The sequence below is a fragment of the Diceros bicornis genome, chromosome 37 (genome assembly GCF_020826845.1).
Source record: "Diceros bicornis minor isolate mBicDic1 chromosome 37, mDicBic1.mat.cur, whole genome shotgun sequence".
NCBI lineage: Eukaryota > Metazoa > Chordata > Mammalia > Perissodactyla > Rhinocerotidae > Diceros > Diceros bicornis.
The window spans coordinates 7,496,247-7,568,335 of NC_080776.1; positions in this window are offsets into that span (position 1 = coordinate 7,496,247).

The following is a 72,089-nucleotide window of genomic DNA, read 5'->3' on the forward strand; positions in this document are numbered from 1 at the left end:
AATCCCCATCTATAACATAGTGAAGAAGATTCTATTCCTTCCCAGAGGACACTGGGAATACAGCTCCTTTCAGCCATGTGACAAAAATAGTGCTGCATCCTAGGGTATTACAAGGGAGGTGTTATGGTACGAAAATATTACACATATTAAATCATTTGGCCTCATGTAATCTTCAGGAACGAACGTGTTTTAATCCATCTACCAACTGGAGTAAGGAAATTTGCATTGAGAGGGTTGCTAGAGAACACTTTCATAATAAATAGATCTGGGGATGAAGGGTAACTTGGCCAAAGTCACAAATTATAGGCAAAGTTGGATCTCAAGCCCAGATCTTCTAATCCCCACTGTGTCATGAGGCACTACTGTTGAGATTTCTGGCCTCGTTTGTTCTGTACTTCTCTCTTCTCCCTTCATGCTCTGAGAGCCACATGCCAGTGGCCCTTGCCCTCTTGAAATCATCCCACCTGCCAAGGACAACATGTCCTTGAGTTTGAAGACTCCTGGCCCTGTGAAAGGGGAAAAGTTGTCACTCAAAGGGGCTAAGGACCAGAGAGGCAGACTGAAGTTTCCACGCATGAAGGTCAACGCCCTCATAATTGATGACTTCAAAGCATTGTGACCAATATGCTGGTAAAGTACATTGGACAGAGAAGACACTCAATATTTCTGGGTTATTTTTAACATAAATGCCTTGTTATAACTCTACTGACCAAGGTTGGGTCAAGAGAGATCACAACTCAGGCATAGCTCTTTGACTTGACTTTCTGAAACTCTACTTCCCACTCTTAGTGGTGATCATTTGAGGTGAAGAAGAAGAGGAGATAGATTGAAAGAATAATTTCACTTTATTTCTTGAGGATCTTACAAAATAGAACTGACAGAGAAGGCTTGCTTGACAATATCATTACCTATTTGCTTTCCCTATTGTTCTTTTGGGCAAAATTTTCAAATTTGGAAAAGTAGATTTAGTTGTATTTATACAAAAGAAAGGGAACAAAGTAACTCCCTCACTGCCCTTTCTAGTCCTGGAGTCCTGTGGTCCAAAGCACAAAGGTTCAGTGACACTTTGCCCTTCACACACTCTATGCTGGGTCAGCAGGGATGACTTTCCTAGTGAAATCTTCAAAATAAAGTGTTGGTTTTCAGTAAGGATCAAAGAAAGACCCAGATTCTTTGAGTATTGCAGCGATCACATTTTATTGGTCAAGAAATTTCCAATACTGAGCAGCTGTATTTTTGTTCTGGGGGGAAATGTGGAAGGTAACGCCACTGAGATGTTCTGGTGAGGACTGTGTCACCATGGAGAAATGTTTCCCTAGTAGGCCACTGTCCGGCAATAGTGACAGTAGCACTTTCTTCACGCCGAAAGGAAGTGAAGACAAAATCGAGATTATAAAGGCCCCTGGTTAGGGTGGGAGAGTCTCAGAAGGTGCTTCACGGGGGCACATGAGGCCAACTCGATATTTTCCAGAATTTTCCTTACGAATTTGTTGCCCCTTTTGCTATAGTTTGGCCTGGTTTACTTGCAACTTCCTGTGATGCCTGCTCCGGGTAAGTCATGTCTCCCCAGAACCAGCTACATTATTTGTGGGGCCCAGTGCAAGATGAAAATGCTTCTTGTTAAAAAAACACTTTCAAGATGGTGACGGCAGAGCATAAACCAAGCCTGAGGTCCTCTGATCATAGGGTGATTTATGACTGTACAGGTCTTGTGCCTACGAAGCTCACCCTGTCCCTCCTGACTTATGGCACTTCTTATGGTAAACATCCAGATAACTACTTTGAAAGATCCCTATCTCATTCATCTTCGTAGTCCAGAATAGCTGGTCAATATCTTATTCATAATGGGGGCTCGGCAAATACTTGCAAATGGCTTGCTTCTCCCTGAGACCCTGCCATGTGCCTGAGAATAAATGAAACCTCTTCAGTAATGGCTCCATCACCACCTCCTCCTTCCCCTCCTCACACACATCATCTGACTACTCCCTACACTCCTCCTACACTCCCACAGAAGCGCACATTCAAAAACCTTGCCCATCGCCACCTTCCTTCTCCTCCATGCTCTCCTTGGTGGTTCTTTCTTTGATGCTCCTGCAAAAAGTCCACAGAGTCCGAGGGGAGGTGCAGCACTGCTGTATGCTAATGTGGTTGCACTTGGTCTGGTAGATGTTAGAAGCTTGATGTGGGCTTTCTGGTCATTTACCTGAAGATGGTATTCTGAGCCTTGAGATGGGTGGGGGTGGGGGGCCACCTGTAAAGAAACTAGGCCACTTTGACTTGGACTTCCCCACTCTGGGATGTCACAAAGTCCATATGAGGTCAGCAACCAAATCTACAGGAGAAGGACCGAGCAGTGGGACCTGGGATGATGTCCTTCAACATTTAGTCAGATTGATTTTCTGGATCCAACCTTCACAATCTACTAAACTTGGGCAAATTATTTCACTTATCCTGGTCTTAAAAATCTTCTTTTAGTTAAAGCCAGAAGGACATGGACTTAATGTCAATTCTATTATTTTACTAAGGAGGAAACTAAATGCTGGGTTGGAGTTTACTGGAAATTTCTCAAGGACACATAAATACTGAACAGCAGAGCTGGGAGTTAAATCCATTATCTACTTAATTTTAGTACTGGTGCTCTGTATCTCCTGATGTATTTGCTGCCGTGGTAGGGAGGGCGAGGGCGATGGTTAATCACGTAGGGGGTGATATCTTTTACTTTCATGTTTACCATGAAGAGAGATATGAACAAAAGACTTGAATATTAAAGTCTGGAGGAGACCAACTCAAGTCAGTGATGAGGATGGAGAAGAAGGAGTGAGTTATAAAATACTGAGGCGACTGATGAGATGTGGAGGGCTAGGAAGGGAAAGTTTAAATCCTAGACTTCTACCCTTAGTGAATGTCTGCTAGGTGGATACAGGAACAGGAAGTATATTTGGACAAAAAGTACTGGTTTTAGTTTTGCACAGGTTGAGCTTTCTACTGGACAGATCCAATGTCCATTTACATGCCCAGTGGTCAAATTGGATATAGGTAACAACAGGTCAGAAGAGCAATTGGGGCTGGTGATGTGGATTTGGGCACTGCCAAAGTAGAGTTTTGTGTAGTTGAAACTATGGGAGTAGATAAGATGGTCTAGGGACAAAATGATGGGATTTACCAGCCTTTGGGTTCCTCAGAGGATAGAGCTGAGGAAGGAGACCGAGAGAGCAGAATAAAACTCAGGAAAGAGTGGAATTGCAAAGTAACAGGAAAGAGTTCAAAGAAGGAAGCTGCCAAACTTGGGGTAGTCGTAACACTTATCGGGGACCTACTAAGAGTCAGGCACTGTGCAGAGCACTTGAGGAGCCTCACCTCACTTTTCAGTCCTTACCTTATCTGACCCTGTAGAGCATTTGACAAATAGGTTCCTGCAGAGACAGAGCAGGAGGCGTGGTCAGGAGGGCAACGGGTAGAAGAGAGACAGGAGGTGAGGTGGTGGAGGGTGGAGTTGTTTTTGAGCAGAGAACGGTAAGCCTTTCTCTAGCAACCACCCTCTCCTCCCCTTCACAGCCAAGCTTCTCAAAAGAGGAGGCTTTATTCAACCACTATTGCTGTGCCATAAAGAATGACAGGGCTTCTCCTTGTTCTTCCACCTTCACTTTACCCCAGTGTCCTTCACCCCTACCTGACCTCAACCTCCTCTTTCAGCTATAGATAAGTCCGCAATTTGGGATGGACGTCCAGTCTCGACTAGTCCCAGCTGTTTCATCTTTCTGCCTTCCTGCAGGCACCTTACACTCTGGGAATACCAAGCCAAGATAACATCTTATGCCTGGAACAGTGCCAGGAGTATGGTACGTACTCTAGAAAAATTAACCCATTTAATCCTTATATCAACCTTATGAAGTGGGTACTATTATTGCCATGTTCCGGAATCAGAGTGGTTAAGTAACTTGCCCAAGGCCCCACAGCTAGTAAACAGAGGAGCTGAGGTCTTCTTGTGTAAGAGACCAGAACATTTTCTCATGTAAGATGATGATGATGATGATTATTATTGTTATTATTATCATCTGCTGGGGAAGATTTGCCTTGAGCTAACATCTGTGCCAATCTTCCTCTATTTGGTATGTGGGTCACCACCACAGCATGGCCACCGATGAGTCGTGTGGTTCTGCCCCCAGGAACCAAACCAGGGCTGCTGAAGCAGAGTGTGCTGAATTTAACCACTAGACCATGGGGCCAGCCCTATTTTTTACATATTTTATATTCTTTTTTTTTTTTTAAGTACCTAGCACAAAGATAGACACATATGAGATTCTCAATAAATCCTTGCCATTTGAGAGGCGGATTCCTATTTTTCACCAAAACAAAGTTCTTGAATAAGGATATCATGTTTGCAAAGTGAGGATTTATTCAAGCGGTTGGTGTGTGTGCAGGGGGAGGAGGATCCATGTTGACGTGAACCTAAGCTGGTGAGTTCTCAGTTATATTTTAGTCACAGTTTGGGATCCCATGAAAATGTCCACATTACTTCCTTTTTGCTTGTCCCTCACTCTGACCTGTGCCCCCATGTGTGCTTAAGAAAGACGCCAGAGATGAGCTTCGGGAGATGACCGCAGATCATCAGTACAAATTTGGTTGAATAAATGGGTTGTTTTATCAAGCCATCTCTAGGACATAACGTTACGATCATAGATCATAAAGTCCAATCCTCTTAGCTTAAAGATCTGAATGCTTTGGGTGTGGACACAACCTGATTGTTAGTAACTTTTGACACGGGAAACAAGACGTAGAATAAATTAAACTCAGCTTGGCAGATATGTGCAGGTAGTTAAAATACAACCTACCTCCCCCTCTCTCTTTTTCTCTCTTTCTCTCCTCTCAACCTTTGTTTTCCTCCCCAGGATTAAAATCTTAGAGGTTATGTTAAAGGAATGACAGGAGACTGTAGAACCTTCTGCCTCTTAGAGTCTGCAAGAGGCAAGAAATTGGAGGGACTGTGAGATGCTTAGGTTATCACCTCCCCTGCCTCCACCTGAGGTTGACTCTCTTGAAGGGGGTGAACCATTACAGCATTTGTTCAGGAAGCATCCTTGACACCAGGCTTTAAAGGAAGAGAGGAGACGACTTATCTCTTGGGCCTCTTTGTCAGCCTCTGCCTCTGGATGGCACCACCCAAAAGCCACGTTCCTTAGGCTTGAAATCCAAGTGTGTTCACGGACTCTTCCCTCACCTTTCTGGTCCTTGTTGACCCGTCTTTCATGATGCCCACGTTTTCCACACTCTGGGGTGGCAGACCTTAATCAATTCTTGTTACCTTTGGACTACATTACTGTGGAGGCTGCTTGAGTCTCTTTATTCATGCAAAGCGTTGTCCAGTGAAACTTTGTAAAGCAAGACTACTCGTGTCACTCTCCTGTTCAAAATGTTTGGGAAACTCCTTACTGTCTACAAGGTGTAGTTCATTGTCAGTTCTCATATCCACCCTCCCAACCCCAACCTTGTTTTCTAGTCTTTTAGTCTCTCTCTCAGGCAATCTCTGCTGTTGTGGTCAAACTGGGTTATTTGAAAAGTAGAAAAAGTACGGGTCTTCATGGGAAATTCAGTGTCATACTTGTACCATTATTTTTTAGCATCTTTACCTATTAAATTTCTGTATGTCTTTCAAAAATTAAAACAAAGATCCCAAAGTCTACGAGGACTTCTTCAAAGAACTCCCATTATTCATTTTTTAGGCACATTTTATATTATTTACCAGATTCGGTTCAGAATTTTTATTTCTATGCATGTCTTCTCTTCCCAGACATTGAGCTTCCTGAGGTTGAAGCTATATCTCTGTGAGCTCTGGGGGATGGGGCAGGGGTAGTAGATTAAAAAGATGAGTTGGACTAGGGCTTTGAATTCCACATTGTTGGGGATTGGAATGGGGGCTGGGGAGGGGAAGGAGGGGGAGATCACACAGGGGTACAGAGAAACTTCTGGAAGTGGAGGATATGCTTATTACCTTGATTTGTGAGGATAGGTTCATGGATGTATACCTATGTCAAAACTTATCAAATTGTACACTTATAATACGTGCAGTTTATTGTGTGCCAATTATACCTCAATAAATTCATTTAAAATTTTCATATTGTTCAAGTCCTTGATAAAGAGCTCTTTCTAGAAATAAGATGATGAGACTAAGAATGCATACCTAAATGCGGGAGCAGATAAAGGCTTTGAAGATGCTGGACTTATGTCTGAAAGGCCAGGAGAATTTTACCTGGTTTGTATCATTCAGGGTGATTCCTGTGGGCTATACTGATGGGCAGCCAGCTGATTCTAGCACTTTTAATAAGTACTTTCTTGATTTTATTCAAACGTCTCAGTACTCCCCAACCACCCAACCAAGCTCTCATGTTGACTTTCAGCCATTATGACAAGGCATCATCAATCATCAGGTCCTTTTACCAGGAGGACATATGTCATGGCCACTTGTCTCCATATATAAAGGGAGTATGAGTGGGCTGCTTTGAACAAATGGACTTGGGGTGAGGGAGGGGGAACAGAAAGAGGCTGCTATTTCAGCAAGAACCCCTCTGCTGGCCAGAGTTGGGGAGTGAAAGAAGATGGTGAAACCCCTTAGATGTAAGTGTTCAACATGCCTTCTGCAGGATTTACCACAGAGACCAAAAGCAAAGAAGTTATGCCAGAACAGGAACAAGAAGACAAGGTATTGATGACATTTTCTGATTACAAAAGAGGACTCTCAGACCTGAGGAATTGTCATCCTGGCTTGGCGAGTGTTCCAAAATTTCATGCCTCTGTCAAAGCACAGCTCTCCATTTGCCTTCCAAAGGGTGTCTCCAGCTCTTCCCTAGCACTCTCCCTTCCCTGACAAAAAACCAACTCTTCCCCTACTTCCCCACCAATCCTGCAAAGAACCAAATTTTCTGTGTTCATTGCTTATCTTCTTTACGCTGTAGAGCCTTCCTCTAATCTTGCCCATGCAGTAGAGATATTGACATAACCCTTGGACCTACCTTTTTGAAGGTGTGTTTCTCAAACTCTTTGAAACCTTACATCTGATGGAATCTCTGGGAAACTGAGCCAAGGAGGTCCCTATATGAAAAACACAAGGGTTTCCTGAGTGTAAATCTTACATTTTCTCATTCTTGTCTCTTTAGTCAGCAGCATACATCAGTGCTGGGGTTGAAGTCGCTGCTTGAATCCATGCTTTTCCATGTCATCTTTTCTCCCATGGCCAGTGAAGAGAAAAACTTCTTTCGGTTCAGGCCCAAGACCACCATAATCATCATTGATTTTTCCTCTCTGCCCCAGGTCTCTAAATAAAATTCCTCTCCTTTCACTGACAAGTGGTGTATTTTGCGTGTTTTTGTTTAGCTGGAGAATGGCCCGTGGCAACCTGGAGTACCCCTGCCTCTTTTCATGTAATGGGATGAGTGAGGTGTGATGGGTAGAGAGATAACCAAGTAAGTCAGGAGGAAATATGTAATTTTCTCCTTTGTTCCTGTTCAAGAGATTTGCTAATGAAACGTATGATTGGGTTTTGGTTGGGCATAGGTTGAGATGCTTTCTGGGTATGAAAAGTGCTCACTTGGTTTGAGAGACCTTCTAGACTGGCTGGGCTAGGGGCACACCAACCAGAAAATCTATAGCCGGATCTCCATCAGCTCACACTTGTAGCTTCATTTGTTGGTAATTAGGAATGAAGACGCCCAATTCTCTATAAATAAGCCCAGGTCATGTCAACATGAAGCCCAGGAATTGCAAACACAAGGAAGGGCAAAAGCATAGCTTAGGCCTAGAATGGCATGAGTTCATTTGGAACTTTTTAAGGGACAGCATCCTCAAGCTTCTCCCAACAGTGGGCTCTACATACAATGCAGTGTTGGGGATCTTTGGGGTCAAATCGTTCTCATAGCTGTGTGGAATCCCTTGTGTAATTGAACTCGAACCTTGCATAATTCACATAAAGGTACCAGGTCATTGCCCATCTCCAACCTGTTACCATCAAACTGCAAAAGTTCTGCTAAGCACAGCTTGCCTCCTCCCAGGGATCATAAATGCAATCTTTAAAAATCCTATGCCAAGGCTGGCCCCGTGGCTTAGCGGTTAAGTGCGTGCGCTCCCCTGCTGGCGGCCCGGGTTCGGATCCCGGCCGATGCATTGCTTCTCCAGCCACGCTGAGGCTGTGTCCCACATACAGCAACTAGAAGGATGTGCAGCTATGACATGCAACTATCTACTGGGGCTTTGGGGGAAAATAAATATATAAGTAAAAAAAAAATGATAATCATATGCCAGCAAGGCCAAAGCTAATATTTAAGGCTGAGGCCTCCAAACACAACTCTCCTATCTTCTTTGGAACATGAAAGATGCAGAAACTGGAAAAGAGGCAGGAACTGCCTTTTTATGGCTCAGCCAACTTAGGTAGGCCCCAGGGTTTTGTCATATTTCCTAGATGTTGATGAACTTCTTGTTCCCAGAGTAAGTGTCTCTTTGATGGTCACTTTTGCTCTTGGGTGGTCACATTTTTTCTTAATGTGGCGGTGGGGAGAGATGGTAGTTTGAAGATGCTATGGCAGGCCCAGGAGCAGAGGCATCTTGCAATAATATGTTATAGTTATGTCACTAGATATAAGTACATCTTGCAGTGGGACGTTGTAGTAATATACCTAAGTCTATCTTGTGGTTGTATGTTGGAGTAATATGTTAAAGTTATACAACTAGATATAAGTATATTTTGCAGTGGTATGTTGTAGTAATATACTTAAGTATATCTTGTGGTGGTATGTTGTAGTGATATGTTATAGTTATATGACTAAATATAAGTATATCTTATGGTGTTATGTTGTAGTAATATACTTAAGTATATCTTTTGATAGTATGTTGTAGTAATATGTTATAATTATACCACTAGATATAAGTGTGTCTTGCAGTGGTATGTTATAGTTATACTACTAGATGCAAGTATATCTTGTGATAGTATGTTGTAGTAATATGTTACACTATATCTTGTGATGGTATGTTTTTGTAATGTGTTGTGCATACACTGGTGTAGCCTTGGGGAGAAGGCAAAAGCAAAGGAGGCCAGCAGCCTTCCTCATTTCATTCTGGTGCTGGTTATCTAGCCCTCGCTCACCATTTTGCCAGATTCATACAGAACTTGGCCCTGTTCACACATATGTGCCCTTCAAGAGATTATATTCTGGCGTTTGAAAATAATCTAGAGTCAAAGTAACAATGCAGGGGGACCTGCCTACCAGGTGCCCAAGGCTTGAAATTAAGTGTAGAATACCTTGCATTTTAGTGTCTAAGGTGTTCAGTATTTATTGATGCAAGTTCTGCATGAAGTACGAACTCAGGACCCAAGTCACACCACACAGCAGCTTTTGGGAGTGCTGTCAGGGGACAGGGCTATTTCAGAGGGCCCCTGAAAGTAATGGGCTGGAAAGTACATATTTCAGTCTTTGCAGGCGAAGGCAGGTAAATGAGTGTCCGTGGCCATGTTCCAACCAGACTTTACAAAAATATCTAGAGCTGTGCTAACCATTATTTCATTTATCTCAGCTGTACTATTGAGGTAACCATTATCTCAATTTTACAATTGAAACAGGCTGAAAGATTAACTTGAAAAATCACAGACAGATAGAGGTAATAGAGTGTTTTTCCTTCAGTGTTCTTTCTACTCTCAGGGGGAGGTTGTCCTGGCTCTGCCTGTGCCAGGATCCATCTTCTTTGGGTCTTGACTAAATGTCAGTCTTACTGTTCCTTTTCCAAAGAGGTCCACTAACCCTTTGTGGTAGCTTGTTCCTTCTATTCATGAGCCTTTGCCTCTCTCTGGATGTCTTCACGCAGTGGGCCATCTTTCTACTTGTCTTGGTGGTAGTCTTGGACTTTTTGTAAAAGGGTCATTTTGTGGGGGGGAGCGAGGAAGTAGGGGAGTGGTACTGGGGCACAGAACCTACTAGTCCTAAACCAGATGTTCCTCAGGCAGTTAAGCCAGTGACAGGAAAAAGGCAGCTACCTGGCTATTCATAGGATCAGGCCTTGTGTGATGCAATGTGGTCCTGATGCTGCAGCCACCATTATCCTTACACCTCATAATAGCAGGTGCCGAAACGGGCCCAAAATTAAAATTTGTAAGCTTATGAATTTGAGTGCAGTCCCTCTTTTCCTTTTACAACTCGTTCTATAACTAACGTTCTTTCTTTCTCCATTCTTTATGCTTCTCAAAATTTCACAGTTGTCTGTTACTATGGGCTTTCAATGTATTCTCCAATTACCTCAGATTATTTCACTTCCATAATGTATGGTGACATAGGAGCCAACGATGGCCCACAAATGTGTTTTCTTTCACACACTATGCAGGCCAACATGGGATGGGCAAAAAACACTTGAACTAGTTGCTACCATTGAGGTCAGCAGCTGTCACGTAAAATCTAAATTTTTGACCTCTTGGTTGCTCTTAAAAATTTGTCTAGAAACACTGAATCCCAACTGGCTGGAGTTCAGAAGTATCTCTTAGACTGGGCATGAATGCTTCAATTTGTCATTGTCTCCACAGATCTGTGCTCGTTTCACTTATATTACTGGCCTAGACCCTGAAGACACTGACTCTGTAACCTCTGTCCTAAACCTCTGGAATCTACCACTACTGACCCTGTGGTTGCACTTCTCTCTTGCCTACTTTTATCAAAGCGTCCAGAGGGCAGTTTGATGTTCAAAGCAAGGGAGCCAAGGATGAGAATCTGAGATTGTGTAGAGGGCAGCCTTCTTCCCTTTGGATTCTGATTCAGATCCCTGGGACCACACGTTATTAGACCCACTTCATTCCTAGCCTCAGAATCCCACCTTTCTCCTGAAGCATAGTCTGAAATCCACAAAGAAACAGGATGAGAGAACCAGCTGTCTGTCTAGAGGTGACTTGGGTTCCATATTGGGAATGAGAGACTGGTAACAAATCATAATACTCCCACCCTGGCACTCAGTGTTGTATTTTGGTGGGGATAACACTGTGGTCTCTAAAATACTTTCCCTTTCTAGATAGCTGGAGGAGAAAGAGAATTGTGTTAGGCTGAGAACTATCTTAAACGCGTCCTGGCCCCATGAGTCTTCTTCCAGTGTTGTGAATCCCTGACCAGCAGGGACCCTGTCTGACTTCTGTGTCTTTGGCGTTTGACAATAATAATGGCAGCGATGATGATAATGTTGTGACAGGATAATTCACTGAATTATTATCTTGTGTGTATCCTCTGAGCATTTCCTCTCCCTAGTTTGAAGCAGAGAGCCACATTTCCATGCTGTGCTTCCTTGCTTTGGGTGGGGGATGAAACAGAAGCTCTTTGAAGATAACTTCCTTCCTGAGTTTTTCATATTCAGAAAACTGAGCTCAAGAGTTTTTAGCGGCAATTTAATTTTACTCACCCTCCAACAGAGCCTAAGATAGGGACCTGAATGCAGATTTTATATTGGGAAGTAGATTCTAGGAAGCAGGAGTGAGAGGATAGGGTGTGTGGGACAGAGGGAGCCAGGGGTCACCCCATGAGGTCATAAACTCCCGGGCATGTTAGGTTCTCTGCTTGTGTGCGGAAGAAGTGGATCAAGTAGGCCAAAGGTAGGCCTCCAAAGGAGAGTCGCCTGTCTGGGCCCTGGCGAAGAAAAGCACACCAATGCTGGAGGAGCGTGCAAAGACCCGGTAAAAGGGATCTGAGGGGATCTGCACAGAGTCCTCGTGGTTTCTGCTACTGGACATGAGAAAGGCCAGCTTACAACACCCTGAGGCTCAGGGACCAGCTTGGTGATCCAGGCAATTGGTGCTCTGGGAGCTCATGGAAGAGGGACATCACTCAAGTCAAGCAGAATCAGAAAGTTCCCAGGTAGACATAGAGAGGTGGACAGAGCTTTCCAGGCTGGGAAACTGGTGACAAGAAGGTCAAGGCAAGTTCAGGGGCACCGACTCCACTCTAGGGAGGCCTCATACACCAGGCCAAGGAAGCTGCTTGGGGCTTTGCTTCTGTGTGTCAGCATCATATCACAATGTCATCCTCAAAAGTCACATACGTATGACTCACCCACTGTGTACACCACCCAGCAGGTCCCAGGAACAAGTCAGTGTTGGAATGAAAAGGTGTGCTTGCTCGAGGAAGGGATTGGTCTTCCCTGTACTAGCTTTAGATGATCCTGGGCTGGCACCCTGTCTGCTGGCTCCTCCTGGAAGAGACGTCCGACTTGGTTTATTTTTTAGGTAAACCTGAAATCGATGATAGGATGGCAGACAGGAGGGGGAGTTTTGATGTATGATCTGAAGAAACGGTCCCTTCAGATTTCCACTCCATGTCTTGATTTCCTAAGCTAAACAATGGAGCAATTGGACACACTTTGTCTGAACTACTCCTTATCTCTCCTGGACCCAGCCACGGACAGGATACATGATCTCCACATGTAACAGATTGTCCAGGATGGTCCCAAGGGCAAATAAGTTGGTTTGGGGAGTGTGGTCACAGTGGCCTTGTACCACACTGTCAAAAGGCACGGGTCCTCCTCTCAAGAAGCCTGTGGTTTAGTGGGTGAAGCTGCCTTGTCTGTCTTATAACTCAGTCCTTTCACAGCCAATCCACACCACCAAGATAAACACTTGAAGGGTCCTGACATTTTTCCTCAGTCCCGGGGGAAGGGAAAAGGGATGGAAAAAGGCAAATGAAGTGTGTAGTGGTGGTGATGGGGTGGCTTGGAGCAATGGGGGTTGTTCAGCTCCCCACAAGTGGTGAATAGGTCCAGGGGGTGAAGGATGTAAATTATGTTAAAAATTTAATATGTTAACACCTTAAGGGGCAGTTGGGGCGAGTCTTCTATGAATAGAGTCTATCGATCTTAACTGACTCTGTTCGCGGAAGACTCACCCTAAACTGTTCAGAGAAAATTGAGAACAAGGGAGTGCTACAGAGGGATAAGTTTGGGAGGGTCGGGGTGGAGGGGGGCCAGGTGGGGACATGTGTGTGCACCTTGATAGCTGTTTCGCGCCGTAGCAATTCGCGCCATAAAATGTAACTGTCTGAATGTTTTGAATTAACCAATCATGTAAAACCGCGCCAACCTTTTCCCGCTTTATGCTCCCAAATCCTATAAAAGAACTTGCCCCCTAAGGCTCGGGGTCGACCCCTCTGTCTCCTGCGAGGGACACGAGTCGACCCGGAGCTCCGCTCAATAAACCTCTTGCGTTTGCATCAAGTTCGGTCTTCTGTGTCTGTGGGCCCGCGTCATCCCGAGACCTGGTGAGTTGGGATTTCCCTCCCCTTCCCCTTGGGAATCCAACAGGGGCATGCTCCTTTGGGAGGAAGGAGACTTGGAGAACCAGCCTTCATTCTGTCATTGTCACCTCCTCTAGCTCCTCTTGATTTCATGCCTGGCTGGAGAAAGAGGCACGGTGGGCTGTAGAACCACCTGCGAGAAGTGAAGCATCCTTACTCTCAGTTCCAAACCCTGCTCCCCATGGACGGTTCATGGATGGTTCACGGACTAGGATCTGCATTTGTCCTTGAGTGGGTAGCTAGGAAGTGTGGAACCACAAAGAGGGTGGGGGCAAGTGGAGGAGGAGGAGTTCCAAAGAGGGAACAGAAGAGCACGCAGGGATGAGGCAGAAGAAAAGATGAGCGGAGGCGAAAAGGTAGCCTTGCAGAGGTGAGAGGCAAAGGGGTGGGGAGACCTGGAGGAAGGATGGAGAGGGAAAGGCAGGAGACAGCACACCAGGATCTTTGCTCTCTGTCTCCTGGGTGAAAAGGGGGCTGGGGTGGACCAGGTGTCTTGGCTTGCTTTGTCTTTGCCAGCACTGGAGGGTCTCATCAACCCCAAGGCTTTCGGGGCCCTGGGTGGGCGGGGAAGGAGGCTTGGGGAGGGAGAGGCAGGAAGCTTTACCTCGGAGGCCTGGGCTGCCTCTGGGGCCAAGGAATCACTCCAGGCTGGGGAGGCACGGGTTCCGGGCCCCTTCCCACCCCGGGAATACCACCTGCCAGCCCTGCTTGCCCTGCAAACAGGCGTATCTCTCCTTCCCCCTGCGCATACTTGCGAGCCAGTTGTCTGCCTATTTTTTTTCTTCCCCTCTTTGCTCCCCCCGCCCCCCTTCTAATTCTCAGAACTCACTCCCATTGGATTCCAGGAAATGGCTGGTGCAACTTTGTAACCAAATCCCCTGAATCCCTTTGTATACTGTGCATGCTCCTCTGCCCCTCTGCGGTGTCCTTCATGGCTGGGTCCGGTTACAGAGAATGACTGTCCAGGCCAGCCCAGCCCGAGACTCTCCAGGGATCATGGAGCCCCAGGGAGCCCTCTCCGCCCACTGCTGGCTGGCCAGCCCTCCGGAGGGAGCTGGACTGTGGAGGCTCCTGCCCTGCAGCTCCGGACCTCGCCCCTCACCATTATGTCCCTGATGGATGATGACCTTGAGGCTCGGCTCCCCATGGGGCTCCCCCGGCCTGGCTCTTGCCCTCCCTCCATGACCCTGACCCTTCTCTAGGGGTTGTGGGCTCTGGAACAGATGGTCAGAGGACACGTTTTCATGGTCCTCAGAGAAATCTCTGGTGTTTAACCCGGCTGAGGGCTGCAGTTTCCTTTTTCTGCATCTTCATCATCTAGATCCTTCCTCCTCTCTATGGGAATACTTTTGACCACATCTTATTCTATGAGAGACGGGGATGGACTAGGTCAGGGTTGGCAAGGTTTTTCTGTAAAGGAAAGATAGTAAATATTTTAGTCTTTGCAGGGCCACATATAATTTTTATTATATATTCCTTTCCTTGTCTCCCTTTCACCCCCCTTCCCATCTACCCGCCAACCCTTTAAAAATGTTAGAAAAAAAAAATCCTAGTTCACAGGCTGTGCAAAGATAGGTCATGATCAGATTTGGCCCTAGTTTGTTAACCTCTGGACTAGATGACCTCTCAGGCTCTTACCTGCTGAAAATGTCTTAGAAATTAGTTCTGGGCCTAGTTAGACAGAGCTGTGCCGATCTCTAATTCCCTCGCGTGTCATCCTGGAAGTGTTGGCGAAGGGTGCCAGAATCCAATAAGTTTGGGAAACAGAGCCCTGCCTACAGGACTTCACAGAGCCTTTACTGTGTGGGAGCTGGGTCTCTCCCAAACTTCAGGGGTGTCCAGCGTGTTTGTCTGTAGAACTGTCTTGAAGGAGAATTGCTGGCGTTCTGTGAAATACCCTTGGAGAAATATTTTCTAGATGAATCTTCTTCCAACTCTGCTTTTGATCTTGAAGAATCTAATTTTCATCTGGAGTTGGGACCCTGTCCCCAGCAGCAGGTAGCACCAACGCTAAGAGGACACACCTGTTCACGGAGAAGCCTCCTCTGGCCAGGAAGAAGGGGAAGCAGCGTCTCTGGAGGGAAGATGTCTGGGACTTGTGTGTGGAGGCAGGGAGGCACCCGGGAGCCTGGGGTGGGGCAGCACGTGGAGAGTGTTGCCCCAGGCCTCACGTGAGTTGAATAAGGGTGTTTTCTATTCCCAGCCAGCAGGCTTGGAGGACTCATTCGTTACCCTCTGTGGAACACTAAGGGGTCCTCCCTAGGCCCAGCATCACCCATGTAGGCACGCGCAGTTGGCTTGGAGTCAGGCGACCACCCCAAGGGCCAACTTGCTGTGAGGGGAAGTGCAGGTTCCAGTCCAGGAGACGTGGCTCTGTTCTTAGCTCCATGAAGCATCAGCTGAGCAGTGTTGGGCGAGTCTCTTTTCCTCTCGGGATCTCGGCTTTTCTCACCTGTGGCTCTAGGAGAATGAGCCTTGGGCCAGCGTCATGACTTGTGGTGATGGTCAAATGAGAGAAGGCATGTGTCTGGCAGGACACCTGCAGAACAGAAGGGATTGTCACCGAGCGCCTTTTGTGCGGAGACCCACAGCCCCACAGAAGCCGGCCCAGGCTGGGGTCTGTCGCCACTGTCCGTCTCTCCCCTGTGGGAACTGCAGTGCAGAATTACAACCACGTTCTCTGAGTTCCCTTCCCGATTTCCTGGAGGAGGGACATGGGAGCAGCATGAGGGAGAGAAAGGAGAATATGGTTTGAGGAGGAGGAGCAAGGATCCCTCGGGTGTGTGGCAGTCATTTGAAAGCAGGAATGGGGATGGGGTGTAGGGTGTCTGGCTGCAGGGCCGTGGCTCCTCAGGGGAATGTGTGAAGTTTTGCAAGGCCTTGGTGTGAGTCCTAGACTTGCTAGCAATTGAGAGGGCAGGAATTGGGCCTCTTGCCAGGTTCCCCTCGGTGATTCAGGTCAAGTTTGGGACCAGGGCAGCAGGTGGCTGTGGGTACCGTCTGGGTGACTAACAGTGACTGGGGCAGCATCTGTCAGCCCCGTGGGGCAGATGACTGCAGACAAGGTTCTATTCTGAGAGGGCACCAAAGGGGGGCAGAGGGCGGTAAGTTGAGATATTAAAAACATGGCTCAACCACCTTCATAATCAGAATGAATATGCTGCTCAAATCTTGAGTCTTGAGAAGATGGCAAAGAGAAGGAAGCAGAAAGGTGGACAGCGGGAGGAGGCTGACAATGAGTGAAGTCTTCAGACAGGCACTGGGGGGTTTGGGCGTGAGTGGGCTAGCGGTGTGGGAGCTGGGTGTTAAACATGAAGCCCTCATCTCTTTAATACAATTCCAGGCCAACGGAGAGATCAGAGCTGACCCCAGGCGAACGTGCAGGGGAAGCTGGGACAGTTCCTTTCCCTTTCAGAGACTTGGGAACTCTAGTGCAGGAAGGGGTTTGCTTAATCATGACTTAGTCCAACCTCTTCACACTACAGATGGGGAAGGCGAGGCAAAGGGAGATCCCACAGCTCCTGATTAACCCCTCGGTGCCTAGGCAACTCTCGATTGTGGGGAGAGAGATGGTCATCCCTCCTCTTGCTAGGGGCTTTCTTGGGTGTAGGGTCTCCCGTGTTCTTTGTTTCCTAAGGAACCAAAGTGAGGGAGATGAATAAGGGAAATGGATCTGAGGATGTGGTAGGTTGCATCAAGGACCTACAGCAGTGGTTCTCAAAGTGTGGTCCTCAGTCCAGCAGCACCACCATCACCCAGAAATTGTTAGAGGTGCAAGTTCTCAGTCCCTCCCTGGCCTACTGAATCAGGAACTCGAGGAGGTGGGGCTCAGCCCCCTGTGTTTTCACAAGCCCCCCCAGCTGACTCTGATATTCCCTAGAGATGGAGAGCCACTGGCCCAGGGTATGCAGGTGGGGGATGAAGGGAGACCCAGCGCCACTCCCCCTTAGCTGGAAACCACTTGAGACCCACAGTAGAACCACAAGGAGGCTCTTGAGAGAACTCTGCCTATTCTTCTCTGCCCTCCCCATCAGCTACAGCGTTCCTTAGGTCTCCTTCCCACTGGGCACATCCCATAGTCACCCCTCTGGGCCCACAGCCTTATCTACTGGTCCCAGATAAAGAGTGAATTGGCCTAATCAGTCTGACTGGACTGGCTGGCTCCAGGGAAGTCTGCTCGTGGTGCCACCGCCAGAAATGGAGCAGCTCACGTGGGTGACCCCTCTCCCCGCACCGTGTGGGCCCCCCTTGTCACCACCATCTCTCCTCCAGAAATCACCAGTCCTCGATTGGACTCTCCCTCCTTCCCCCAGCAATTTTATTCCCGAGAGAGATAAGAGGTGACTATCTAGGGCTTCTGTGACAATCACGGTGGCAAGAGCTTCTGTGTCAAGGTCAGGTTGTCTTATGGGTGGCTGCTGGGGGGAGAGAAAGAGGAATTGGACTGAAACTATCTCAGCCTGCCACAAACCAAACAATACATCTTTGTCCTTCTCAACAGTATCGCAAGATAACTGACACTTTGAATTACTGCTAATGCTCTGCCTTTATTAAGGAATTGGACCATCATTGAAGCCACTGCTTTGCTTATTATGATAATTCATGGTTAAAGAAATTGATAGGGCAGGCTCTCCCCACATTGTAAAGAGGTGGAAACAGGCTCAGAGGCACTTGTGGACTTTCCTCGGGCACTGAGTAAGTCCTTGGCTGGAGCGGGGACCCGAAACCCCCGTCCTGGTATTGTGGCAGAAACCAGGGCTAATGCCCATTAAGGCCCCATCTGCGAGGGAGGTCGTGTGATGGACCAGATGTGCCTCCCAGATGTTCCTCCCAGGCTCAGCCTGTGTGGCATGAGGGCCCAACTAAGGGGATTTTTAATCCCGGGGAAAATTGTTGTCATCCAGGGTTGGCTCAAAAACTGGCAAAGTCTGGTGTGAGTGAAACCAAGAAGGAGGGCCAAAAAAGCAAAGAGAGGCTTCCATGAGATCCTGGGCAGCAGCTGTGGGGTGAGGTGGGGCTGTGGCCGGGAGTAAGGGCGGGCAGGGACTGTCACATTGTCCAGGGGCTGACAGTGTGCTGGTCTGGGGCATCCTTGCTCTGCTGATAAGTGCAGTTCCTTCTCTCTGGGTCTGAGTTTTCTCCTCTGTCTGCTCCCTGCTCCAGAACTGAGAGGTAGATAGACCCAAGCATGTGAGGAGGAATATCCAGCCAACTGTCAAATTCATGGCAAAGGCCAGGACTATTACTGAGGGAGAAGAGTTTAGGAGGTGGCTCTCTGGATGTCTGGAGGGACCAGAGGAAATCCTGCGTGTGTTGAAATGTGTTTTTCTTTTTAGGATCAGATGAGTCTTCTTGTGCAGAACCTCAGTGGAGCAGAGGGGTCTTCTGTGGCTGAGGCAGGGAGGGTCCTGAAGCCCCATCCCCTCAGCTTCTCCATAGCCTCTCTTAGTGGCTTCTAAGGTGACTTGGAGGATCCTGGGGGTTCCGTGGAACACAATTTAGACACCCCTGGCAGAGCCTAATTAATTCCACAAGTTACTCTAAGCTGGGGGGGCCTGTGCCTCGTATGAGCTCTCAGGTGGCTCCAACTCCTCCCTCAGGAGTCTGGCCGAGAACAGGGCCTTGAGAGTCCTGTTTATTTGCCAAGCCAGGCCTGTCGCTCCACAGCCCAGGGGTCGGCCCTGCTGCTAGAAACACAAGCTGGGAGCTCCTGCCCAGGGCAGGTGCCACCGGTGATCAAGGAATCTATTTCTCCTGGGGGCCGGAGGGGTGAGGGGTTGGCAGTGCAAAGCCGCAGGAGTTAAGCCAAGAAGAGCAGCCACATTCCTGGATCCGCCTTCCCCTCCTCTGATTTTCCCCACGTGGGTCTCAATAACCCAGGCTTTGCAGTAGTGTTCCCACCACTGCTCCACTCAATGTCAAACCCTTGGGATCTTCACTCTAGGACTCCCACTCACATTTTTCTTCCATCCATAAAGCAAGTTTGGCAAACATCGCAGCCTGTAATAGCTTGCTGGCAACTCGTAATGCCCAAGAGCATAGCGAGGGTCCTGAGAAGTCTTGAGTGAAAGAAACCAGCTCTTTGTGTAGCCATGTCTAACTTTTCTTTGAGAAGCACCTGTAGATTATCCCTGGGGCTTGGGTTTTACATCAAGTTCTTCCATATGTGGAAGTCAAGTCTGCTCTTTCAAAGCATCCTCCTCCACCTCTGGGGGCTCTTTGCTGTTCATCGAGTCTCTCCTTTAATAGAATTTGTTCTCCACAAAAGCAGAGTTTGTTTAATTGAGAATAGTGCTTAGCACTATTCTGTCCACACAGTGGACAGTCAATATTTGTAGAATGGAAGCATCAGTGAGTGGTCTGGGTACCAGGGAAGGCAGCAGTCTGGACTACGCCTTTACCTGTGCTGTCTCTCCTGCCAGGAACGCCCTCCCTGTCCTCTGCTCCCCCAGTCCATGCCTATGTCTTCTCTCCAGTCTCTGATTCACCCCATCTATGGAGTCTTCTTGGCTACCCACCACCTGCCACCATCCATCCTTGGCCACACTCCGTTTGGACACCTGTTCCTGCTTTATCAGACCTTGCTTACTTGGCTTTCTTCTCTGGGTAAATTAAGGAGAGCAAGTTCAATTCAGGGAGCAGCCTGAAGGCTGAACTGTGATGACTAATTGGGCTGGTCTGGGATGGGTGCTGAAGATAGAGAGAGACAATTGCAGGCCCCGCTCTCAGGGTCCCCCTGTCCAGTGCGGATCAGCTCCTACTGGGTCCCCAGAGCCAATTGTTAAATTTTCAGGGATTTTCCAAGCTGGTTGCCAAACATGCCCCTTTGCTAAATCAGGGTGGACCTACAACCGTAGGCTTGCTACAGATACAAGAATTTGGCAACAATCCATAAAAACATTCTATGGGAATCAATTGGCTATATGGAATTGACAATAAAGAGTCTCATATATTTTATTATTTGTAAATTGTGTGCTTTGTATTAGCAAAATTTATGTGTGCTTTTTTTTTCTGGTGAACTGGTTGTGAAACTTTTGCCAGCACCCCGCTGGGCAACACCCTGAGGTGGGACTGGGCTGTGTCCAAGCACTTTATGAGAGGAGAGCCAGGGCTGTGCGATCGAGCGGAAGAGAGATTTGCTTGGTCCCGTGGGGTCGGAAAGCTTCCCACAGTTAGTGAGCTGAGTCTCGGAGCTAGAAGTGAACTTAGAGGATGGGCCCCGGGAGGCCCACAGACTTGCTCGCAGTCATCGACTTTGCCAGTGGCAGAGAAAGTTCTAGAGCCCAGTTCCCTGGTACCTGCCACACTAGCACGCCTGCCTCTTCCATGCTGTCTTGGCCCCTGGATACCCTGTTCTCTTTCCTGGTGCTCACAGGCTGAGCAGATGTTCTGAGCCTCTCTCTGGGACATTCCCAGGAGCAGTGAGGGAGGGAGGAGAGGAAGGGACAGGTAAAGCCCACGTGGGCCTCACTGGGAGGGCATTCAGAGGGAACGTCTGCCACAGCTGGGCTCCTGGCCGTCCAGACACCCTTCAGTCACGCTCTGACAGATGCGTTCAAATAAATCAGCTCACAGCAGGAAAGGGCTTGGAGAGTTCCAAGTCTAGTGAAACCAGATCTGGTCTGAAGGGACCTAGAGAAGCCATGTCTGAGAGAGCCAGGAGGGGCAGGCCCCTGGCCAGACTGGGTGCCGGCGCTCCGATGGCAGCCCCAGAGGCCGGTCCCCAGTGGGAATCTTTCTGCACCTACCCCCAGGGGCCCCTCTCATCCTCTCCTCCCTCACCTGGACTTCCGAACTGTCCATTTGGGTGGGCTCCCTGTGTGAGAGCACGAGCTGCCCAGTGCTTGCCCATGCTCCTAGACCTGCCACTCTCAAAATCAGCATGGCAGCCACTGAAGGGCTGCGGGGCAGGGTAGGTCACTGCGTCAAGCGCATGCAGTCAACATGCCTGGGCGTGGCTCACCTGTTGACTGGCTGGAGGAATTTGAAGCCCACTGTTTTCCAATCACCAGATTCAGACATTAAGAAGACCTGCTGTGTTCGAAGTTGTTCCTGTGGATGCTATGTATTCCAAGCAGACATTCAGACAAGAATTGGCCTATTTTCATGGCGTAAAGTATCACCGGTATTCACTTTTCAGGATCTTTCCATCTGGGCCCTCATATTTCCTTTTCTTCTGGGTCACGAAGTACAAGGGCTCTCCATAACCTCCTTTAGTGTCATGTCCCAGTATCTCTAGTCTGTGTCCCCACACCATGAGGGTAGTGTGTAAGATTCTTTCTGTTGTCTAACTCAGATATCTTTAACCATGACTATAACACATTCATTCCTTTTTATTATGGACTAAAGGAACCTTGAGCCTAGGGTAGCTCATACAAGTTTTATTTATCAGATTCAGAGGAAAATCTAAGCCTTATTTCTGCTCAACCTGGGGACTGCCACTAGTGTTGGTTGGGGAGTGACAGCAGGTGAGAGGTGGGTCATTCAGGCAAAGATGGGGCAGCTGAGCCTTGGATCTGAAAGGCAGGGCCCAGGGTCCAGGAGTCCTGGAGTCCAGAGAGATAGCTAGTGCAGCACTGGAGAGCCAGGTTGACAGCACTCATTCCAGGGCAGAGCCAGCTCGCTGTCTGTCCTCTCATTGATGTATGGAATCCAGGCCACTACTTTCTAGCCAAGAGCCACGTGAAACAAACCTGTCTTGTTACTCACACCCTAGCCAGCCTGCTGGTAGCTGATCGCCGCCAGAGAGAGGCCAGAAGCCAGCAGGTGAATGGTGCCCCCTACGGAGGCTTACCTCACCCAGCTGGCATCAGGGCTGACTCAGAGGACAGGGTCTCGTATCACCACTGCCTCCCGTGCTCCCCTTGGCAATTACCTCTCTGAGGATAGACCAGGCCAAGCTCTGCCGCACTTACGTAACGGTCCCGGATTGCGCCTGGTGTGCCTGTGCTGGCAAAGTCCAAAAATAAATGGGATTGACCAATAGAAATTTGAAATGCAATTTGGGGGGTGGAAAATGGGCAGGTCTGATGGCAACAGGTATTGCTGGTGCCAGCGACGGGCAAGAACTATGCAAAGGCCATCTGAGGCCTTGTCTTCTCTCATCCAGCATTCCCCACATGATAGCTCCCTTTCATCTCTTTCCGTAAGTAACAATAAATCCACGCCTGATGGGCATGTACTCCTATATGGTTTTCAAACAATGTGCCACAGAGAGCTGTGCTGAGGATCGTCTGAGAGCATGGGAGGGGGCTGAGTGGGGATGGTCATTGCCATTTTATACACTAGGAAGCTAAGGCACAGAGATTCAATGACGGGCCCAGCTTGTCAGAGGCAGATCTAGTTCTGGAACCTGGTATTCTGATACCTACTCTGGAGCTCCCTCCTCTGTAGCAGGTTCCCTCCCCCCGCTCCTCTGTCTTGTGTCCCATGCTTTCTCAGGCACCCAGTCCTTAGGTTAATGCCTGGTATACCTGATAAAGCAATCCACCACAAGGCTTTATTAGACAAAGACAACTTGGGTGGTCAGAAAGGAGAAACTTTTGAGTGAGTTTCATGGTGGCTTTTAATGTAGAATTGCCAGATTTAGCAAATAAAAATATAGACGCCCCGTTCAATTTGAATTTCAGATAAGCAATGAATTTGTTTTTTTAGTCTAAGTATGTCCCAAATGTTGCATAAGACATACCTTATCCTAAAAATCTGAAATTCAAATTGAACTAGGTGTTCCGTATTTTATCTCGCAACCTTATTTTAATAGCCCTAAATCGTGAGGACATCATTTTTCTTACTACTAAGACTGGCTCTATATTAGAATATTATAATTTGTTAGTCAAGGAGGATGTCTTAGAAAAAGTTTGGGAGCTGACCTTCTGGGTAGATTTGAAGTTAATTCTGTGGGATTAACTAGGGGATAGGCAGGGATGGGTTGGATTAAAACCCTAGGGTCCATCCAGTTTATGTAACTACCTCATTGCCAGCCGTTGGCTTTTACTGTCCCACAGCTCTTGGATGCTCTGTTCTGTTTTTCTTTCATTTGGTTGTGTTTTCCACTCTTTTTTGCCTCTGTGTTTCAGTTTGTTTGATTTCCATCGACCGATCTTCAAGTTCACTGATTCTTTCCTCAACCGTGTCGAGTCGGCGCATGAGCCAGCCACTGGCTTTCGCAGCAAGAACCAACTCTCCAGAAATGGGTGAGGTTGTAGCTGTGAGGAACTGGCCGTAAGAAAGAACATCCTGTGGTGAAGGGTGTGAAGTCCTGGAAGAGAAGATTGAGGGAATCTGGCCTCCAAACATAACTTATGTGAAGTCCTCTGGGGAGGGAGGCAAGGATCCAGGTGAGTTGGGTCTTTTCTAGCCCAAATATTTCACCTGCTGTGGTTTAGAAGTCAAGGGGATGGTTTTTCCTGCTGTTTTTCCTAAGGTGCCAAGGTAAATCCCACATGGAAACTGGGCAAAGCTTTGGGCCCAATAAAGTAAAAGTAAGTGGGAAGTAAAAAACATTAGAAAGACAGTCAAGGCGAGAATATTTCTACCCTTAGGAAAGAATCAGATGCAAGGAAGGGCTTGATCTGCTGATTTGAGGCCTCTAAGCACGGGGCTCCATCGTGACTACAGTGTTGGGTCAGGGAGCCTTGCAAAGCGAGAAAATGCTAGATAAATCCTGGAGATGACTGCCTGTATTCTAGAGGCCACAAACGCCTGGAACCACAGCACATGTGCTTTGCCCACATTTATTGAACGCCTCCCTTTATTGTAGTGGTAGTAACTCTGGGGACTATAATGTTGAATAAGACTTGGTCCTTGATGGGCCGGCCCCGTGGCTTAGTGGTTAAGAGCGTGCACTCCACTACTGGCGGCCCGGATTCGGATCCTGGGCACGCACCGACGGACCACTTCTTCGGCCATGCTGAGGCCGCGTCCCACATACAGAAACTAGAAGGATGTGCAACTATGACATACAACTATCTACTGGGGCTTTGGGGAAAAAAAAAAGGAGGAGGATTGGCAATAGATGTTAGCTCAGAGCCGGTCTTCTTCAGCAAAATGAGGAGGATTAGCATGGATGTTAGCTCAGGGCTGATCTTCCTCACAACAACAAAAATAAAAAAAAGACTTGGTCCTTGCTTGATGGAGCTTTTAGCCAAGAAATACCTGGAATGCTTCCCCTTGATTTTTATATTAATACTTTTGTTGTTGTTGTTATTGTCAACCAAGTTTCAGCTTAAATGTCAACTACTATGACAGCCTTTGCTAAAAGTCTAACCTGACGTACCCCCTCCATCATTTCACATAGTCCTATTGCAGTCATTGAGGCCCAGCTTTTTCTTGTTTATTTATTGGTTTATTTGCTCATTGACTGCCTATCTTTCCCTTCTAGAATGTAAGTTCCAGCAAGGATCTGTAGACGATTTCCTCCTCCCGTTCCTGCTGTATTTCCCTTTTCTGGCAAATAATAGATATTTGATAAAGTTTATTTAATCAAGGAAGAAAAGGAAAATGGTCATAGTTTTGCTGCTACATAGCAAACTAATATTTGACATAAAGAAAATTCCAGAACTCCTTTTAACATTCTGTTGTGTTTTTGTCCAATTTCTTGTTTAGCAATCCAACAGGTGTTATGCAAAAACAGAAGGCAGAATAGTCTCAGCCTGCGAGCTTTTAATTCTGCCTATCTTTGTAGTTCTTATTTCACAGTGACTAATACAGCAGGGCTTAATGGATGCATTTCGGACTGATTGATTAATTAAGGTTTAAGCTTGGGGAGGCTCTGACACAGCGGGACATTCCTTTGTGAGTCGCTATTCCTCTCTCTCCTCCAGTTGTTCTGAACACCACTTCTGTGTGGTAGATGAGTGTTTAGTTCCTGGAAACCCTAAAGAAAAAAAAGAACATGAATTCCCAAAATAAATATACACAGCAATATATTATCTGATTGAAAAAGCTACAACCTCATATTTAAACAAATCAATTTACGGCAATGCTTTGTGAAGCATATCTCTTTCAGGAAATAACTACAATTTTAGACACTCAAACAAATAATAAAATCCAGCAATGGTTGTCAGTTCTGTTAAGTCTCTCTCTGAGTGCCTGGCTGAGCTGCAGAAGGAAGCAGAGTCCTTTGCAGCTTTGAGGTCAAAGGTCCTGTGTCTACAGGTGCTAGGGTCACAACAGAATTTGACCTCAGATCTTTCTAAGCTAAACAGACCTGACTTTTTGTCCAAAAGTGACAGGATGAAGGAGTGGGGTGGGGGGAGTGGGAGAGGGACCGAGAGAGAGAGACAGACAGACAGACCTAGAGGTAATTGATGAACTCAGTCAGTTATTTATTGTACCACATTTATTAACCTCTTACAAGGGCCAGACACATTGCTAAGCCTCGTAGGCCCTGGCAAGATGAATCCGATAAGGCCTCTGACCCAGCATGGTAGTGCTTAACAGGGAAAGGACACAGGTGTTGAGGTTGGTTTGGATGAAGATAATGGGCTCGGACTGAGATATATTGGCTTTGAGAGGCCAGCAGGATATTGAGTTGGAGCCATCCAGCCATCAGTTTACCAACTATAAACAAGACTTTTCCTCTGGGCTCTAGACTTGTAAATCCAATTGCCTAGCTGATGTTTCCTCTGGGACATTTTAAATTCAATGCATCCAAAGCTGAATTTCACCCCCACACATACTTCTCCTCCACTGTTCCCATTCTCTGTAAATGGTACGACCATTGGCCCAAGCCAGAAGCCCAGGAGCCTCCCTGACTCCTCCCTCTCCCTCATTCTCTGAAAAGTCTTTTGAATCTTTATCTTCCTTCTTGTTTCTGTTTTCAGTGCCAGTTTAGACTTCCATCACTTCCCATCTGGCCTCCTGCAATAGCCCTTCCTCTCACTGGTCTACCTGCTCCCTTCTTCCATTGTCTCCTTGTCACATAGCAGCCAGAGTGACCTTTCAAAATGCCAATCTGATCACACCAATGTCCCCAACGTCCTGGTCAGCATGCTTCATTGGCTTCCCTTGCTCTCAAGTAGATGACCAAATTTCTAACACAGCTTCAAAGGCACACCAGGTCTGACTCCTCTGGCCTTGTCTCCTGTCTCCTCTATTTTCTCTGTTTGGACCACCTGGACCTTCTCTAGTCCCATACTTGCCTCTCTTCTTCTTCTGCAGGGCTTTTGCTCATGCTGTCTGTAATAGGCAGAATACTGACTCCCCAAAGATGTCCATATCTTAGTCCCCAGAACCTGTGAATATGTTACATTACATGGCAAAAGGGAAGTAAGGTTGTAGACTGATTTAAGGTTGTGAATGAGCTGACCTTAACATAGGCATATCATCCTGGATTATCCCAGTGGTCCCAATATAATTATAAGTGTCCTTAAAGACGGAAGAAGGAGACTGAAGAGAAGATTGGAGTGATTTGCTGTGAGAAGGACTCACTGCATCATTGCAGGCTTTGAAGATGGAAAGGAGGCACAAGCCAGAGAATGCAGGCAGCTTCTAGAAGCTAGAAGAGGCAAGTAGCCTTCAGAAAAGAATGCAGATCTGCCAACACTTTGATTTGAGCTTAGTGAGACCCATGCCACTGTTCTAACCTAAAGAAGCATATGGTAATAAACGAGTGTTGTTTTAAGCCTCTGAGGTTGTGGTGATTTGGTATAGCTGCCATAGGAAACTAATACACAAGCTGTCCCTTTGCTTGGAATGCACTTTTCTCCCTTTGTTATCTACTTAACTCTTCAGGTCTTAGCCCAAGTGCCATTTCAAGATCCCCCTGATGAGGTTCCAGCCCCCTTTTATAATAGACACTCATAGCTTTGTCGTCCTCTCTTTTTTTAATAATTTCTTATAATTGCAGTTGTGTCTGCGTTTACGTGAGATGCAGTGTGGTGTGCTGGTTAAAAGCACACCTGGACCCTGGAGCCCAATGGTCTGTGTTTGAATCCTGCCTCCACACCTGTTATCTGTGTGACCTTGTGCGAGTCACTCAACTTCGCTGTGTACACCTCTGTTATCTTGCTGATAAAGTAGGAATAATAATGTTATCTATCTCATAGGACTGCTGTAAGAACTAAGTGAGCTCCTCAACTGCTTAGAGCAGTGTCTGCCCTATAGGAAGATGCTTCAAGCATACACTGCTGGTGTTAATCCCTCCCTGAGAGATTGTATCCTCTTTGAGGATAGGGACTGAGAATAGGGACTATTTCTGCTTGCCATTTTAGTTGGCACCTACCCAAGGTTTGGCATGCTATAGGAGGGAACCAATATATATATAGAGAGAATGAGTGAATAAATGAATGAAAGAATGAATTCAGAATTGGAGCTTGGGAGAGGATGGGTCTGAACATAACTATCAGAAACGACTCTTTTCCCAAATTAGTTACCCTAAAGGCAGGATTTCCCAACGTTAGCACAATTGATGTCTTGGGCTGGATAATTCTTTCATGTGGGGCTGCCCTGTGCATTGTAGGATGTTAAACAGCATTGCTAGTCTCAGCCCACCGGATGCTAATAGCACCCTCCTCCACACACCTTGTGATAACCAAAAGTGTATCCAGACACTGCCACACATCGCCTGGGCAGCAAGACAGCCCCCAGTTGAGCACGGCTGCTCTAAGAGTGCAACTTTTGCACCAAACAATAGATGCGAGTGTGGGCGAGCTCCGGAGGGCAATGTCCTTCGCCCCTGTCTAGACCTCGCAGGACTCTCGGGGGTACCTGCGGCACAGAAGCCCGGCTTATCTGCATCAGCTCAGCCGCTCAAGGTCTCTGAGTGTGAGTGTGATTTGGGGTGGGAAGGACGGGGGACTGCCCTTCTTAAAGCCACAACAGAATTGTTTTCTGAAAGCAGGAAAGGTTTATCTCAAAGCAGATAGTTCTTGAACTTTTCAGAAGACAGATTTTCATGCTAATCTAAACGCCAGAAAGATTTGAATAAATAGGACTAAATTTTGGACAAACAGCTGACCTTCACCTTTGGCTTCCTTCATTGTTGGCTTGATGAGAAAACGAGCTCATTTGTCTTTTTCTTTTTTCCCTATAAAGTGGTTCTCTTTAAATTCTGTTTATTCTTAGAAAAGAGTTACTTGGGTAAATCCTGGCAAGAGAACATGTGAATTCTCTGAATTGAGGGCAGAAATGTGTGACTGAAGGAGGTAGTGATAACCTCCTCTCCAGAGAGTTGTATATGAGGATTGGAGTGTTGCCCTGGTGTGTTGTTCTTAGTTGAGGTGGAGCCAGAGAGGCAGAATAAACTCCAGGCATCCTTCAGTCTGGGGATTCTCTGCATGTTAGGCTCAGCAGGACAGGCCACAGCCAGCCCTTAGGGACTGAGGGCCCACATTCCTCTCCATACCACCCCTTAAGTGTGACATCCGTACTCAATAGAAAAGAAATCTGTATACAGGGCACTTAAGTGGGAAGTGAGATCATTCTGACCTCTCCTCCTGAGCAGGGAGTGAACCAAGAGCAAAGTCAAAGGTATCTGAAAGAATCTCAGGAAAAACCAGTTTCTCCACTTTCTGAGGCAGCTGGAAGGATGGGGAGATAAGCTTCCAGGCAGCTCAGAAGAAAGAAAGCCCACAAATAGGACTCAGTCTATTTTCAAAGTGGATGTGGAGCTAAGTTAGCACAGGACCTGTGCCCCCAAGAGAGGGCTGATGACAAGTCACTGTCCTCAGGGACCATTCTCATAGACTCCATTTATTACTGTCCCAAGGAATCCAATGGAAGTCAGCAATACAGGAACTAATCTCATCCCCAAATACACACTGCGTTGGACATGTACTTTCATGTGACAAACCCCAGTTAGGGTTTGTTAATGCAGTGACTTTGTCCTTGTAAATTGGTGCATTGTTGAGGGGAGGTCTTATGTGCAAGCCATAGGACTGGTGCCAGGAGGAAAATGAAACGAGACAGCTAGATCCAGAGAGAGGGGTATCCTGGTAGGAGGCTGAATGTTATTTCCAAAGGTAGGACTGAGGAGACAAAGATCGTTATAAGGCCATGGAATGTTTTGGGCTGAGAAGCTGGAATGTGGCCAGGCTGACCGATCTAGGTAAAACAGAACTTAGAGATTACTGAATCCAACAGGCCCATTTTACAGATGAAGAGAAGAGGCCACGTAGGGAGGTGAGTTGCTCAAGGTTGAACATCCGAGTCAGCACAGAGATGGCTGTCATAGGGGCCCACTGCTTTCCCGTAGGCTTTACCTACAGCATTTCCAGCTTCGTTGATATTCCATCCACTTGATGATCTCTGAATAAGATATCTACACAAGATAATAAGATATCTACACAAGATAGATAGGGAGTAAATTATAACTTTAGTTTTTACTTTTTTGGGACAGTAATTTACCAATAGAAATTGCCAAGAGTTTATAGGATTCTTTGCAATCCATAACTCACTCATTGTTTTCCCATGTAGTTTTCTTTTCAATAAAAGGGAACCATTTGTTTAAAAAAATGGAGATGTATTTATCTCTATAGCCGATTATATTATTAAGATTCTGCATTTAGATAGGTTTGGCTGTGGAAAGGGGGCTTAGCTCAATATGTGTGAAGAATTTTCAGTATGCAGTCTACAGGGTCAACAGTGGGCGGCAACGAGACACTCTTCTCTCTAGTTCTCCTTGCACTTGACTTCACTCTTTCTTAGAAAAGTCAACAAGAGTGATAACAGTATTTCCATTGTACTTGGCCCTGGTCAGACCTCACACGGAATATACAGTTTACCTCTGGGCACCACATTTTAAGAGAGACACATTCAGACATTTAAAAAGTTGGTTGAAAGAGGAGCCGAAGGAAGAGACTGAATATTATCAGGGATGTGGGAGGCGACCCAGAGTGTGCAGACCACTCCCTGTTCCTCAAAGCCTGTTTATTTTTATTGATTGATTGTTTTAGTGACACCAGAGTCAGATGCTGCCAAAAAGTCTGTTGGAAGTACTGAGACATGTTCTTTGGAGGTTTGAAGTTAGGAGGTCACAGACGAACTTAGAATTTTCAGTAGAAAGGAGATGAAGGGTTTGGGGAGAGTGGAAACCAGGCTGCAACATATTAAGGCATATATGAGAAAAAGTGTGGAAGTAGTTCTAGTAAACTCTATGATCCTTTCTAAATATGTAACTTTATCCTCTCTTCTCACAATAATTTACTTCTCCTTTAAACCCACCTGTTGAGGGTATCCAGCAGTTGCTTTTCTCAAGGGAATATCATAGCATCTAGGCCTGTATCACTTTCTTTCCTTCCCTACAGGTGGGTCTTGAACTTCTACCTGCTTGGTCTGGCTTCAGGTTACTAGATCATCAAGTTTTATTCCCCAAAACACTCTCCCTAGAATTAAGGATGCTGGATGTGACTTGCCCTCTACCATATCTCCTTTGTATAGGTCCCCAAAAGATTTCTTTTAGTAATCATGAAAGTTGAGAGTATAAAATTTAAGACTGTTCTCTAGACCCATATTTCAAAATATTCCTCATAGTGTAATCATAAATTTTAACATGGTCTGAACAAGTCATAAAAGTGAAATCTTCATCTTTTATCTCCATAAGTTTCTTTAGTTTCTGGATGACTTTGTCTGATTCATGATCCCAAAAACAGAAATGTTTTCTTGTATTCTAGCTCCTTTATCCTCCTCTCTCCATTCCTAATTCTCTTTTCCCTTTCTCCCTCCTTCTCTTCCTTCCTTTTTACCTTCTTTTCTCTCTTTCACTTTTTTTCTTATCATTTAGATTCATTCTTACTTCCTTTAGCACTAAAAAATCTTTAAAAAAAATATACACCAATAATATATGAATACACTGTAATTGCAGGGGGGGAACCATCGGTAATATTGATCTTGGGTTCCTTTCCTACAGGCAACCACAGTTATTGGGGTTTGGGGTAGGTCCTCTATACCCTTGCTACTCAAAGTGAGGTCTGAGGAATGCCAGCATCAATACTCTTAGGGGGCTTTTCAAAATGCAGAATCTCAGCCCCATCCTTGACTCTCTAATTCAGAATCTGCATGGTAATAAGGCCCCCAGGTGATTCTTTTGCACATTAAAGTCTCAGAAATGCTTCTCCTCTAGATCTGTAGCTTCCAAACATTTTGGATTGCTCACTCCCATCCGTAAAAAAGATTTTGAGTACATACCTTTAGTATGTGTATACATGACATATGTAAATGCTTTTCTATCAATATTAAATATCAGTAAAGCTTATTACAGACAACACACAGTTGGATCTTGTTTTTTAATCCACTCTGACAGTCTCTGTCTTTTAAGTGGTACTTTTAGACCATTTATATTTAAAGTGATTATTGATATAGTTAGATTAAGACCTACCTTGTTTATAACTGTTTTCTATTCATTATCCTTGTTTTCTGTTTCTTCTTTTGCCTTCTACTTTTTTCTGCCTTCTCTAGTTTTAATTGAGCATTTTATATGATTCCATTGTATCTCTTGCCTTAGCATACCAGTTACACATTTTAAAACTTTTTTAAGTGGTTGCCCTAGAATTTTGTGATATATATTTACAACTAATCCAAGTTCACTTTCAAATGACGCTATACTGCTTTATGGGTAGTGCAAGTACCTTATAAAAGCAGAATATTCCCAATTCCTCCTCCCATCCCTTATAACATTGATGTCATTCATTTCACTTATCCATAAGCTATAATTACTGAACAAATTGTTGGTATTATTATTTTGAACGAACTGCTCTCTGTTAGATCAATTAAGAATAAGAAAAAAAAATTATTATATCTTCATTTATTCCTTCCCTAATGCTCTTCCTTTCTTTATATAGATCTGAGTTTCTGACTTTCTCCCTGAAGGTCAGAGTTTTCCTTCTCTCTGAAGAATTTTTTTTTTTTTTTTTTTTGCTGAGGAAGACTGGCCCTGAGCTAACATCCATGCCTATCTTCCTCCACTTTATGTGGGATGCTGCCACAGCATGGCCTGACAAGCGGTGCATTGGTGTGCACCTGAGATCAGAACCCGGGCTCCCAGAAGCAGAGTGTGTGCACTTAACTGCTATGCCACAGGGCTGGCCCTACTTTGAAGAATTTTTAACATTTCTTGCAAGGCAGGTATACTGGTCACCAAGTTCCTTCGTTTTTGTTTGTATAAGAAAGTCTAGTCTTTCTTTCTCCTTCCCTTTGAAGGAAAATTTTGCTGGATACAGAAATCTAGGTTGGTGGGTTTTTTTCCAACACTTTAAGTATCTCACTCCATTCTCTTCTTGCTTGCATGATTTCTGAAAAGAAGTCCAAGGTAATTCTTATTCTCATTCCATTGTAGATAAGGTCTTTTCTTTTTTGTTTGTTTGCTTGTTTTTCTCTTTGGCTTCTTTCAAGATATACTCTTTGCCTTGATTTTCTATGGTTCAAATATGATGTGCCTACACATATATTTTTTAGTATTTTTCCTGCTTGATGGCTCCAGCTACGAGCTTCTGTTCCTGGGCTTCTGTTCCCCTTAAGCTGTGATTCTTTGTGTCCAGAGTTTGGGCAGCGATTTGCTCTGTGAACCTCAATGCTCTGATACATCTAAGAAGAGTTGTTGATTTTCAGTTTGTTCTGGTTTTTCTTGTTGTGAGTGACAATTTCCAAGCTCTTTACATGTCAGACTGGAAACTAGAAGTCCAAAGCTTCTTTTATTTTTTACTTTTAAACTTAAAAATATACTTTTACAGAATTTTAAAGGTTTTCTTCTCATATCCCAATAGATTGTCTTTTACACAGCCTTGGAGTGAATACACCTGTAGATCACTGCTCCTTACCAGACATTCTCAACTTGAGTTCAGAATTCTAGAACTTAAAAGCAAAGGCAAAAACAAAAACAAAAACAGATGCCCAGGTCCCATCTTGGACCAAGTAAATCAGGATCTCGGGGAGGGCATTTTATGTTTCGAAATCTCCCTAGATGATTCTAATTTGCAGCCAGGGATGAGAACCTCTGTTCTTCTAGGTCTAGATTCTAGACTATCCATCAGGGGCAAATTTCTGCTCCCTAGCATTCTGGCATTGGGCTGCCTACAATAACATAAGAAACTGTCAAGGCAGAGCAGAACCAGCTATTCTCTCTCTGCTCTGGGCTTGTGTTCTTTGTGATTGCATCTCCCATAACCACAACTCAAAGGAAGTAGTGTGGTAGGCAGAATTTTAAGATGGCCTCCATGATTGCTGCCCCCTGGTGTTCATACCCTATATAATCTCCTCCCCTAGAGTATGGGTGAGACCTGTGAATTGCTTCTGGCTGATAGAATATAGCAGGTGTAATTGACATCCTATTCAGTATCTTAGCTGGGCATGACTTAATCAGGCAAAATCCTTTAAAAGAGGGATTGGGCCCTACCTAAAGTGAGAGATGCTCCTTGCTGGTTTGATGAAGTTCCCTAGTCAAGCCTCTGGGTGAGAACACAGCCTGGCCAGTACCTTGCTTGCAGATTGGTGAGACTCTGAGTAGAGGATCCAGCTAAGCCATGCCCAGGTTCCTGACCCACAGGAACTGGGACATAATAAATATGCGTTGTTTTAAGCTGCACAGTTTGTGGTAATTGGTTACTCAACAATGGAAAACTAATACAGGTAGTTTGGCATAATGGAGAACAAACTTTGTAGTTAGACACACTTGGGCCCAATTTCCAGCTCTGCTTCTAGCTGTGTCACGTCTGATGAGCTTCAGTTTTTTCACGTGTAAAGCAGAAAAACATAATTCCTGCCTTGCACAGGTAAGAAGGGGATTGTAAGGAATTCAGATATATGCATAAGAGATTACTATTGATATACTCAACGTAGTAAGTTCTCAATAGCTGGAAGCTGTTACTCTTATGATCATCATAGTTCATAGTGCAAAATGAATAAGACCAGTGGTGTTTCTGAAGGCGCATTTGACCTGAAAGTTTCCACTTCGCCTATCTTCTTTCCAAAGAGAAGGAATAGCTCTTCTTTCCTTCCTTAGAAGTAGGACAATCTCATGCAAAGAAAGCTCTCCTGAGAAGGAGTTTTGATAACCTTCTACCAACTAGTATTCTAGTTTTCAGCAGCTCTTATTGGGGTGGGAGCAGGGTGAAGCTTTCTGATGTCCAATTTGAATCTCTTTTGCTTATAGTGGAAACTCATTCATTCATGTTTATTTTCTATTATAGATAGAAAATCGTTATCTCTTTTCAGATTCCAAACTGGCAGAGATTTGGAGCTTTAGCCATTAGAATAATAACTGGCAAACCATTTATAGCACACGAGCTGCTTTCCATAAGCATCATTTTATTTAATCCTCACCACAGTGCTGTGAGGTAGATATTATTTTCTTAACTTTATAAATGAAGGAATGAAAGCTCAGAGAGTGTAAATAACTTACCGAAAGTTCCAAAGCTAAGGAGGAGTAAAAAGGAAAATCGCTTTCCAGTCCGTAACTCCACTGTGCAGTGTTTTCCACTGCACCACACTGCTTAGCTTTCTAGTTTTATGAACTAATTTCCTTCCTTTTTCTCCCCGAGATAACCAGCTCATTTGGTTCTATGCCTCTGAGGGGATTAACACTAGCATTACTCCCACGTCTTTCCAACTAAAGAGCTAGTTAAAACTATTACCAGCCCATTAAACCAGCCACCTGGTCACCGCGTTGCATGGATCACATCTCACTTCAGATCGTGGGCATATGTGAGTAATCAGCATAGGCCTTTGCCATCCTTCAATTATCCAGGTTTGTTACTGATCAATTATACTCCTGATTTTTCTTAGTACTGAGTGTGTGTGTGTGTGTGAGTGTGTATGTGTGTGTCTGAATGAGTATGCATATTGCAATTGTTTCCCTTAAGAGGCAGGCAAGTTTTCTGAAAAAATAAACAAACACACAAGAACAGAGTAATAAAATTTACGAATTTACTGTTAAGTAACTTAAGAACCTGAATAAAAATAAATAGAGCATAGGGCCCTGAGGTTACAAGACAATCCACGAATGACTAAGTAATGGATAAATACATTTGCTGAAATAAAACATGGCGCCCTTTCTTAGTGCCCTGTCTTTGTTAAAGACATTTTACACATCTTCATGGTAGAGCATATCCGTTTAATTTCCATTTCTTTCCCTTGTTTGCTAGAACTTTTCAGGATTTTGCTCCCCTGCTGTTTTAATGACAGGCTTGACAATCATTTTGCTTTGCTGCCGATAATGAGCATGCTAAAAGGCGTGTTTTCTGCATCTGCTCTCCACACAAATGGTCAATGTGGTCTTACGACTGGGGATGCAAATGGGAGGCACAGCCTGGTAAGTTGGAATGTTTGAGCGCTTCAGTTAACTTTTACCGAACTTGCTTAGAAGAGCAAAGTGGGTCTTTCTCAAGTCTCTTTCTCAACACATGGGGTTTCAAAGCCTTAGTTCTGTCCACCCTCTACCCATCAGCTCTCTTCCTCATAGTGCTTACTACAGGAGGGCTCCAGGAGATTTAAAACTTTGCCCTTAATGGGCATAATGTTTCTGTTAAGCAAGAGGAATAAGTTCTAGATATCTGCTGTATAGCATTGTACTTATAGTTCATATAATGTATTATACACTTAAAAACTTGTTAAGACAGTAGATCTCATGTTAAGTGTTCTTACCATAATAAAATTTAAGGTGAAATAAAAATAAAATATAATAAAATAAAATAAACTTCACCCTCAGCCTCTGTTCTCTCTTCTATGATTTCAGTGCAAAGTCCTCAAATTTCCTCTAACAATTTCACCTCTTTTATCTATTTCTCACAAAAACTGAACACTTTTTCTGATTATCCCTAACAGAGGAACTCGCAATTCATGACCATTGGAACTCAAGACCTCATGAATGAGGAAAACATAGATTATAAAAAGATCCATGCACCATACATTCAAATGCTGCATTAAGGGGAACTGGAGGTTTAGAAATAATGAGATGTTTTGGCCAGTTATTAAAAAAAATTCAGCATTTGGTAAAATGTTATAATTTACTTAAGATTTAAACACTTTTTTTATAGATTTTTACACTTCCATAACTATTTTAAGTAGAATTGTTGTTGGAATACACTACAGTACAAAGTTTAGTATTGTTACTTGGAAAAATATAGTGTTTGAGATTTATAGAGATTCAAAACAAAAAAAGTGTGATACTTTGAATAGAGATTAAATGAGTAAGTCCACATTTGACCTTATTGTGACATTTATATACACCTTATTGGTAGGAAGTGGAGAAGAGAACATAGTGCAAAGCAGAATGTTGGGCTGAGTCATTCAGGCTCCACGAGCTGAACCACATGGGACGGGTCCTTGGAACATCTGGCATCAGGTTACTCATTTGTAGAATGAGAGCTGGACACCATGATGGCTTGAATCCATAAGACTCCAAGATATGGGCTTTTTTGGAAAAGTTGAACAAAACTTCACAATGGGTTCTGTACCCTCTGGGCCCCTCCCGCTCTCCTCTTGCTCATCAAATCTGAGGCAGCATCATCCACTGGGTCTGGACTGGCTAAGGAAGAGGTCAATTTTGTGTTTAGAGTCCCCTTCACCTTCCTCTGATGCTTGATTGTTTTCATGCTGTGGGTGCTGGGCTCCTTCCTCTGTCTAGCCTCTGAGCTGGGCCTCCTCTCCAGAACCAACTCACGCACGGCCCCTCACGTCAACACTGTTTTGGCCAAGGGCCTCTGGAGCAGCTGCTGCCCAGGCGGGCTCTGTTCATGCCCTAAGCTGACACATGACAACTTCTATTAGGCTGAGGTCCTCCATGGGAAACCAATGGGCCCTACCAGCCATCTCCCTTCTGTTTCCCCATCTGCTGGCTCCCAGGGAGGTGGCGGCAGGGCTTAGGTTAGGAGTGCATCCGAAGCGAGGATATGGCCGAGAGCTGGAGGGCTCTCACTCTTCCTCATTGTCACATGCTACCTGGCAAGAGTGGAATTGGTCCCATAGGAGAAGATGGGGTGACTCAGGCTAGCCCAGCCCCTGCTGAGGGTGTCCAGTCTGCCTCCCACCACCCCTGCCAGGAGTCTCACACACAAATCATATTTTCGGCTTAGGTTAAACATGACCAGGTGTTTCACTTCAACGCAGTGCCAGAAGATTCTTGGCATGCCCTTTGCACTTGTTTGAATGTTGTGGCTTTTAATATTTGTTCTCATACTGAAGTGTGTGTGTGTATGCACACATGTATGTGTTACAGGTCTCTTCCCAAGGTCACCCAGTATGTTTCTATACATCAGACAGAAAGAGTAACAACACGTGCGGGGTGGGGCTGGGGCAGGCTGGGTAAGGGCGGGGCCTGGGGGTCCTGAGCGGGGCCAGGCCATGTGTTCTGCTGGTTAGTGCATTGGGCTGGCAAGGTGGGAGGCTGCTGTGCTGGGACCTCCTCTCTCAGCCAGAGGTCCCACAGACTCCCAGACACTACAGCTTGAAGGGAGGGGCCTAAGAGGTGACGTGGTGCAACTCTTTGATTTTCTGAAAATGAAAACGAGACCCAGAGTGGTAGTGGTCTGTGAAGGGCACATCTAGTCAGCTGTCAGAGTTGAACCACCAAAATCTAGGCTGTGTGTGTGCAGGTCCTTACCTATCTGTCACAGTCTTCGTGTCCAAGAAGAGTCTATTGATTGAATGAATAAGCCAGCCTAGCCCTTCTGCAACCCGGGTCTATGCTTACACAATGCTTCCTTCTCCACAAAGAAAGAACTGAAGATTTCTTATGGTTAGTGTGACCATATGTCCCTGTTTCTCCTGGTTTGCCCTTACACCTATCACTCTCAAAAGCGTATCAGTTTAGACAATAAATCATATGGTCTCTTTGCTTAGAATCTTCTCATTTTTCTAGAATGCCTCTTCTTCAAACTTCTGGTTGCAAGCAGCGGGAGATCTAGTGGACACATGAATGAACTAGGTTAACCAGGCCTGCATTCAGCCTAACAAAGGCTTTCAAAAGCAATGCTCTAGAATTTATTTTCCTTATCTGTAAAATGAAGGAACTGTACCAAGTGAATCTTGAGACTCCTGACGGCTGGAAAATCGGCACCTGTAAGTTAATTTCACTGGGCATCCTCCCTTCCGTGTTTGTCCCTCTTCACTAACTTCCACACTGATGTGAGTAGGGGCATGTCCGATGGCACCTTAGAGCTTGGACAGTCCAGATGCCGCATTTGAGAGATAGGAGCTTTACAGAAGAGTGCAGATGCCTGCCCATCCCCCTTCCTTCTGGTTCCCAAATCACACTGGGTTTGAGGAGAGCCCAAGGACACGTGGAGAGGCTGGACTCCCATCTCCACATGGGAAACTCTTTACTCTTTGTTTCTCTTGTCACCTTGCCTGGCAAGACAAACTAGGGGCTCCCTGGAAGGAAAGGCATGGGCTGTGGGGAAGAGCTGCTGACTTCCGAGTAGAAGGCTGTTCTCAAGGGGTGCTACCCCAGAAAGAGGGGTGGCGAAAGGGTCCCCATCTTTTATGCTTTTGGACTGACTTGATGCCTGATCTTGGGACAACATGGTCTCCATGGGGGAGCTTGTTCTTAAACATGTCTGATGTGTAAGTCACAGCTCTTCCCCAAACAGCTCTGTCTTTCCAAACAAGGAGAAGCTGCCTCCATCTGCACATTCAGAGCTGGGGAGTATGGTGTGCCTCACTGAACAGTAGATAAGAGAGTCGACTGCATGGGTTCAAATCCTTGCTCAATCACTCTAGCTGTGTCACTTTCTGCAAGTTTCCTTCTTAATCTCCTTGATTCTCAGTTTTCTAATTTATAGGGGGTGGAAGGGAGAAAAATAGCAATACTCATAGGGCTATTTTGAGGGTTAAATGAGATAATCCCCACCACAAGTGGAACATAGTACCTACAATGATAGATGCTTTGTAATTGTAGTGAACACATTGGACTTTTGGTACTTAGAGTCCTTTGATCCACTGAAAGGGGTCCATGGCTTAACCCATTCTATGCACTCGAGCAGGCAGGGTTTGGGCATTGAGTCAGTGTGGCAGGAGGAAAAAGAATCCTGCTGCCAGTGCTGGGGCTCTGCTCTCATCTATGAGTCACTGTTGGTGGGCTTTGGGAGGTCCTGGGCTTAGAAGGATGATCGTGTGCCTGAGCCTCAAGCAAACGTGGCTCTGGTGGGTGGTTCTCAGGCTCCACTCTCAATGTCAGGGAGAGAGATTAGGGGAGGCTGTGAGGGAATACCAAGTTCTTATTATTCTGATATGTTTACGGCAGTAAGTAAAACTCGTAGGTCATTTATGATTGTTGCTTCCATTCTCACACAGCTGGTTTTCCTTAGCCAGGCTGTGCACGGTCCAGAAAGAATTTGACATGCACAGTGGTATCTTCTCCTCCCAGACCTAGGAGGCTCCGAGAGGAAGGCCAGGAGAGAAATGGAAGGTGAGGCTGATGGTCTACCTGTCTCAGCATTCGGGCCAACCTTGAGTGGCCTGACTGCATTCTCCTCCAGGACGGGGTCATGGGAGAGGAGGACTAGGGTCAGAATTGACCCCCTCATCTGGATGAGGTCCTGAGTCCCAGTGACCTCTAGGGTCTAAAAGTCCTCACCTCTGATCTTGTCCTGCTGCATTCAAAATCCAAATGAAATCTGGCTCTCTGAAGAGAACCTTTAGTGCACAGAGGTATCAGGAGGATAACTGGCCACAGGCTGGGGTGAAGGAAGTCATTTCTGGTAGCCTGTGTCCATTCAACCCTTACAGGATTATGACAATGGTTTTTTTCATTGGTTAAAGAAAGGATTTGCTTTACCCCACACTAACCTAAGGTACTGTGAGTTAAGGCTTAAGAGTGGTTCAAGTCTTAATGTAAAACACACCTGGGCTTGGTCTTGACTAGCTGTGGACACCGAGCCTGAGTCCTCTCTGCCATACAATGAAGATAATGACTTTTGCACAGGTCTGCTGGGAAGAGTCAATGAGATAATGTATTAGGTGCTAGGCACAATTTCAAGTTCAATTTCAGATAACTTTCTCCCCATTCTCTCTTTTCTTAATTTCTCGTAGTTTTCTGTCTCCTTCAGGATCATTCTGAATTGATGGTCCATGGTCAAAAATGGGCCACAGGGCAAATCAGTAAGAGAATGAGCCACGTGGGAGGGGCAGCTGAGCACGACCTCCTCACGTCTGAAGTAGACACTGGTGATCTGCCTGGTTGAAAGGAAATCATCTCACCCAGGCACCTAAGGGGCCAGGTTCTCCTTGTTCAAGTTACATAAAGGTTATTAGAGAGATAAGGCTGGAAAAGCTGTTTTCTGGTACCAATGACACCAGGCACACATAAGCAGGGACAAGGTTTTGGGGGAACAGATGAAGGTTAGATTCCAGGAAGCTTTACTAACAGGGGAGAGGGTGAAGTGTTGGCATGGATGTGATTGGAAGAAGTGGTGTCCTCCCCAGGAGGGCTATCATAATAGAAGGTTCATGGATATGGATTGAGAAGAGGATTTTCCGTCGGGAGGCAGGGGATGGTTGACTTTTGCAAGGCACTTAGCCACCTGAAGTGTCTGTAAACCACTCTTCAAAGGCACCAGGTCGTGGCTTTTATCAAATAGGAAACCATCTTAATTCATTCACTTCACAGATAGAACAGGTGTCCCAGATGCCTCATGCCCAGAAAGTGGCAGAGGCTAAACCAGCTAGAAGGTGCATTCCCTGATTTCCAGCATAGTGGTATGTGGAAGGCAACACCCAAATGGCCCCCAAGGGTCCCCACCTCCTGGTATTCACACCCTTGTGTGATCTCCTCACCTTGAGCATGGATTTATTGATTTGTTTCCAGTAAAAAAAATACAGCAGAAGCAATGAGATGTCAATTCTAAGATCAGGTTGCAAAAAGACTGAGGCTTCTGTCTTGGGCAACTTCTCTCTCTCTCTTTCTTTTTCTCTCTCTCTAGGCATTCAATAAAAATGTGCTGCTCGACACAGGAATTTTTCCATCCATAAACTGGAACATTCATCTGGGAGGGAAGAAACAATGCAGGACCAGATTCCATCTCTGCAGTGGGGGTGGCTAGACTTAGATGCTCAGTAAGTGCTGACATCCTCTGTATCCGGGATTCTATGAACATCAGCATTCAGTTGCACACAGATGACTTCAGTTTCCCCACTCCCACTCTGACTACATGAAGTCATCTAGCAACTAAGCTGCTGTCTTCACCCGAGGTAGCTCAACTGTTTGCTCAGGAGCCAGAATAATGAAAGCAGCCCAGTCTCTGCCATGGATGAATGAGGGAGAAAGGCTGGGGGCTAGTTCACCAGCTGGGAGAGCCATGGTTAGTCTTTTGGCTTTGTGCTCACCCAGAATGATAAAGCACCAGCAACTGTGGGCTGCCCCTGAGGCATCTGGCCTTTTCATCCCTGGGAGTCTGTGGTCTTAAGGGAAGAATGACATAAGGGCCCTCTGTTCTTAGTGGACTCTGGCTGGGCTAAGCTGGGCTAATGGGGGAATCGTAAAAGCCCTGGGGTGAGCAAGGGTCCCCTGAAGGTCACCTTGTCCATTCTCCTGCCTCCAGGAAGTGCAGCTAATTATGAACTCCATAGGTCAGAGAAGCAATGAGGAGAAGGTGAGTCTGATTTTCATTTAGGATGTGCTGGAAGGAAGATTCTAGTTTCCTTCATTAATAATGCAGTACTTCATGTCCCTGATGATCAGTTCCTCTTGCCTCTATTTTCATCTAACGATTCCCTGTCTCAGCCCCTGTCTTCTTATTCTGTCTGAGGTTCAGTTGATTCCGGAGACTAAAGCCTTAATACTCATTAAACAATTGCTTTTGTCCTCTGTCACGCTCATTTTCCTTCAGATGTCTCTTCACCTTGAAGATTTTCATTAAGAACAGAGTTTACCTTACTGAAGTATGGGCAAGGCATAGATGGTGGGGTGGTGATGACAAACACAGAAGTTAGGAATTGCATGAACTTCAGTGCTGTGAGGGTCTTTTGGTTTTGAGCATCTTTCTCTGCTACGGGAGGAGTTTGGATGATTGAAAAGCTGTGAGAAGGTGAACCATCTAGAGAAGGTCACCCAGGCCAGGGCAGATCAGAGCCCAACACCTGGACTTTTGCCTTCCTGTCTCATGGTTTTGCCAAAGGTTTGAGTTTCATAGGCCTGAATCAATATACAGGATATGACTGCTTGCTTTTCTGGAGAGAAAAGAGGAAAAAAAAAAAAAAATCCCATCTCCCTCCTAGAAAATAAAGAAGAGTGAAAAAGCTCTTTGGGCTCATTAAACAGGCTGTTACAAGGTTTCTTGGACTTCAAATAGCTCTTACCAAATAACATTTTGATGAGTTAAGTGTAAATGAATCAGAAACATATGGATAAAATTTCCTTGAAAATACACAGGGGTTTCAGAATTAAGGAAAGTCACCCTCACCCCCAGCCCAGCCCACCCCCCTTTGGCTCTGGGCTTGAGTGTTGGGAATTTACCTCCCCGCTGTGGGCTCACTGATGGGATTGCTCATGCACTGGCCACCCAGTATGCTCCCAGCTTCTCCCGTGGAATTCCTCCTCATCTCCTGTGGCTTAGTGGCCAAGTGGCTGGGGTGGGCTGAGAGAGGAAAGGTCAACTGGCGAGAGAGGTGAATGAGAACAGGGAGAGAGGCTCAGGGAGTTAACTCAAGTGCTTAGAAGATGGGCCACGTGCTGTGTGCAGGGAAGGACGGCGTTTGTGGCTACAGGCTGGCTTCACATTTGGGGCTCTTTGGAAAGCAGTTCAAGATGTTTTCTTTCTTTCTAAGCAACATGAAACTCTCTTGACCCATGCTCACTGTTTTGTGTTTTCCAGGTTGCCAAGGTTTTCTGGAGCTTGCTCATAAGTATTGCAGGGTCTGAGACAGGCAATGCTGGACTTCCCAAGATGAGGCACTTAGGAATGGAAGTCATGATTTGGCCTTGACTTGGCTTCTCAGAGCACCTTCCACTTGCCTCACTCAAAGTCACTCTCCCTTCCTGTGCCAGGTAAAAGTGGCCCAGAGTAGACAAAATGACCCCTCCGTGCACTTGGGAGTTCTACAGCCTGATGCACCTTCCCAGTGAGCGGTCCTAGAGCTGAGCAACGTCTGTGGAGGGTCCAGCTCCCTCTCCCTTCTTGCCCTCCACATCTTGATGGTTGGCTGTTGTCTTGGCACAGCCAATAGGGAGGTTTAGTAACAGACTCATTCAGAGAGTGTGAATAGTCCCCATATTTTATTCTTTAAACCCCATACTATTTTAATTTGTGTTTCCTCCAGAGCATACTTGGAATGAAGGATTTTGGAGCAAGAGTTGATTTATGAGGTGACTCCAGGACATTGTAAGGACAAGGAAAAGTGGGCTAGAGAAGGGAGGACAGTCAACAGAGGGTGTGCGTCAATGAGCAGGCTGTCTGTGTGGGCAACTGGCCTCAGTCCTGATGGGGACCCTCTGAGAGGCACTCACCTTATGAGGATGGAGGGTGTTTATCCATCAACTGCCACCCCTCACTGGAGCACTGACACCCTAGGACCTTCAGCCTGCTCCATGTGTGGGCAAATCTTGTTCCTGAATCCAGAGAAACTCTGGGGCAGAGAGACAAGGTGGCTGAGGTAGGAAGCTGTTGGAGTCAGCTGGCCTTCAGGGAGGGATGAGAGAATATGGTCAGGGTGTAGATGTTACCTCCTACAAATATCTGGATATGCTCCTCCTCTCTCTCTGCCCCTTCATGCTGATCCACCTCTGGCTCATGTCTTGAATGTAGGAGGGAAGAGGGGAGCAAAATAAAACAGGTGCCCCACAGTGCATTTGTTTTCAGGCCAGAGAGTTGAAGGTGTAAACATGTGTTTGAATTGCCTGCTAGCCTGTTGCTTAGAGTGTCTGGCCCAAGGGTGGCCGTGCTCACGGGCCCCAAGGATTCACTGCAAAGCAGAGCAGAGGCTGAGCTCTCCAACCTGTCCCGGCTTTCAGTATGTCAAGTCTGACACAGTCATCCAAAACCTTGGTTTGAGGTCTTTTTATTTTCCCTCCCACCCTTCCTGGGAATACTGGTCAGTCCCAGAGCCACACTGTTGGTCTGAGAGGCACAGGGAAGAGGAAAAGAGGAAGATGGATGAGTGCAATCAAATTGAGACCCTCTTCTCCTGATGGGGCATATAGTATTATGCCAAGGGCTGTAGTTAGGTGTTCTCCATGTTCAGAGAAGACAGGAAAGGGAAGAGGTGGGACAGTGAGGATGGAAGCTGGGACACTGAAAGGTATTATATTTAAGAGGATCTTATCCAGACTTAATGGCTTCTGAGAGGTCTTTTTGTCCTAGAAGTATAAAGTTTCTCTATCGTGCAACATTGAAGTCCCGCTTTAAGGCTGTCGCGTTGACCCATTCTTTATTCCTTCAATATCAGATCATGCTGCTTTGCCCTATAAAGAACAATAGCTTTCAAAGGCCAAAGGCAATCTCACTCTCTCCTTGAAGGTTATTTAGCTAAGTGGGCCATAAGCAGTGGGTCTGAAGGAGGATTTCCGTCAGGTGAGGGTGAGGAGCAGCTATTGGCTCTGAGCCATTGGGACAGAGCAGTAAAAGGAACAAGAAAGGAGATAACTACAAGTAGGGTGGAAGAAGAAAGAATCATGCCTTGGCCACCTCCTCCTCTCTCCTTCCCAGATGATTCATGCCGTCATCACTTCCCCTCTCTGATCCCCCAGCTCACAGCCACCCCAGAGCCTTTCCTGCTCGGCTTGGCTGGAAACAGATGCAGACTGACAGATGTCTCCTTCAGGAACTATGACCTCTTCACACCCATCCCAGGGCAGCCACTCCCTTCCAGGCTCGTGGAAAGAACAGCGCTTCACAGAGCTTCCCCAAGACCGCCAGGCCCAAGGCCCTCCAGCCTCTCCAACGCTGTGCTTCTTCCCTCTCAGCAATTTCCCTTCCTGCATCTCACCATTCATCCTCCAGCCCCACGACAGCTGCCCCTTCTTCCTCATGAAAGCCCCCTCCCCACTGTGGTTCCCTCAGTCCTGTTGCCTCCCAGCGTCTTAACTGTGACTGTCCAGTCACCTCTCCATGGGCGCTTCTCGACTTCCTGTCAGGTGCTCCCCCACCTCCTTACTCCTTCTTCCTCTTGCTGTGATGATTTGGTGAAGGGGGTGATGCATCCTCTTTGGGGGCTTCTTCAACCATCCTGCACCCACACCCTCTGCCTGCCCTTCTCTGTTAGTGATACACCCTTTCCACATCTTAGGGTGGTTGTGAGAATCAGATGAGACCATGTGGACGAAAGTGCATTGTAAACGGCAAAATCTCCAGAAATAAAAGGAATTATGCAATCTGTTTTTACAGAGAAGATAGAGGTTCAGGAAGCTCACTCATTCTGTGGCGGACACAGGACTAGGCTCTATCTGGTCAGTGGTGTTCACACCATACCACACTTAGGACGACCCGAAGAGCTGGATCAAGTGCAGAATCTCCAGACCTCCTAGTAAAGTCTGCTCTGGTGAGTCTGAGGAATCTAGATTAAAAACACACATCCCAAAGGGTTCTGATGCACCAGGTCCTGTTATAAAACCCCGCCCAGGTTGTCTGACTCTTGGCCTGTTGTCTGACTGTCATCCGCCCGTGCCGAGATCAGCCTTTGCTGGGTCCCAGCAAGGGACATTTAACGCTCTGCATTTACTTTTGTGAGTCCATCTTCTATTTTCTAAAGGACTTGGTTTGGGGCTCAGTCCTTTGGGCTGAGAGCAGAGAGTAATTGGCGGCTGGCTCCTCAAGCAGCAGCCTCCAGAGCTCTCTGGAGGATGAAGTCAGAGTTCTCAAGGCAGGTGGGGGTGGAGCAGGGAGGACAGCATGTCCTACCCCCCAACATGGTTGAGGAAGCCCCCTCTGGGCACAATGAGGAGGACAAGACAATGAGAGTCATAAACACCCTCCTCCAGGCCAGCCCTAGAGGGCTAGGGACACCAACAGCTGCTCCCTCCCAGTGCAAACCCATCCCTCTCAGGCTGTTCCCCCACCTCCTGTGCATCCACCTAACACGCATCTGCAGGCTTTTCCTGGGTGCTTTGTGACACCATTTCCTGTTCGACTTTCAGACTCCCCAGGGCAGTGGTGGGGCCCCAAAAAACTCCAGCTGTTGAGGGAGGTCAAGACACCTGCAGGGAAGCAGTTGGATGAAGGTGTTGCAAGGTGATGCTGACAACATGGCAGGAAACACAGCATTGCCAATTCTCAGAAAGTGAGCTGGGTCCAGGTGGGGAGGTGTGGGGCCCAGCACAGAGCATGGAGGGAGCCAAGCAGCTGGGAGGACCGGTCATGGGAGGACAGGACACTGCAGTAAACAACGATAAGGAGGACGGGAAGAAGGGGGCCCCGAGACTGGGATTCTTCTCTTGGCCCTGTAGGAGGTGGCTGTGTGATGACTAGTTACCTCTCTTCCATGGGCCTCTGCTTGACTGGGTGGGGGGGATGGTCATCAGCATCGGCTGCCCAGAACAACACATACTAAAGCAAGCTGGTTGGCCTAATTCAAAGGTTCTCAGACTATTTTCTGTGAGGAGAGGTGTCTGCTGCTATGGCACCCCATTGAGAAGCCTGCCAGGAGGAGTGGAATGTTGACCACAGTCGTTTGCTCTCCTACTTTCAAGCACCCTAGGGATTTCTTGGGGGAATTTCTGGGGTTTTTCCTGAGCTGAAGAGAACCTTTGATCTGGTCCTGTGGTTTTCAGTGAATAACTTCACCGTGGCTCTCCCCGTAGCTGTGGTGGTTCAGTCAGCCAGGGCTGGGCAGCCACTGGTGGTCCAAGGGCCTGAGGCCTAGAGGGCTTCAGGGCGGGCCAGCCTTCCACGGCAGCTTAGAAGTGGGTGTCTATTTAGTGTGTTTCCAGGAGCACTAGGAAATATTCACAGCCCCTCCTCGCCTAGTGTCTGAGATTCTCCCCAAGGTTCTCATCGCTATGCACAGCAATATGACTCACAATTTCTTGTTAGATGAGTTAATGAGCACATTTACTTATTGGGTCCTGATGGCTTCCTGTCTTGAGTTCTCAAAGAAAAGCCTTTGTGCTGTAAGGCTTTCCAGCCGACGCCTTAGCTGGGCTTAACTTTCCAGGTCACATTCTCACCCTTCCAGACAGCTGGCTACAAGGTTCTGGGGAAGAATGGGAGACACGTAACGGGACGGGGATTCGGGGCAGAAGAATGCAAGAGGAAGGATCAAACCCTCAGCGAAGGCGTTTCCCCTGAATGGACGACCTAGAGAGGAGCCGCCTGATGCCCTTTCAGGGAGGGACTTGCTGCCCAGCTGTGGGTGCGCAGTCAGCAGATGGTTTCCGGCTGTCAGCTCCTGCAGGGTCAGGCTCAGCTGCAGACAACTGCTTGGTCAGGGTCAGGCCCTTGTCAGGAGCCCACTTCCAGGGACTGACCAAGATGGGGCACACTCCAGGCCACAGAACCAGGACAAGCTGAGCAGCACGGCTCCTCAGAGCTCCCCACCAGGTTGGCCAAGGCTTTGTCAGGCTACGTGGTAATTCATCTTCTCCCTCTCTCCAATCCTGCTTTTATCCCCTTCCTCTCATGTGTACTGATCGCTAATAAATAGCGTGCACCCAAGCTCCATCTCAGTGTCTGCTTTCAGAGAACCCCAATGGGACATCTTTCTTCACGGTTCTCCCAGGGGTGGATTAGAGTCGTGTTCGGGCCCCATCCCAGCCCCCAGGCAACTTCATGTCCAGAAGGCCAATAAAGCAGCTGTGCAGCCCTTCCAAACACATCCTGATAAATCAAATCAACAGCTGCCAATGTGTGCTGATTGGTGGTCTCAGAGATGGCCGTCTATAAGCATCTAGCTGCCCCCAAACAAAGGCATCAAGCCCATTCCTGCCTCAGGGCCTTTGTACTCTCTGTTCTCTCTGCCAGGAATGCTGGGGTTTGGGCCCAAATCTTACCTTTTCAGAGAGATCTTCCTTCAACTCCCCAATTGGAAAGACCCTCTCCCCAACTCTCAGTCATTCCATCATGCACTGTGTTATTTGTTATTTTCTGTTACAACGAAAATCGAAGATAACTTTGGATACTTATTTTTTTCGGTGCCTGTCTCTCCCATTTAGAATGTAAATCCCATGAAAGCTGGGGCCTTTCTGCCTTGCTTCCTCCGTGTCCCCCGGACCTTCCAGGGTGTCTTGAGCAAGTACGCAATAGAAAATGAAGGAATGGAAATGAATGGAATGGACAAATATTTATTGAGTGGCAATAACAGAATCTAGCTAGAATTTAATAATATTTTGTTTCCAACGTATTTATTTTTGCTTTCCCTTCCAGTTAAATGATACTGGTTTTCACTTAGAGCAGGAGTAGACAAAGTTTTTCTGCAAAGAGCCAGTTGGTAAATATATTTGGCTTTGCAGGCCATAAGGTCTCCATTGCAACGACTGAACTCTGCAGTTGTGGCCCAAAAGCAGCCTTAGACGATATGTCAACAAACAGGCATGGCTGCATTACAATAAAACTTTATTTGGAAAAACAGGTGGCTGGTTGGATTTGGCTGACAGACCATTGTTTGCTGTCCCTTAGTTAGAGTAGTAATATAAAATTTCCTATAAGATAAAATTGACTGAAGTAAAAAAAGGAGTGGATTGAAATGAAAATATTAACTAAATAGCTTTACAGAAACCATATGCAAATTCCTGAAGTTGGCGAGAACTCAGTTCTAATTTTTCTTGTATCATCTGTGGCCACAGCTGTGGGGATGATGGAGGCTGGAAGGAGAAGCCCCTTTAATTTAATGTGGTCAAAACTTGTGAGAGGCTCGCACTTCGATATTCCCGAGAGCCTGGCAGGGCTGGAGCTCTGCTTTTTCTCTCCCTGCTGTTACTCTGTCATATGTCCTTCCTACCCCCAACTCTGGTTCCAGAACTAGGGCCTGCCATAAAATGCTCTTGCTTGGGTAGCTATCTTGCTGTAGGGTTTAAATACCCCCAGGGCCAGGGTTGGTCACAGCCACACTTACCTCTCTCATAAATATACCCTGAGCTTGAACATAAACATGCCAGGGTACTGGGGAGGTAGGGGTCACAGAAAGTGATGGTTTGCCAGTCTGAAATTCCTAAACCTTTGGGAACAAGAACGGCTCAAATCTACCGAACACTTGCCTTAAATCAGGCCTGCTCTAAGCACTTCAAATGAGCATTAACTGATTTGATCTTCAGTCATCTTATAATTACAATAAAAATAATAATATTATCCCTTTTTTACAGATGAGAAAACAGAGGCGCAGAAGCCTGAGTAAGTTACCCAAGGTTATTCAGCTGGCAGGAGGCAGAGTCAGGATTCTAACACAGGCGGTCAGCACGAATCCATGTCACTAACATATACAGCTGTGACGCTACGATGTCTCTCTGGGATGGCAATGTTGGGGTTTCCTAGTAGTACATAGATGCATTCACTATTCTTTCTCCATATATTTTTTTAAAAAATCATTTACTTATTTATACTTTTTTTGTTGAGGTGAAATTCACATAACCTACGATTAACCATTTTAAAGTGCACAATTGCGTGGCATTTAGTGCACTCACAATGTTGTACAACCACCACCTCTCTCTAGTTTCAATGCTTTTTCGTCACTCCAGGGCATCATCCCATAGCCGTTAAGTAACCACACCCCATTCCGGCCTTCCTCTATCCACCAGCAATCACTAACTTGCTTCCTGTCCCTACGGATTTGCCTATTGTGGATATTTTATATAAAAGGAATCACACAATACTTGACCTTTTGTGTTTAGTTTGTTTTACTTAGCATGTTCTCAAGGTTCATCTATATTGTAGCATGTATCAGTACTTAATTCCTTTTTATGGCTGAATAATATTCCATTGTCTGTCTAGACTGCAATTTGTTTCTCCATTCATCTGTTGATGACATTTGGGTTGTTTCCACCTTTTGACTATTGTGAATAGTCCTGCTATCAACATTCATCAATAATTATTTGTTTGAGTACCTGTTTCAGTTCTTTTGGGTATATACCTATGAGGAGAATTGTTGAGTAATATGGTAATTCTATGTTTAACTTTTTGAGGAACCGTCAAACTGTATTCCACAGTGGCTGCACCATTTTACATTCCCATCAATGTCTGAAGGTTCCTGTTTCTCCACATTCTCTCTAACACCTGTTATTTTCTTTCTTTTTTTCCATTGTTATAGCCATCCTAGTGGGTTTGAAGTGGTATCTCATTGCAGCTTTGATTTGCATTAGTGATCAATGATGTTGAACATCTTTTCATGTGATTATTGGCCATTTGTATATCTTGTTTGGAGAAATGGAGATTTGAATGGAGAAATTCAAGTCTTCTGCCCATTTTTTATAATGGGTTGTTTTTATTTTTTGTAGTTAAGTTGTAAGAATTCTTTATATATTCTGGATATTCAACCCTTATCAGATACATGATTTGCAAATATTTTCTCTCATTCTGCAGGTTGCCTTTTTACTTTCTTGATAATGTCCTTTGACGCACAAAAGTTTTAAATTTTTATGAAGTCCAATTTATATATTTTTTCTTCTATTGCATATGCTTTTGGTGTTAAATCTAAGAATCTGTTGCCAAAATGAGCTCATGAATCTATACCCCTCTGGTTTCTTCTAATCGTTTTAGTTTTAGCTCTTATATTTAGGTTTTTTATCCGCCCCCATAGTTTTAAAGAGGATCTAATACAGGCCTCATTAGAGGAGGCTAGGGAGACTTCAACAGAGCCAAGCCACTTCAGGTGAAAGCGATGTGGGTGTAGAGAATCACGATGGGGGTGTGTGTGTGCTTGTATGCTTTAATAACATGTGCTGGGCTTTTCCAGACCATCTCAGCACAGATGGGACAGGCTCTAGGCAAGCCTGCTGCCTTCACACCTCTCTCTGAACAGAGGTAGGGATAAAGAACTCTGCTCTGCATCCCCAGATGTACCATATCTACCCAAGAGGTCATGCAGCCAAGTCTCTGGCCGGGCAGAAGAAGAGGCAGAATTCAAGGATTCCCTTCTCCGCCTCTCACTCCCACTCTCTTGCTGGGTGACTCTAGAGAAGGAAAAAGACAACTTGCCTCAGTGTCCAATCCCAGGGAGCTAGGGCTGGATGAACCTGAGAGGGCGACCTACATTGCTTGAAATGAGATACAAGAAAGAGGCACCAGCAAAACATCCCAACAGCAGAAACCACGCTCACCCAGCAGTCTCTGGCCAGAGTGAATTAAGCTACTGTGTATCCAAGGCTTCTGTTGTCAAAGATGAGTCTCTGCATGAAAGGAAGACCTCTAGATCTTCATTAATTCCTTCATTCATTTTTGTATTCATTCCGTTGTTCATCAATTACTTATTCAGCAGCTACTGTGTGTCTGGCATGGTGCTAGACACAAGGATTCATTGATTATCATAAAGTAAAAACATACACCTTGCCTGCATGGAGACTATGGCCTGACAGGGAGTCAGAGAATATAACAAACAAGCTAACCAACTAACAAGATCACGTCAGAATGGGAGAAGTGCTATGGAGGAAGGAAGTAGGTTGAGGAGGTCACATTTCAGGTGAGATGGAAGGATAAGAAGGGGTTAGGCAAGCAAAGAACATTCCAGGGAAAAGAAATAGCACATGGAGAGGCTCTGAGTGGGGACAGAAGTGCAGCGCCTAGAGGTCTTGGGGAGGGTGGAGCCCATGGCAGGGTCCAGTGCGCATAAGTCCTTGTGGGCCAAGGTGAGGAGTTAGCTTGGATTTTATTTTAAATGGAGTGGGCAATCAATGAAGGGCTTTTCAACCAGGGGACAAAGTTCTCTGACACTCCATCAGCTGGCTGGAGAACAAGTTGTGTTGAATGAGTTTTGGAAAAGAACTTCCATTCACAGAGGTCTTGTGTCCCATTTGAGCACATTCTTCAAGTTGCCTAAACTCCTCTCTACAAGAGAACTCAGCCCCAACGACCCAGAAATAAATGAAGTCACATCACGGAAGAAAGAAATGGAGTAAAACAAGAGACAATTTGAGTCAATTAGGAAGCCCTTAGTATAGAGGGGTGGACAGCCACTCTTACTGCTGCAACATGCTGGCTTTTGGATGAGTCTGGTCCTCTCAGGGACTCTGGTCCTTGAGAATAAACTGGGCACTTTGGGGGTTACAGGGGTGGTGTTTCCTTTTTGGCCTAGAGCTGGTCTTGGGCTCTTGGGGAAGGGCCTTCAGTGGCCTAGCTAGGGAAGGAAGCAGTTGATGGGCAGTGGTGGAGGTAACATGGTGCAGGGGACCAAGCCCTGGGTTTTAGTTCTTGGCCATCAATTCACTGTGTGACCTTGGGCAGGTAACTTCCCCTATTGAGCCTCTTTCTGCAAAATGAATGGGTGAACCAAAGATCCTCAAAGACACTTTCTAGCTTGGACATTCTATGCTTTTATAGTGTCAATACACCCACACTTGCTTCATTCCCCTGTTCTAGGTGGATTAAGAAAGTGAGTGGCTGATGGTGATTGGTGAGTGGCTGATGTCCTGCACCATTAGATTAATAGACCTAGGGAAGATGTAGGGAAGTCACCTGGTCTAGCCTCCTGCCTCCAGGTAGGCCAGGCTTACAGCATTCTAAGCAGATAGATGTCTCTCAGGCTTCTAAAGAATCCTGGGAGCCTGGGGAGCATGGAGGGCCACACATGACCCCTTTCTATTTCTCTGCCCTCTATCTTACATCATCCATCTTTGCAGAAGATAGTCATCAAAGCCACTCTCCTCTTTCCTGCTAACATTCTGGATCTTTCTAAACTACAATCATTGAGTGAAATCAGTAAGGATATGCTGAGGGTTGCCTACTTGGCTTTCATGAGAGTTCCCAGTGATTCTACAGAGGATGAAAGAAGGCAAGACTGGTCTTCCCCTTTAAGGGAGACCTCCTAACCTCCGCTAACCCCTTATAACCTGGCAACAGAGGTCATTCCAGTGGAATAAATAAAGGGCTAGAATAAAATACTTAATTTCACAATAAGGACATGGAAGACTAGAGAGGTGAAAAGAGTTGCTCACAGTCTCATGGCTGGTGAATGGTAATTCTGGGATTTGAATTCAGTGTTGAAGCTATCTTGTGTCCACTCTCAATTCTTACTGCTCGAGTATGGAGTAGGAGACTGTGGACAATGGAACCTGAAGATCAAGGTAAGCAGTGGGCTCTCTCTTCTGCATATCTTTGAGAAAGTCCGAGATTCTCCTCTGTCTGAAAAAGGATCTAGAAAAGGAGAGGGAGGATAAGATGGTCTCCAGTGAGCTCATCCTTCTAAGGGACCCCTATTTTGTGACAGGGTGAGAACTCTTGGCTTCCCTCCAGCAGGAATGGTCTTCTTTCTCAGTGGATGTAGAGAGCAGGAGGCCCTCCTGGCAATCTTTGATGTGGCAGGGCACTTTACTGCAAACACAGCCATGCCTCAGGTTTCTGAAACTCAGCACCCCCCAAATACACATGCATATCACCATTGCCATTACTATAATGGTCATTGTCACCATCAACAGCCAAGTCCCATGCAGAGGAGGTATGGGGCTGTGTGGATGGACCGTGTGGTCATAGTCTCATACTGAACAGGGGTGGCTGGGCAGCATGGCCAGCTTGGAAGACCTTAAAGAGAGGCTGGAGATCAGCTGGCAGGAGGGTGGGAGTCAAGAGAAGACCAGGAGGTGAGAGAGAGTGGGAGCGGAGGAGAAGGCTACAGTGCATAAGTCCTGTATTAGGTTCCTGGGGTGGCCATAGCAAATGACCGCAAATGTGGTGGCTTAAAACAAAAGCAATGTATTCTCTCACAGTTCTGGAGACTAGAAATCTGAAATCAAAGTGTTGACAGGGCCACACACCCTCTGAAGGCTCTAGGGAGGAATCCTTCCTGCCTCTTCCTGGCTTCCGGTGTCTCCTGGCAATCCTTGGCAATCCTTGGCCATCCTTGGCTCGTAGCTGCATCTCTCCAATCTCTTCCTCCATCATTACAGGGCCTTCTTCCCTCTGTGTCTTCACGTGGCCTTCTGATAAGGCCACCAGTCATTGGATTTGGGGCCCAATCTAATTTAGCTAATTACATCTGCAAAGACCCTTTTCCAATTAAGATCACGTTCTGATGTTCCGGGTAGACATGAGTTTTGGGGGACACTATGCAACCCAGTGTGAGTACTTTCCGGGCCCTCTAGCTACCTTGAGACAGAGGGCAGAGGCCACCTCCCAGCCAGCAGGAGAGGACGAAACCACAGTAGCAGCAGCTTGAACAAACTCTCAGAGGGGAGCACGGTGGTCAGGGTGGAGAGCAAACAATTTGCAGGGTAGCAGTGTGGTGTGACAGAACTCTGGCTTCCTAAACCACAGCTTCTTTCTAGTGAGTTTACGGAGTGGTAAACGCTGCCTGAGAGCCAGGAAACTGTGCAGAATGGAGGTGGGGCAATGGGGTGACCAGGCCATCTTTGAAAGCAGCCTTTGGTTTCTTGTCCTGCTTTAATTTTTTATTTGTTAGCATTTTTATTGAGATAAGACATACATACTGTAGAGTGCACAAAGTGTGCTAATCTTTATACAGCTTGGCGAATGTTTACATAGGTGTGTTCCCCTGTGAGCATCATCCAGATGAAGAAATAGCATATTTCCAGCACCCCCGCAGGGTTCCCTGTGTCAGGGCCAGCTTTCCGTGTTTAGAGGGGCTCCACACTTGGTTTAATGCTGTGTTGTCGCTGTCTTGAAATCCTTAACAATTTTTGAACACAGGGCCTTGAATTTTCATTTTGCACTGGACCCAGGTAATCCCCACTCTCTTCTTTCCACTGGCACAAATCTTTCAAAGTTCAACTCAACTTTCAAGTTTCCTCCTCCAGGAAGCTCTCCTTGACCCCTTCCCACTCTCCAGATAATCTCCTCTCCTCAGTTTCCCTAGGTTTTGTGGCCTGTACACACCAATCGGTACTTAGTCACACTAATTACACTCTGCCCTTGCCGGTCTCTCATTTTTCTGTGCCTGGAAGTTTGTCTCTCCCGTCTGGTTATGAACTGACTGGAGCCTGGAGAGACGCCCTTTCAGCCAGGCACTGTAACGTGGGACAGCGAGGGTAATCCATGTGCATGTTTCATCTTTTCTTCCCAACTGCAAGTGCCTTTATCCTGGTGCCCCACAGCACACCAAGCCCAGGGGCTCTGTCAAGTGGCAATTCAATAAACTGTAGCTGGCCTTTTTCTGCTGTCCCTCCCTGTCTGTCTCTGAGCAGGGGGCTTTGCTCCACCCCAGGATTCTAGAGTGTTAAGGCAAGAAGGGATCTGAGAACTCCTCTGGTCAAATCCGTCTTTGGATGGAGAGGTCTCAGAGAGGTCTAGTGTCTTACTCAAGGGCACACAGCTCATGGGGGGCCCAGCAGGGAGTGTAGGACACTTTTGTTTGCAGTGGCCTCCACCCTTTCATTCTTTTTTTTGGACAGACGTAGAGCCTTCCTGAGACTGCAGGTGGGAGCGTAGCTTTTTCCCTGTCTGGAGCAGCTGACCGGATTCTCGCGGAGACCAGCAGTCCATCAACCCAGTTGGCTTCCGGCTTCCTCTGTGGAATGGCTCCCTGGAGCCCCCCTGAGAAGCTCCAGGAACCAGCTGCCCGTTGGCCACTTTATTAAACTGGTTTCCAGATGTCTCCACCTTAAATTGAGGAAGCAGGGGAAGGGTGAGGGGCTGGGAGTTTGTCCGTTAAATGAAGTCTGCTGGGTCCGTAATAAATAACATTGCATGTTGATGGAGCAGGTGGTCTCCAGAGATGGGGTGACGCAGAGGATGTCCTCAGCAAGGCCACCTGTGGGGATGAGAAAGGCCGACAGACAGTCCAGAACATCTGGGGGCGAGGACAAGAGAGAAAAGATAGATGGACAGCCAATTGGAGACTGAGTGGCGGTAGGGGGAGACCACGCAATTGTGAGTGTGTCAGAGAGACAGGAGAGAGAAAGAAAAGGAAGCAGGAAGAGAGAGACAGGGACTGAGGGCCAAAACTTGCCATTGTGCTGACCTGCCAGGATCTGTCTCCTTCAGAACAGCTAATAAAGTCCACAGCCAGCCCTTGAGGACTTCTGTGCCAAGCCCTGCGCTGTGAGCTTTGTAGATATTGGCTCATTCACTCTTTGCAACAACCTCAGGAGGGACCTGCTGAAATGGGATTATGCCCATTTCACCGACAAGGAAAGTGAGGCTCAGAGAACTCAGGGAACTCTCTCCAGGTCACACAGTGGCAGAGAAATCTAGTTCCCACACTTGCACTCTTAACCTCTCCACTCTCCTTGGTGGTAACATTTGAGGGAATCATCTTTCCAGGCTTGGCTCATCCCACAGCTAAGCACAGAAACTGTAGCTAGTTGGCACTACCTAACCCTAGCATCATCCTTACAGAGAATTTTGAATCTCTCTGAATATGAATGGGCACAGGTGGAGAGGACATAGAGCAAGAAATACAAACACATTCTCTTCTAAGCACTTATTTTGAAACATGTTGCATATTGCCAGTTGGACACACTTATTTTCCTCCATCTCAGGACTGAATCAATCAACTTCAGTGACTCTCTTGCCTCCATCACTTTGACGGAGTATTTATACATATATGAGAACGTTGGGTGTATTGGCTTCCTGGGGCTGCCATCACAAATTATCATAAAATTGGTGGCTGAAAACAACAGAAATCCATTCTCTCATGGTTCTGGAGGCCAGAAGTCTGAAGTAAAAGTGTTGGCAGGACCATGCCCTCTCTGGAAGCTCTGGGGAAGAATCCTTCCTTGTCCCTTCCTAGCTTTTGGTGGCTCCCAGCAGCCCTTGGTGTCCCTTGGCTTGTAGTTGTATCACTCCAGTCTCTGCCTTCATCATCACCTGGCTTTCGTCCTTGTGTCTCTGTATCCACATGTCCTTCTTCTTATAAGGACAGCAGTCATTGAATTTAAGGCCCTCCCTAATCCAGCGTGACCTCATCTTAACTTGGTTACATCTGCAAAGATCCTATTTCTAAATAAGGTTACATTCACAGGTACTGGGGGTTAGGACTTGAATATAGCTTTTTGGGGGACACAATTCAACCCACTACAACGGGGATATACGGAATGGATAGGTGATAAAAACATGAGAACAAAAGCAAATTGCAAAGGACAGGTGTGTGACATATTAATGCTCACTCATTTCCCTGAAAATATGGAGTTTTAACCTAAGGTTGATTACTTTGGCCTAATCCTTGATTCCCCTCTTCACTCCCCAGGTGTTGCTACCTGCCCTCCACCACCTCCTGGATACCATCCCAGTGCTTTTAGAAAACCACTGGGCTTCGGAGTTGCGATGCTTCTAAAATTGTTTGAAATTTCCAAAGGGACACCATATTCAGGTCAAAAATTCTGTTTTACCCAGAGAGGCAGAGCTGATTCTTGTCTCTCAGCCTGAGTTCATTTCCTTGATCACAGCTACCTGCCCAGCAGGTATGTAAGGAATCTAGCGAAATGGCCTTAAAGTAAAATACAAGCCCCCACTGAATTATCAGTAGGGCCCTGTAGAACGGGATGCCCTGGGTGCCTGACGCACCATGGGTGCTGGGCTCAGGATGCTCTGCCCTCCAGGGACTCTGAAATCTGAGATAATCCTCCAACGTTAGTTAGGGCTCTTGGTCGCAAGCGATATAAATACATTGGCAATAACTTTTTTCCCAGAGGGGATCTGCTGGCTCATGTTACTGGGGATTCCATGAAGTAGTCTAGCTTCAGTTATAGCTGGACCCAGGAGTTCGTTGATGTCATCAAAACTCTCTCTCTCTCTCTGGCAGCAAAATGTCTCATGGATTCCAGGGAAAGAGAGTGCCTAGCACATTTCAGGAAATGACTCTCTTAGTCCAATCTAGATTCTACATCTATCACTGGCCAGGCTGGATCATTAGCAGCAATGGAATAGCAAAGAAGCTCTAGCTACTGTAACAACAAACCCTGGAAATCTCAGTGGCTTAGCACAATAGAAGTTTACCTTCTAGTCATGTAAAGTCCAATCAGGAGAACATTCTCAAGTACACAGGCTGAGGCAGGCCCTGCCATCCTCAATATGTGGCTTCCAAGGTCATCAAGAGCATCAACATTCAACCGGCAGACAGGGGAAGAGAGACTGGACCAGCACGCAGGAGGCTTGTCTGTGGGCCAGTCCACATTTCATTGGCCAGAACTCAGTCACACGCATAGACTGTAACGTTGTCTGGGAAATGCAGACGGCGAGCTTAGCAGGAAAGGAAATATGTTTGTTGAATGAATAGCCATTTCCACCACAAGTCGTAATGCTGGGCAGCAGTATCAGAGAACGAAGGAGGAGTGGCTTCCCAAATGAGGGGATTCCAAGCAGATTTTTATTTTTTTTTATTATTTTTTTTTATTTATTTATTTTTTTTTTTGTGAGGAGATCAGCCCTGAGCTAACATCCGCCAATTCTCCTCTTTTTTTGCTGAGGAAGACGGCCCTGGGCTAACATCTGTGCCCATCTTCCTCCACTTTATATGGGACGCCGCCACAGCATGGCTTACCAAGCAGTGCGTCGGTGCGCGCCCGGGATCCGAACCAGCGAACCCCGGGCCGCCGCAGCGGAGCGCGCGCACTTAACCGCTTGCGCCACCGGGCCGGCCCCTCCAAGCAGATTTTTAGAACATATCCTTTGAACTAACTCCCAGAATGTTTCAGACATGTCTGATTTTGCGGCTCTTGGTTATGCTTATATATGGTACACGTACTATTGTCTATTGCAGTGTGACAACCTATCCTGAAACTTAATGGTTTACAACAAGAATTTTGTCATTTTTTAAAATATTTCTTGTATTTCATGGGTCAGGAGTTTGGGCAGGGGAATTCTTTCTCTTCACATGGTGGCAGCGAGGGTCACTCAGTGGTATTCAGCTGGCAGGTGGACGGGCTTGGAGGGTCCAGGAGGGCTCCACTCTCGTGTCTGGTGCCTTGGTAGGGATGGCTGGAAGGCTGGGCTCAGCCGGGCCCCTCTTCCTCTCCATGTAGTCTCAGGCCTCACCATGTGGTCTCTGCAGCAGGGGAATTAGGCTCTTTCCATGGTGGCTCAAGGCTCTGAGAGAGTGTTCCGAGAAACTGCGGAAGATGCTGTGAGCCTTCTCAAGGCCCAGCCTCTGAAGTCCTAAGGTGTCACTGCTGCTACATTCTATTGGTCAAGTAAGTCGTCAGCCAGTCCAGATTCCAGGGGAGGGGAATGAGACCTTCCTTCTCAGCTGTGGCCAGCTTTAATCAGCCACAGAACCTTTCCAGCCACGTGACTTTTTCATGTAGGATCTTTGAATTCGGGAACCTTCCCTTCTCTACGAGAGGCTGCAGGATGTGAGACTTTACTGCCAGCTGTCCGGGCCATTTAGCTCCTGGTGTTGCAGTGCCTGTCTTGAGCTGGGCCTCTAGAGACAGGATTCTAGACCCTGAAGAGGTGTTCCAGACACACAGGACAGAACAACAAAAGGATCCCGCATGGGGGGTAATGAGACGGGTGGGACCTCCTCCTGGAAGTGGTGTCTAGCTGACCTCAGCAGCGAATACAATAGGTGGTGTTTATACATCAGGCCTCATTCTAAAAGGTTTACATGTATTAACTTGCCAAATATTTTTAACAACCCTATGACATAAGTACTGCAATTAAGCCCATTTTGTAAAATAGGAAACTGAGGCACAAGGAGGTTAAATAACCCGTCTAGGCTCATACTGCTGGAAAGTAAGCGACCAGGACTCAGACCCAGGCAGCCTGGCTCAGGGGCGATGGGATTCGAGCAAGATGCCAAAACTGGAAATTGTCTCTGTAACACCTGTGAGCCTTGTGACTTACTGTCACCTGCAGGGCGTTGACAGGTCCACCATCAGCGCTACCAAGTTGACTTCTGCAGGAAACGAAACATGTCCTTTGTGAGTTTGTAGAGAGCTGCGCTAACAAACAATTCTTACTTTCAGCTACCTCTTTTAAGTTAGGGTGACACCCATTCATACCCCATGGTGCCCTAGGGCTCATATGGAAATTAAGCCAGATAAGTCCGGGTCATATTATAACTATGTTATTGCAAACCTGCATTGTTGACGTCAGGTCAAATGAATAGTTTTACTGAGGATCCAGTGGGTATGTGAGGCAGTGCTAAGCACCTTAATGTGGAAATCTGAGGTCTGAGTTTTCTTCTCTGAGTCAGCAGGGACTAGAAACCATACAAAATCCAGACTTTCCCAAGGAAAAACTGCTGCGGGATTCCCGTCAAGGCCTCCCGTCTCTTCTCATCCCACATCCTGACCCCGTGCTCTTAGCTGTGTGCACTTTGCATCTGTCCTTCTAAATCAATTTTCTTCTGAGCAGAAACAGAAAGCCCCCAGGGAAGAAATAGCTGGAATCTTCCGGGCATTTTCTAGGATTGGATGGTTGAGGCTGCTTGGCGGAGATGACCACTATGGTCCTGGTGTCACGTAGGATCTGTTTATGGCCCTCCGGCGGGCCGTCTCCTTCCTCCTGTGGGGATGGCAGATGGCCTGTATTTTTAATAATTAAAAAAAAAGTCAGAGGGAAATCAGGCTCCGCAGGAGGAGTTTGGAGCCATCCAGGCAGCACGATTGAGCTGTGAATTTGTTTGGAAATTGGAAGTGTTATCTTCCCATTAAGAAGCCTGCAGCCTCAGCCCTTCCAGGAATCTGCAAGGGCCCTGCGTAATGATTTTCATCAGCAGGTCTCGGCCGGGGGTGGGAGATGGATGGGAGCCATTGGCCGACCCTGGCTACCTTGCAGTCAGAGAACTGAACCTCCCAGGGGCCACGGCTGACAATCTGTGAAACCTTCACCACCTCCTCGCAATCTCCTCTTAGCCTCACAATAGCTCTGGGAGGCAGAGATGCCCAAATGATTATGCAAATCAGCCCGCCAAGAGCAGCTTTGGGTCATTTAGTGAAAAAGAGGAAATGTCCAGTCTAATGGGAAAGACAAAGCCCTCTAAGAAGACATGGCAGAGGTCCTAGGGCCTGTTGGAATATACTGTGGGGTATGGGACTAACTGTCCCTTCTTTTGTTCTCCATTTGGTGGAAACCAGGAAGAGCAGAGGAGGAAAAGCTGTGCTAGGTGTCCAGAGCCTCAAGTTCCAATCGTGGCCTGATCCCTCCAGCCAGTGGCCTTCTCCTGGTCATCTTCCTCGTCTGGGTCTCAGTTTCTTTATTTGTATAAGAGCAAAACTGAATTCTACACCTGAAAGAGCTTGGAGAAGTAATCCTTCTTGTATGTGACCTGCGTCCCTGTGAAGGCACAGAAAGATCTCGGTAGCAGAGATAGCTGTAGACTGTGTGGAGGTGACCAGAGAAGCTGGGACACTTTGCTTTGGAAAGACTGTTTACTCATAAATAAATGTGGGCAACATGAAACGGTTGAGTAGGTTCAGATATGGGAGCCCTGAGGCCATCCTTTCATCGTAATGGACCACAAAAGAGCTGAGGCCCCAGAGAACGTTTACCAGACTCCCTGACCCCCATCAGCATTCTCCATCTCTTGCTTGATGCTGAGTCAGCTCTTCCTAGAAAGTGGGTAGAAACAACCCTGATCAGTGAGGGGCTGGCTGAGCAGAGGAGTGGTCTACACAGCGCCAGCTCTGCCCGTCTAGACACCAACGTGTCTCAGCACCTCCCGTTCTGGCAGGAAGGGCTGGGAATGAGCATTCCAGGGGCTGAGGGAGGAAAGAAAGCTCTCCCCCTCCGCCCCTCCCCTCTGTCTCTCCCCGCAGTGTCCTCGCCTGGTCAAGGCTAGGTCCCATTGACCAGCTGCCACCAGGGGCGGGGCAGCCCAGCAGATGGTGCGAGGCCAGGAGGGGGGTCAAGTCAGCCTGCAGCACAGATATAGCAGAGACTGAATTTGGGACGTTCTGTTCCAAAGTCTCCTGCTCTCTCCCTCTCCTCCCTCCATCTCTTCATTTTCCATGTAGCTTCCAGGCTCTTCTTTCCTTTCTTTTCCAGGCTCCCCCCTTCTCTCCCTCCCCACTTCTCTCCTTCTTTGACCAACACTTCCTTCTCATTTTCTTGAGCCTTGGCAGTGTCTGGCAAAGAAAGAGGGAAAAGCCAAAATTAGAGATAGGACCCTTAATGTAGCCACAGTGTTAAGAGAAGGACGACCAGAGTTTCTTGGCATCATGCCTTCCTGGCCAGAGAGCCATGGGTTAAAGGAGGCGCTCCCTGTTCATGGTGAAAAATGCAGCTGAGCTGCAGGCTGAGAGCAAAAATGTCAGCTCCGAGCAGTGGGGCCAAGGCCAGCGAGGCCTCAGATAGGTTATCTGCCCAGAGAAGGCCAAGGCGAAACTCCAGTGCCCCAGGGCTTCATTCCAGATCACAGAGGGCCTGTCGCTCTGCACGCTCCAACCCTCCTACCATTTGTAGGGGAATGTGGCTGTGCCTGTGTGCACCCCTCCCTTATCCTCTCCTCTCTCTGAAAACTCCTTCTGTCAGGGCCCTGGCCTGGGAGAGGGGCAGAGCCTGAGGTCGAGGGTGTCTCTCTGTCTCCCCCTTAGGAGCCCTGGTCTTTGGGAGCTGTGGCAGTGCTAAGGGTGGTCTCAGATCTTTCACTAACTGTGACTTCAACCTCCCCTGGCTCTGCTTGCCCCCTCCCTTCTAGAACCCCACTCACAGGAGCTGGCTGCAGTCAGAACAGTTCCAGGCTCTTCCTCCAGGAATTGACTCTATTCCTAGTTCAGATCAAGAGGCTCAGAGATGCCCCTGCAGGGAAGGAAAAGAACAGGGATCCTTCCAAGGAGCCCAAAGCTCAGCAACTTTTACTGTTCCGGACTCCCCTACACTCACAGGTTCCAACCTGGATCCTAAAACTGCTCTGTCCGTAGAATGTTCTACAACTGTGGAGACTTTCTGTTATCTGCACAGGCCAACCCAGTAGCTATCGAACCTTGGAAAAGTGGCTAGTGTGACCTTAAGAACTGAATTTTTAATTTAATTTAATTTCAAGTAATTTAAATTTAAATAGCCATATGTAGCTAGGGGGTGACATATCGGGCAGTTCTAAAACATTAGAGGATCCTGGGGAATAGAAGCCCCCCCTTAAGTGAATAGAGTGTTCAACAGAGCACTTTTACAAAAACCACTTCACTTAGTTCTTTTAACACACAGCTCCGCAGCTGGCACAAGTAAAGAGCTCCATCATGGATTCTTTCTTTTAACCCACAAAGCAACAGTTGGATGGAAGTGCTATTATTATTCACATTCTACAGATGAGGAAGAGAGACACAGGGAGATTAAGGCGTTTGCCCAAAGTCGCACAGCTGGTCGGTGCTGGGACAGGATTTGCAAGTGGCCCACCTGACTCCAGAACTGTGCTTTAACCAGTAAGCCCAATTTTACCAAAAATTCTAAGACTTGGGTTCTAATTCTGCCTCTGCCACCAACCAGCTCTGCGACCTTGGATGAGTCATTTTTCCTTCTCTGGCTTCAGTTGGCTCCTCTGTGTAAGGAAGAGGTGAAAGTGTGTATCCTGGGGGTCCTCTTCAGCTCTGAGAGTTGATGATTCTATTTGATTCAGCCCAGACTGGGCCTCCGGGCTCCGTCTAAACGCACTCTGAGAGGGCCATTCTGTAGCTTGGGATACCACGACCTTCTGTGATGACAGTGCAATGGAAAGAGGAGTTGCTTTCAGCTGAGGATGCTGAGGAAGTTCCAGGGCCAGGCGGCATTTGAAATAGGTCTTGAGAGAGGGTAGGAAATGGGTAGTCAGAGATGGGGGGAAGCAGAGGGCACAGAGGCAAGATCACAGGCAAAATCAGGAGGGACAGCCTCTTCGGGGAAGGGGACACTTTGTGTTAGGGCTAGTCTTCTGAAGCCTCTTCTAGAATCCCACTTAAGCAATATTCCCCCCAAGAGCCAGGGAATAGCAGAAAACCTCAAAGAACAAAAAGCTAAGATGGAGATGTCTAATATTTGTTCTGCCCCTGCCAAGTATTCACTGCCTTCTCTCTTCTGAGCTGGCTCTACTATTTCCAGCTCCCTCCTTTCCACCAGCCAAGGGGTGAGTCCCTGGGGGTGGACAGCACATTGGGCATTTTCTGCTTAGCCTGTGTGTCTTTAAACGTGTCCTAGGGCACGGAGCATCCACCCTGCCCTGTCTCCAGGCGCGCCCAAGCTGTCATCTAAAGTCGCCCGGGCAGCATTCTTGGCCCTGATACCCCCACCCTGGGCTCTGGTTCCCAGGCTGTATTATTCCCTTGGAGTGGCCTCCACCCCCTTCTTGTTGGCAGATGCTGACACGGCCTGCCAGTATAGAAGTCAAATCGTGACTTCAGCTAGATCCTGTGAATTGGAGCCAATGCTTTACCCAGACAGAATAAGAGGCCCTTGAGAGCTCCATGTGTGCTGGGTACTACTGTGCACAGCCCTGCGGGTACCGCCAGATGAACAAGTAAGGTCTCCCTTCCAGAAGTCCATGGCCCAGGAGAGTAGCTAAGATGCTCACCTCTAATGCCTAGACGTACTGTAGGTGACCCAAGTGGACCTGATGCGAGATGCCAGGGAACAGTGGGGATTAGCTGAATTAAGGTCTTGTCCATCTACATAGCTCTAACTTGTTACTACCGCACAAAAATGTGAGCAGAATGTGCTCGATGCTCCTTTTTGCAAAGAGAAGCTGGAATCTGGATTTTAATTTGAAATTTCCCAATTTTCAAAAATGGCACGCTGGCCAAATAAAATTCATCTGTGGGTGAAAAACATTCCCATTTCTCTCTTATGCACTGGCACATTCCCGAAGACGTGTTTGTTGAGTGGTTGAAGAAAGGAAGGAATGAGATGAGCTGGCCCCTGGAAGTTGCTGCTTCTAATTTGTGCACACGGTGGTTGTTATGCTGTTTTCCATCTTCAATGTGGGCCTGGGCCTTGTTTGTATCCGTGCAATTAACCAGAAAATTATCTCCTTGGAACATCAATCACAAAGACGAAGTCAACACAAGAGTGATGGACACGTGTGTGTCTGCTGCTCTGGGGATTTTGATGGCATGGATTCCTTCTGTGCTCTCTCTCCTTTGCACCCAGGGGAAGAAAAGGACACTGGTAAATATTTTTCCTAGCTCGTGAAGCCTAAAGTTTCTAGGCTAAGGCAAAGTTGAGAACAAAGCTTAGGACTCCCCAAAACTCTCCGCCTCACAAACACATGAACACACCAGCATTTACTTTGTGTGAAATGCACATCTTTATGCTATTGGTTGTGCATTCAGTGCTCCTATGAGTGTGTAGGTACATATGTATATTGTGTTGTATTCTTGGCAGGTGTATTAGTCAGTGTTCTCCAGAGAAACAAAACCAATAGGATGTATGTATGTATGTGTATATATATACATACACACACATACATGTGGACACAAATATATACATGTATACATATACATATATACAATCATGTACATATACACATACATAAGTACATATATATGGAGAGAGAGAGAGAGATTTTAAGGAGTTGGCGCATGCAATTGTTGGGGCCTAGCAAGTCTGAAATCTGCAGAGAAGGACAGCAGGCTGGAGACCCAGGGTAGAGTTAATGTTGTAGTCTTGAGTTGGAAGGCAGCCTGGAGACAAAATTCCTTCCACTTTCAAGGATCTAAATGTTTTCTCTTAAGGTCTTCAACTAATTAGATAAGGCCCACCCACATATGGAGGGTAATGGAGGGTAATTTACTTTACTCAGTCTACTGATTTAAATGTTAATCATACCACATCTTCACAGCAATATCGAAACTGGTGTTTGACCAAACGACTGGGTTCCATAGCCTAACCAAGCTGACACATACAATTAACCATCACAGCAGAGTTACCTTTTCAGATTGAATTCTGTCAAAGTGTTCTAAACAACACAAGAAGCAAACTGATGCCTGAGAAAGGCTGTTGGATGGCTGTGGCCAATGGTCATCAAGACAACTGTCCAGATGATGGTCTCTTCGGTGTCATTTCATTCTCTTGGTTTTTTTTTGTCATCTAAGCTATCAAACAATCACAAATTGATTGAATGATTAGCTTAAACTGAAGTAGCAAAGAGGTTCCATTTTCTGTGACAGTTCCAATCAACTGTTGGTGGCTGCTTGGTGTGATAAATTGTAAAGAAGCCCGAGGCTGACCTCAGTGGGAAAGAGTGTTGAGTTTAATTATCCATGTCTGCAGTGGGGACAGACACGGGAGTGGTGGTGTATGTGCTTCCTGTTTGTCATCCATGATTGAGACCAAATATTCATTAGAGAAGAAGGGGACGTTCAGAGAGGAGAACTTATTCATGTGACCTCACGCAACAAACAAATGTCAGCTTGACGATGAGAAACTAGGAGTTAGGGGTCTTACCTCATGGTGTAGAATTTTCCTACCAAATAAGGAATATCTAATGTACATGTATCAAGAGACTAATTATCCAAAAAATTTTCTCATTTCCTTTATGGTTTATTTTTTTTATTAGAAAAAGTTTTATCTCTCCTAAAGGAAGCCCATGTATCACAGAATTATTGAACTACATTCTAAATTTGGACCTCCAAATTTTCCTTCCATGTATTTTAATTTTACTAAGCCTCACTAAAATTTTATAATCTAACCATGACGTCCGATATGGTAGCCACTAGCTCCATGTGGCTACTGAGTACTTGAAATGAAGCTAGTGTAACTGAATTTTAAATGTTATTTAAGTAAAAATTTAAATTTAAATAGCCACATGTAACTAGTAGCTACCTTCTTGGATAGCACAGAAATACAACATTTCAATCATCTCAGAGAGTTCTAGTGAACAGCACTAACCTAAACAAGTATCCAATTTGTTTTTTCTTTCTTAGCCTTTTCTGTTCCTACTAGCCTGACTTTTCAAAGACTTGACATAAATAAGATTTTTTTTGTAGCCCAATTCCCAGTTTCTTTTGACCATTTCCTGTTTTATTTTATTTAATTTTTTTTTTTTTTTTTTTTTTTTTTTTTTTTTGGTGAGGAGATCAGCCCTGAGCTAACATCCGCCAATCCTCCTCTTTTTTTTTTTTTTTTTTTTTTTTTTTGCTGAGGAAGACTGGCCCTGGGCTAACATCGGTGCCCATCTTCCTCCACTTTATATGGGACGCCGCCACAGCATGGCTTACCAAGCAGTGCGTCGGTGCGTGCCCGGGATCCGAACCAGCGAACCCCGGGCCGCCGCAGCGGAGCGCGCGCACTTAACCGCTTGCGCCACCGGGCCGGCCCCTATTTAATTTTTTTTAAGCCTCCTCTTTGTTTGTGTCCAAACCAGGGCTAAGCTTGAGGTAGGATCTGAAGAGAGAGGTTGTAGGCAGCCCTTTCTGTTTGGGGCAGGGACTGGAAAAGCAGGCATGCTGATGTTGGTGGGGAGGGAGCCTTTGGGAAGACCAGCAAGGCCAAGGCATGTGGGCCAGCCAAGCTGAATTTTTGTATCTTCCTGGCGTTAAAATGCTAGATCTCGACTCCTGTTATATCCACTTCTGTACTTCTTTGTTTAACTTTCTTGGTTCTTTTTGTCTCTCCCTAAGTCAGCTCAAGCTTTAACAGTCTCCCTTTATTATTTATCCACTATCCTTCAGAACTCAGCTTTGATATAAGGAAAGGGCTTCTTCCTCTGAAATCTGACTATTCTATCCTAACTTTTCTTTGTGAAATTGACCACTGCCTCTCAGTGCAATATTTTAAGAACACAATCTTTCAACTCCAGCTCTGCGACTCCTACCTGGATGATTGATATAAAGCATATTACTTAACCTCCCTTTGCCTCGGTTTCCTTGTTTGTAAAATGAGGGGGATACTCATAACAGGACCTATCTCCTAGGTTGTTGGGTGGGTTAAGTGCATAGTGCTTAGAAGCCTGCCTGGCATCAGCAGGTCTTATGTGAACACTGGGTAGAATTGCTGCTGCAGGGGCTATATACTTGTTTCTCTCCCCTAACAGACTGTAAACTCCTCGAGGGCAAGGACTCAGCAAAATGCCCAGCAGGTGGTAGGACTTCCATAAATATTTGCTTAATGAACAAGAAAGTGAATCGCTGGGGTCAGATAATCACTTCCCATTTCTTTCAACTGTTCCTGCGTGAACTTTCAGATCAGCTCTAAACTCCACTCCTGGCTTCTGCTGCTCACTGCCTCCTGTATCTTTTGACTCTTCTATGTCTGTTTATTTTCCTTTCCTGAGTCCCTCTGCTGATGGGGTACTTTAGGGGTTATTGAATCCAGTTCCCTATTTTCAGCGACTTCTGACACCCATTCAACTTCTGCTCCAGCTTGGAAGCTAGGCCTGGGGAAAACATCCAACACAAAGACTAAAAATTCCCCAAACAAGAATTCTCTCTCCCTTTAGGAAAGTCCCGGGGTGGCAGACATGAGGGCATTGGTCTGTCTTCCATGACGCATTCCCTGGGCACTGGGGCAAGGAAGTGGGTGGGTAAGAGGAGATGGTGTCATTGTCCCCACCTTGAGGGATTTTCGTGGAGGTCACTCCTTCCTGCCATCTTGGCTGTGATTATGTGAACCTAAAAACAGCCTTGCCTTCTGGGTTTTATCATGCAGCCTGCCTCTCTTTCCTCCCATCTCCTTTCTTGGCACAGAGGTGGTTTTGCCCTGTTTTTCACCCTTTCTGAAATATAAATCCCATTGCATCATGGTGCACCAACCAACAGCTTGTCCAAGCCAGGAACTTAGCGACCATGGCAGCTTCTTAAATTCTCCAGAGGTCTGTTCCAGAGACACATTCATAACTGTCTAGCACCAATGTGGCCTTTAAGATGCAGTGTGAAGGAGGAATCCTATCAACCCACAGCCCTCTGGGGTCAATGTCCAAACCATCCCTGGGCTTGCCTGGTAGCTCCACAGAGCACGACTCTAACGAATTACAACTTCCCTTCAGATCCCTTCCCATAAGTCCTCCCTAGCTGCCTCCCTTTCCCCACCTGTCTAGTGTCCCCATTTTCCTCCTGGAAGACACAGTTCTGACATCAGAGTGTCTCTAAAGAGTGAATAGCCAGAGGGAAGTCATGCCTGATACTTGGTTAGATGGCAAGTCAGGTGTGGGCTTGACTTGGCACCAGAGGCTGCCTTCTTGGCCGGAACGGGGCCATCTGGCTCAGGTGCCCACTCTGAGGGTCCCTTTCACTTCTAAGAATTAAAGCCAGAACGTCAGAAATACTAGATATTTTTTCTCTCTTCCTTCCTTGCTTCCTCCTTCCCTTCCTTCCTTCCCTCTTTTTCCTTCATTCTTTCACTCTTTCTCTCTTCTTCTCTTCCTCTCTCTCTCTCTCTTTCCCTCCCTTTTTCCCTCGCTTCCTTCTCTTTCTTCCTGCCTTCTTGCCTTCCTGCCTTCCTTTTTTCCCTCCTTCCACAATTATTTATTGCCTGGTTCTCATGTACCAGACAGGTTCCTAAGAAACAAAATAAAATATTTAAATAGTCTCAATTCTTGTTTTCTAGAACTTACATTAGAGTGGAAGGGACATACTCATAAGCAGGTAACTATAAATGAACATGAAAAGGGCAACCATTGGCATAGTCATGGGCACTGAGGGAGTCCAGAGCGGGGCCTAAGCCAGGCTGTGCAGAGGACATTTGGCTTAAAGGAAAAGTGGTTCCCAAACCCTTCCCAAATCTGCAGGTCCATGCCATCCTGCTTAATTTTTAACAGGTCAGAAGAGAAATGAGAAAAATATGGACAATGTAGTATGAGTGTATGAATTCACATTTTTTGGACAATATTATCTTTATTCTGAGATGCTGCATGGTTTTGGGGCCTTGTATAAAATGATGGTTATATTAGGTGGTGACGACAGTAATTGTAGTAGCTGTTGTTTTTGTGTCCATGTCTTTATTTGATAAAATAAAAGGGGCAATCACATATCAGTCCTTCAAAATTTTTGAAAAAGTTACTGATCTGTGAAAGATCAGAGTTTAGGAACCTCTGGCTTAAAGCATGAGTAGGAGGTAGGCTGGCAGCGGATGAAGCATTTCTGGCTGAGGGTACCAGACCAGGGTACTGGTGTGATGTTTCCCTGGCTTAATATACATAATGTTCTATGTGCAGGGAATGCACAATGTGGCTCTTCCTGTACAAAGATGGGGTCACAGGACCAACACATAGGACGTGCTTTGTATTATTTCCCCAGTAGAAGTGATGGAATTGCCACTAAGCCTTCCATACTTTTGCCCCTATTTTTCCTGTCAACCAAAGGGATGCTGTCGATCATTTGGGAGATGGCTTCCTGGGGTGGGGGTGCCATTGGTGGTGATGGAATGAAAAAGGAAAATGGTTCCAATTGGGGATAAAATGACCTTGGTTTGTTAGCTACCCTCATAACAAATTGACCTAACCAGTTACATACAAGCTGGTTGTTCTAGGAACTTGGCAGAAAGGGGAAGTGTGTTGTCATGGAATACCAGACAGAAGACCGAGCTGTAAAATGGAGTCATGCAATTGTGCTCTACTTCTGAGACCCACTGCTTCCTGGCTGTGTAGGCTTGACTGTGTTACTCCTCTTTTCTGCCCTCACTTTCCTCATCTACAAAAAAAAGGGGGCTGTATAACTTTAGACAAGTGGCTTTCAAACTTTAACCTGTATCAGAACCACTTAGAGGACTTGTTAAAACTCAGATTGCTGGGTTCTACTCACAGAGTTTCTGATTCAGTAAATCTAGGTGGGGCCAAGATTCTGTATTTCTAAAGTTTTTCATATAATGCTGATGCTGCTGGTCCAAGCACTACACTTTGAGAACCACTGGATTAAATACTCTTTCAAATTCTTCACCCCTCAAGTGCTATTAGTCATTCTTGTCTTTAAAGAGTTTATAATCTGATCAGCATTTTTCCTGCAAGAGGGAAGAAGATTGATGACTTCATTCTTTCAGTTTCCAATCAAATGTTTACTTGGCACCTTCTGTGTACACATGACCACAAGGCAGAGAGAAGAAAGCTACCACAGTCTTCCCATCAATGCTTCCCTGAGAACCTCTGCATTGTGCAAGAGTTTTGATTCCTATAAGGCACTTTGTACAGCCAAATCTACTATTTGTGGTCCCAGGGACAGGGAGACTCTGGAAAGTTGAGATCAACAGATAGTGGTAAGTCTCCTCCCTCCAAGCACTCTTTCAGGGATGACTGGTAGACAATGGTGATGCAGAGAGAAGACTATTTATATATACACATCAGGATGGATGAAGCAGCGTCAAAGAGGATTGGCTGCAGATTAGTGTGCCCCCGTTTGGGTCACCATGATCTCCTCCATGTTCCCAGCACAAAGCTTTTGTTGAATAATCTCATTCCACAGAGTCATGATGGGTGGGACACCAGAGAGCAAAGGCAGACGTAGCTCCTGTCACCTGCAGTGTAGCCCCTGATGCAGAGGGCATTGGAGATGAGTGGGCATATAAGGGCAGAACTTAACTGGCACAAGACAGAATAGGAAAATATTTACGTTCACCAAAGGCATTTTGGATTTGGGGGGATGCAGGGGAAAGGGAGACTATGGTACCTATTTGGAGGATAAACAAGAGGTGACTTGGAATATACATGTGTATATTCATTTTGTCATACATGTTGGTCATCTTTTCTTCTCCCACTCACATCCTCTCAGCCTATATTCCTGCTTTGGCTTTGCTTCAGCGAACAGCTGTGTGCAGATGCTAGGGAGTTAACACTCTCTGAGACGATCTTGATCAACGGGGGACCAGAGCCAGGGGATAAATACTCCTCTCTTGCAGTTTCAGGCAATCTGAGGCACATAGTTCTTCAGAGGATCTTCGGCAGGATTGAGTTCCAATTGCCCACAGAAACATAAACAGCTCAATAACACATGCTCGATTTCGCTTTTCCTCTTTTCCTATTTCATTCTTTCAAGTCCTCCTCTACTGAACTCTGAGAGTC